General features: G+C 44.0%; 2 protein-coding genes across 5 annotated transcripts; one reads left to right on the plus strand and one right to left on the minus strand.

Moving 5' to 3' along the window:
• The first annotated feature begins 7,034 nt into the window (after nt 1-7,034).
• On the plus strand, nt 7,035-37,446 carry IL17RA (interleukin 17 receptor A). 4 transcript variants are annotated; one of them, XM_081129291.1, is made up of 14 exons: nt 7,287-7,361; nt 17,721-17,820; nt 19,100-19,124; nt 20,306-20,452; nt 21,574-21,686; nt 22,944-23,070; nt 24,696-24,743; nt 24,838-25,001; nt 25,709-25,792; nt 26,128-26,203; nt 26,894-26,908; nt 27,167-27,268; nt 29,487-29,528; nt 30,100-37,446. In XM_081129291.1, exons 2-14 carry the CDS (start codon nt 17,761-17,763, stop codon nt 31,578-31,580), a joined length of 2,484 nt encoding a protein of 827 aa, XP_080985417.1. In that variant the 5' UTR covers nt 7,287-7,361; nt 17,721-17,760; the 3' UTR covers nt 31,581-37,446. The 4 variants fall into 4 exon arrangements, with proteins under 4 accessions (XP_080985415.1, XP_080985416.1, XP_080985418.1 ...); XM_081129289.1 differs by lacking the exon at nt 17,721-17,820 and having other exon boundaries at nt 7,035-7,361; XM_081129290.1 differs by lacking the exons at nt 17,721-17,820; nt 26,894-26,908 and having other exon boundaries at nt 7,035-7,361.
• A 328-nt stretch (nt 37,447-37,774) lies between these two features.
• TMEM121B (transmembrane protein 121B) lies at nt 37,775-42,035 on the minus strand. Its single transcript, XM_081129293.1, has one exon. It carries the CDS (start codon nt 42,011-42,013, stop codon nt 40,274-40,276), a length of 1,740 nt encoding a protein of 579 aa, XP_080985419.1. The 5' UTR covers nt 42,014-42,035; the 3' UTR covers nt 37,775-40,273.
• Nucleotides 42,036-71,334: the final 29,299 nt, after the last annotated feature.

Consider the following 71,334-nt stretch of genomic DNA (forward strand, 5'->3'; position numbering starts at 1 on the left):
TCGCTAGCTAGTCTTCAGTTGATTATTCAGGATGGTATTTCTATATTTTAGTTTTAATTCCAGTTATTCCTGGGAGAGTGTCAGTGTAGCTTCCACTCAATCTGCCCAACTTGGAATCTCTCAAAACTGATATTTAGGCTTAAGTCTTGTGTACACGAAGCCCGTGTTATATAACGTTGGGTAAATTACTTAATCTCTGCAAACTTGTTTGTTCTTCTATAAAATACCCACCTCACAGGGTCTTTTTGAGGATTAAACAAGGTAACCTAAGTGAAGCCCATACTGGGGCCTGGCATGGGGTCGACTGTCAGCAAACACTGGTTTCCTCCCATCCCCTCTCACCTGGGCTTCAAATTTCCTGAGATTGTCTGCAAAACTGTTCTGAACAAATACAGAACCACAATGCGAGAGGACCGAAGAGATGAGCAGTGGGGCAGAGAGAATAAGACACAAGTATACACCCTGGCCGGTGTTGCTCAGTGGTTGAACATAGACCCATGAACCTGGAGGTCATGGTTCATTTCCTAGTCAAGGCACATGCCTGGGTTGTGGGATCGATCCCCAGTACGGGGTGAACAGGAGGCAGCCAATGGATGATTCTCTCTCATCATTGATGTTTCTATCTCCCTCCCTCTACCCTCCTCTCTCTGAAATCAATTTTTTTAAAAACATAAAAATAACTTCTGTAATTTAAAAACTTTTTTAAAAAGACACAGGTATATGGAAGGGATAGGAAAGCTGTGCTGGGTGCCCACTTGCTTTCCTATGATTATTAAGACCTCACAAATTAAGTCTTTCCTGTGGGAGCTCCACTTCCCCACACCCACTTTCTCCAAGGGATCTGACTTCAGTCCCCACCACCCCATTGGGGCTGCACTTAAATGCTTAGTCCTGCTGCCTTTCTGAGTCTAGTGCCCCATGTAGGGTTAGGCTCACTGAGCTCAATAAATCTTTGTGAAATTAAAGTGTCTCTCTCTCTGGTGGTCACCACTGTAACCAGGTGATCAAACTTAACACTGATAATAGTGGGATAGATTGTGGCAGCATAGTTAACCCTGTGACTACTAAGCAACACAAAACTGTACATTTTAAATGAGCAAATTGTATGTCATGTGAGTTATATCTTAATAAAGAAGTGAAAAAAATTAATTAAATAATAATAGTGGGAACCTGACCTTTTAGGTCTCCTGATGTGATGTCTTGTGAAATATACAGCATTTCCTGGAAGGTATTACTGCCAAAAATGCTTAACCTGAATCAAATCAAAACTCTTGACCTCACTTCACTTTATAGGAAGTACAGGGAATAGAAAAAATAATGCTAAGATACACTTACAGGAAACTGTGAGACAAATATAAAATGTGGAATATTCAATGTCATTTTTTAAAAAAAGGGAATTGTTCTAGAGTTAGAGACATAACAACCCCATGCAATATGTGAAACTAGAATGAACTCTGGTTTAAGAAAAGCAATTGTAAAAACATTTAAGGGCACAATTGGGGAAATTTGAATATGAACTGAATATAAAGGGTTATTGCCCATTTTCCTAGTTGCAATAAAGACATTATGTTATGTTATAAGTTATCATTATTCTTAGGAGATCCTTGCTGAAATGTTTTGGGGTCAAATGTCATGATGTCTACAACTTTGAAATGTTTCTGAAACACACACATAGGTAAAGCAAACATGACCAAGTGTTAATTAATGAAGTGGTGGATATGTGGGTTTAGTTGTACTATTCTTTTGACTTTTCTTCAAGTTTAAAATATTATAACAGGAAGATGAAAAGCATAAGTTCCTTCATTTTCTTCTTTCTAGGTTCATTGCCATCACCCTAAACAGAACATTACCCTCTGAGAGATATAACCAGGTACCCACACTTCTCTCAGGCACTTTGCCTCATCTCTCCAAACAGTGAGTCCTGTATTAAGTGCCCATAGCAGCCTTTGCCACACTGCTTGTCTATTCACTGTCTGTCTTTCCTACATGTCAGTGAGCTTCTAGAGGGCAGGGACCATATCCCATCACCTGTGTATCCCTACAGCACAGAGCCTAACACAGTGAAAGTGATCCATAATGAAAGATTGTATGGATGGATGGACAGATAAACAAAAAAGTGGACAAAGGGCTAAACAGGTCTAATAGCACCCAGGCCCCACTGCTCTAATCCACCTTACCGCTGGGCAAGTCTGTGGAGGCAAAGTTCTCCTAGCACCACCTCCCTGCTCAGCACACCTCAGTGGCTTCTCACAGCCCAGCCTCACTCTCCTACTGTAACTCCTATATGACCCAATCACATTTGACTACTTGCATTCCTTGGAAAAACTCTATGCCTTTTCTTCCAATGTTTCTTTGCCCAAAATGCCCTTCTCTCCTGTCATTTCTCAAAAACCATTCCATCAAAAAACTTCCAATTTCAACAAACAGATAGGACCTTCCCTCATCCTCCACTCCCCAAACCACTTTGATTGTAAGATGGTATATATCTTTAAGTTTTATCTTAGCTGCAAAAACAGAATTCTTTTTTTTAAGCTCTAATAAACTGTTTTCTCTTCTCTCTCCTTCCCTCCTTCCCTCCTTCCCTCCTTCCCCCCTTCCCCCTTCCCCCCTTCCCCCCTTCCCTTCCCTTCCCTTCCCTGCCCTTCCCTGCCCTTCCCTTCCCTTTTCATCCTCACCCAAAGATATTGTTTCTATCACTCTTCAGAGAAAGTGAAAGAGAGAGAGAGAGAGAGAAACATCAATGTGAGAGACACACATGGATTGGTTGCCTCCTGCATGTGCCCCATCCCAGGCCAGGGATGGAGCCTACAACCAGGATACTTGGCCATGGCTGAAATCAAACCTGGGACCCTTTAAGTCCGTGGGCCAATGCTCTTACCACTGAGCCAAACCAGCTAGGGCAAACAGAATTCTTTAAAAGGTATTAGAAAAACATGTTTTAAAAAACATGTTAATAAGTTTGGTTACTTGGGTTTCCTGGCATTTTAAACGACAGCCATTAAAACAATATACTTGCTTTCTCAAGCTCATCAAACTGTTAATAAGACAGACTTACATTTGTTTCCAACAAAATCATTCTAAGCACTTAAATTTCTTTCCTAGACTTTAAGTCTTAATTTAAAGACTTCTTAGAGTCTTACAGTAATGAAACATTTTAACTCCATGCTTTTTCCTTGCAAATCAGTGCCTCACATTTTAAAGGTAACCTCTTAGACAACTTTCAGCTGCCTAATTGAATTTTTCCTGTTTTATTATAAAAAAATGTCAAACATACAGAAAAGTTGAAAAATTGTACAGTACCCACCATTTAGATTCCACAAGTAACATTTTATGATATTTACTTTATCACATATCCGTCCTTTATCCATCCATCAGTCCATCTCATTTTTATGCATTTTAAAGTAAGAGGCAGGCATCAATACACTTAGCACTTCAGCACGCATAACATTTACTAGAGTTCAAAGTTTGCTTATGTTGTTTTTAAATAAAATTTACAATTAAATACAGACATTTTTAAGATACTATTGGATGAGTTTTGACAAACATATATACTTGTGCAACCCAAACCCCTATAAAATATAAAACATTACCATCACTCTAAAAAGTTCCCTCATTCCTAGGGTGGCCAAATTTACAAAGAAAAATAATAAGATGCCCAGTTAAATTTGAATTTCAAATAAAGAATGGATACTTTTTAGTATAAGTGTGTTCCAAGTACTGCATGGGAAATACTTGTGCAATAGTTGCACAAATTATTGTTTAACAAACAAGTGTTGGTGAGGATGTGGAGAAAAGGAAGCCCCATGTATTGTTGATGGGAATGCAAATTGGTGCAGCCTCTATGGAAAACTATGGAGGTTTCTCAAAAATTAAAAATGGAACTGCCTTGCCCAGCCAGCATGGCTCAGTGGTTGAACATTGACCTATGATCCAGGAGATTGCGGTTCAATTCCTAGTCAGGGCACATGCCCAGGTTTCGGGCTCTATTCCCAGTGGGGGGCATGTAGGAGGCAGCAGATCAATGACTCTCTCATCATTTACTATCTCCTTCTCCCTCTCCCTTCCTCTCTCTCTGAAATCAATAAAAATATATTTTAAAAAATAATAATAAAATAAAATAAGTGGAACTGCCATATATGACCTAGAGCCTCAACTTGTGGGTATATGTTTGAAGAAATCCAAAACACTAATTTGAAAGAATATACACTCCCCCCCCCCATGTTCATTGCAGCATTTATAATAGTCAAGATATAGAAGCAACTCAAGTACCCATCAATAGACAACTGAATAAAGAAGATGTGGTACATATATACAATATAATATTACTTGGTGGTATAAAAGAAGAAATCTTACCACTTGTAACAGCATGGATGAACCTAGAGGATATTATGCTCAGTAAAATAGGTCAGACAGAGAAAGGCAAATACCATATGATTTCATTCATATGTGGAATCTAAACAAACAAAATAGAAACAGACTCATAGATACAGAGAACAAACTGAGGGTTGCCTGAGGGAGGGGGTTCAGTGAAAAAGGTGAAAGGATTAAAAATTACAAGAATTAAAAGGATTAAAATGGTAGTTACAAAATAGTCATGGAGATGTAAAGTACAGATTGGGAAATATAGTCAATAATATTGTAATAACTGGGTGGTGCCAGGTGGGTACTTGAATTATGAGGGGATCACTTTGTAAATTCATAATTGTATAACCACTCTGCTGTACACCTGAAACTAATATAAAATAATATTGAATGTCAACTGTGATTGAAAAATAAAATTTTTTAAATTATTGTTTATCTGAAATACAAATTTAACTGGGAATCCTGTATTTTGTCTGGCAATTCTATTCATACTCCTTCCAGTCAGTCCTGGATCCTTATCCTCTAGCTATGATCACTGGTCTGATTTTTTTTTTTTTTTTGCCACCATAAATTACTTTTTCCTGTTATTTAACTGTCCAAGTTTATAAACTGGAATAATAAAGTATGTGCTTTTTTGTGTAAGACTTCTTTCACCAACATATCATTTTTTAGATTTATTCATTCTACTGTGTCTAACAATAGTTTAAACCATTTTATAACTATACCACACTTTATTCATTCTCCTATTGATGTCTACCTGAACTGTTTCTAGTTTGGGACTATTATAAATAAAGCTTCTATGAATATTTTTACATGTCTTTTTCTGGACATAGTTTTTTATTTCTCTTGACTAAACATCTAAGATGGAATAGCTAGATTATAAGGTAGATAGATGTATGTTTTGTTTTCTAAGAAACTGCTGGACCTTTTCCCACAGTAATCATATAATTTTACATTTCCATCAACAATGTATGAAAGTTCCAGTTGTCCAAATCCTTGCCAACATTTGGTGGTGTCAGAGTTCTTTTTTTTTTTTTTTAGGAATTATTTTATTTTAATTTTTTGTTTTGTTTTGTTTATTTTTTTTTAAATATTACAGATGCCCCTTTTTCTCCCCAGTGACCCATTCCATCCTGTCCTGGAGTTCTTAATTTAGCCATTCTGGTAGACATGTATTGTTTTTTCATTGTGCTTTTAATTTGCATTTCCCTAACAAATAATGATGTTAAGCATTTTTAGTGTGCTTATTGCCTATTTATATATTAATTTGTAAAACAGCTGTTGACTGTTTTGCCAATTTTTAAAAATTGAGTTGTCTTTTTACTATTGAATTAAAGAGCTCTTTATATATCCTGAATATTAGTTCTTGTCAGATATATGACCGAGCATCCAGAAGTCAGGATCTTTTTGCAGCCTAATCTTGTGACATTCCATTATTTTTGTCTTATTCTATTCATATTTTATTGCTGGAAATAAGTCACTAGGCCCAACCCACACTCAAGGGAGACACAAAAGGATGTGAATATCAGGAGGTGGGATCACATTTGTAGTTGAATTTTAATAACAATTATATTCTCTACATCTTTTTAAACTTAGGATGAAAACTTTTGGTGTCATCTTAAAGGTGTATGAGCAGATGCAGAGTTTTCCAAAATTATTTTAGAAATAAACAAAGATGTCCGAAGACGGCAGAGCTTCAGGCCTAATGCAGCTGGGTACTTTTGGGCCAGGGAGAGGGGTTGCAGGAGGGCGGAGAGACACGGACAGATCAACAGAGATGGTCACCAGGAATCTGCCAGCAGCGGAAAAGGGAAGTTGATGCTTTGGACAGTGAGAAAACCCGCCGCCCAGGTCTGGGAGCTCCAGTCCAGGTGGGTGGAAAGTACAGGGAGAAGCTAAGTGCGTCTAGATTCCATCGGCATCAAAGGCAAGGAAATATTGATGGTGATGTGTTTAGAATGGAGGGAGAAAGGGGATAAAAATGCACTTTTCAAAACGCAAATGTGTCTGGAGCGGGTAGGATGAAAAGAGAGGGCAAGGCTGGAAGCCAGGATCCGGCAGGAAGGAGCGGCGGCAACCCAGGACCGGGAACCGCGCGCGACTGGGAATGGAGACGAGAGGACGCAGTTGGCGCCCGTTCTGCGGGAGACTAATAGATGTAAGGGCCGAAGACAGTCCTTCAGCAGACCGGGAGTAAGTCTCTCGGGAAACACGGCTCTCCGGGGGCTGCTGGGCAGGGAGCAGCGCTGGGCCAGGGATCCCGAGTCCCCGGGTGCACGTCACACGCCCGGGAAATGGCCGCTCGGACTTCCTCCCGGGAGCCGAACGGGGACGCGCTGGGCCCCAAGCCACCCCGCCTCCCTGAGAAAAGAAAGGAAAGCCGGGGGAAAGGAGAGGGGAGCGGTAAGGGGGACAGGGACTAAAAAGAAAGACTTCCTTTGAAGAATCTCGAGTAGGGGCCTGAAGTCGACGAAGTGAGAAAAAAAGAAGTCTGGCCAGGGGAGACAGCAAAGGGGTAAAGGATGGAAACCGTACTTTCTAGCGTGACTGTAGGAGCTGCATGAGGTGTGGAACTGGCTGAGGGTCGAAGGCGCACCCCGGGGCGAGGGCTGCTGTGGGGAGGGGCCGGGGCGCGGGGAGAGCGCGGGGGCGCGCACCTCCGCCGCGCGGGCGGGGGAGGGACGGCGGAGGGACGCGCGCATCCCGCAGCCCTTCCCTCCGAGCGGCCCGCCCCTTGGCTGCTTTGGAAGCCGGAAGCGGGCGAAGTCGGCCTACTGGGACTGTGGAGTCCGGGGGAGGCCTGGCGTTCCGTCCCTGCGCCCCAAACTCCGGGCCGCGAGCTCCGCACAGTGCTGGGGGCCATGGGTGCCCCGTGGCGGCGACCACTAGTCCTTCAGGGGCCCCCCCTGGGGCTGCTGCTACTGCTCCTGAGCGCGCCGGCTCCGGGTCGCGCTTCCCCGCGGCTCTTGGAGTACCCGGCACCCGTCTGCTCCCAGCAGGTGAGACCCCGCCGCCGCGTTCCCGGGGCGCGGGGGCCGCCAGGATGCTGCGGGCCGGGAGGGGAAGCGGGGGCGCGGAGGGGAGGCCAGGCGGTCGGGGCTCGAGGCTGGCGCCGGGCGGGCAGGAAGTACGTGCTGGGGTCTCAGGCGGTTCGTGGCTTGGGCACAAGAAGCGGGCGCCCCGGCTAGGACACTCGGAGCGGCGGGAGTTGGGGTGTGGACCCGGGAGAAGAGGGAGTTTTTAGGGAGAAGAGATCGCGCGGCGCGTGTTGCACAACCTGACTGGCGGGAGGTGGGAGGGACACCTCCGCTGCGCCCCGAGGTTTGGGCAAGGAGACCCAGGTTCTGGGCGGAGCGCGAGAGACCGGGCGGAGCTGGTTAGAAAGGGGAGGGGGGTCGGGACTGGGCTGGCCCCCCGTGCGCCCTGCAGAACCCCTGCTATGCCCGGGCGGCCCCTCCTGTAGCCCGGGATGATGGTCAGACCTCAAGGCTTCCTCTCCAGAGGAGCCTGGCAAGCCCGCAGCAGCCGGATCAGAAGTGGAGGCCCCTGTGGGTATCAGCCCACTCCCCCGAGGGGAAGGGGAACCTGCGGACGGAAAAGGTTCGCTCAAGCCAAGGTGGCCTGCAGGGCCTCTGCCTCCGGTGAGACGCGGCCTGTAACCTGCAAGAGACAGCTGCTCAGAGGGAGACTGAGGGCTGCCGGCAGACTCGGGGCAACTTGCTGCCACCTCCCCAGAAGGGGAGAATGAATATGGCAGATGATTAAGACACCGCCCCTCCAGCGCCCCCCATCACCACCACCACCACTCGGGCCTTGGGATTGCACGGGTCTGGAGTATCCGAGCTGTGCCCACAGGAAGTGACACACCCACTCGTGGGGTAGGGGCCCTGATGTAGGGGACCAATTTAAGGGGAGGGAAAGAAACAGCAAAACACAGTGCCCGCCCCCACAGCTTCTTTCCTCTAAGTTACCTTACCCTCTTTCCTCCACTTTCTTTCTGGTTTCCTCAGCCCCCTTCCTGCTCATTGTCTGAGTCAAAGGATGGGGAACAACTCTAAAGATATTTCTCCTTATTTAATTTTTGTAGAGAATTTACCAAAAGAGGGTGGACAGTTTAGCAGAGGGGAAAAATGTCCTTGTGACTCCCACTATTGGGCAACGCAGGGGATATGCTCAGCAGATCCTTCCCGCAGACTTGATATAGAATTATACTACCCTGGGAGATTCCAAGTTCATAATTTGATGGCCATTTGTCAGGTGCCTGCAAAGTACAAGGTACTGTTGCTGGGAATTGAAACTATAAAGAAACCCTGAAGCCCAAGGAACTTAAATCATCAAGGAGGGAAAAGGCTTGAAGGAGGTAACTGTGATACAAGGTGTCCTGAAGCAAGTGCTTTTTTACAGCTAGTTAGTATACAGAATTCCAGGAAAAGAAAAATTATTTCCAGATGGGGTGTTCTTTGTGGCAGAGAAGACAGTGTGGTAGCCCTGAGGGGTAGTAGGAGCCTCCTGGACAGAGTTGTTGAGCATGTGGCAGAAAGAGGCTGTGCCACAACCCTTGGGTTGGCAGAATAAGGTGTGTGCCTGGAAAGAGAAAAGCTAAGGAGGGACTCCCTCATGGCCAGCATGAGAGCTGGGCTAACTGCCTTTGACTTCAATTGCTCAGTGGGAAGCTACTGAAAGTCTGGAGCATAGGCACAGCATGATTCCAGAGAGGGCTAGAAAGGGATGCTATTATTGGCAACGTTTGTCTGCTATCTCCATACTCTTCCTTCTCCCACTTGCCTCTGCATACACCTCGTCCACAGACATGCACCTCCATGACAAACAGCTCCCCTGCATCATTGACTAGGCCCTTTAAAAAGAAACTAGCCCTCTCCAGGTGGCTAGAGCATCATCCTGTACACCAAAGGTTTGGGGTTCAATTCTGGTCAGAGCACATACCCAGGTTGTAGGTTCGATCCCCTGTCGGGGCACATATGGGAGACAACCGATCGATGTTTCTCATATCTATGTTTCTCTCCCTTCCTCTCTCTCTAAAAATCAATAAAACATATCCTTGGTGAGAATGGAAGGAAGGAGGGAGGGAGGGAGGGAAGGGAGGGAGGGAGGGAGGGAGGGAGGGAGGGAGGGAGGGAGGAAGGAAGGAAGGAAGGAAGGAAGGAAGGAAGGAAGGAAGGAAGGAAGGAAGGAAGGAAGGAAGGAGGAAAAATAGAAAAAGAAACTACACCCCTCAGAGCTCTCCTCCCTCTTTCTCTCTCTCTCTCTCTCTCCCCTGGTGTTTTTGAGGATGCAGCACCCTATAGTGAGGAGAGTTAAAGCCACAAACTTGATCTCAGAGGACCATTCGGACTTCATTACTTGGTTTCTGCAACCTTAGGCATTTTAGGCTGCCTGTGCCTGGCTTTCCTCATTTCTACAATGGAAGGGCTGTCTAGGTGAGCCATCTCAAAGTGGGCCCATACCACTTTACAGAATATAACTGTCTATCCAAAGCCCGGTTTGATTTGGCTCTCAGTGGCTCTCTCATAGACAGAGAGGAGCCTGTTCTATTCCTAGCCCAGTGCTGCAACACAGGATGTGGGAGCTTGATAAATATCTGTGGAATAAAAGAATACAGAAATGAGTAAATGATGAGTGAATGGTTAACTCTGCTTGAACAGCAATGATAAACTGAGACCAGGCATAGCACTCTTTCTTGCTGCCTGGATTGGTAACTCAAAACCCAGATGACATTGAGTTCCCACAGAAGTCAGTACTGGAGAAACCATAAGTAATTGCAGTTCCCTGGGTAGGCTTTATCCAAGGTTTCCTTTGGCTACCAGCCCAGAGGAAAGCCCACAAAGACAGTGACTATTAGGATACAACTTTTCAGACAGAATGTGTATAGCATTTTAGATTATTTTTTGGCCTGAGCACTTGCGGTTTTGACTTGTGGTAGAACAACTGTTTGGTTTAACCCTTATCTTCTGATTTCCAGAAGCTGCTTTGAGCTGCGCCACTCTTCCAAGGTGTGTTCTGTGGATTCTCTTGTGCATTGTAGGCATTTGGGCAGTCAGGGCTGGGGTCACTGCTGGCAATAGACCCAGCAAAGTTAACAGTTTCCTTGACCATCATGCTCAATGTCTCACTTTCCCTCTCAGGCTCGCCTTTCACCTAGAGACTGACATCAAAGAGCAAGAAGAGGTTGTGGCGAGAGGCTGAGAGGCGAGAGGTTATGCAGTGCAGAGGGAGAAAACTTTTGGCTGAGAGAGAGACCTGGGCTCCCCTCACCAGCTCTGCAGTCCTTGTCTGTCACTCCACTGCTATGAGCAGGTGTCTTCTCTATAAAAAGAGATGACCCTCACCTAACAGGGTTATCTGGAGAGCAAATAACTTGCTAGATATGTGAAAGGGCCAGACAGCTTGGGCTATGGTGTGGGAAGGTGCAAGGGTACTGATGTACTACAGCTTTGTTCAGGCACTATACAGGGGCGGTGTTAGCATGTATAACTTCATTCAGAGCTCACAGGAACCTGCCGGGCCGATGATCATGTGTTAGAGAGGCTAGGTAAGGGGCCCAGGATCACACTGCTGACCCTGGTGAGTGTGAACTGAGAATCAAAGCTCTGCCTGGGACTTCAGAGCTTACTTCTCTTTACTGCACACTTGGTAGTGGCCTTTGAATGCACAGGGTGTATACAGTCTTTTATTTAATAACTTTCTTTTAATCTTCACCACTATGGATAGACAGTGTTAGTCCACCATTTCTTATTGAGAGGCAGTATAGCAGTGATTAGGAGCATGGGTTCTGGAGCAAAGCTGAGTGTTAGCCCTGTGGGACCTTGAGCCACTTAGCTCACCTGCCTGTGCCTTAGTTTTTTCATCAGTAAAAATGAGATAATGGTACTTACCTCAGAGGGTTGTTGTAAAGACTAAATGAGATATGTGTATAAAGTGCTTAGCATGATGCCTGGTGCAAAAGAAGAACTTAATAAATATTACCTGCTACTGTCATCATCATCATCATGAACATTCTCCCCCTTGGATTTCTGCAGGAGGCCTTAACATAATGCCATTCACTGGCAGGTAGCTTGTAAATAATATTCTGATCCTACTATTTTTTTTAAATGGGCTTTTGAAATAAAGAAATTAGGAATGATTTATTAGAAGGGAATAAAACAAGATCTTAGTAGTACCCAAAGACCCTGAATGTATTTTTTACATTATTAAAAATATTATGTTAATATAAATTCTATATAGAAATTAAATTATAAGGAAAAAATATCTGCTATACTTTCCCCTTAAAGTCATGTTTTCATTTGTTTATCTCATTTTTCTTTTTTTAGTATGTTTTTATTGACTTTAGAGAGAGAGGAAGGGAGAAGAGAGATAGAAACATTAATCGACTGCCTCCTGTACACCCCCTACTAGGGATTGAGCCCACAACCTGGGCATGTGCCCTGACCAGGAATCCAACTGGTGAACTTTCGGTGCATGGGACATCGCTCAACCAACTGAGCCATGCCAGCTGGGCTGTTTATCTCACTTTTTAATTCTTTCATTTATTTGGAGTAACATCATAGATAAAACTCTGTTTTTTAATTAATTTTTAATCAAGGTGGTCCTTTTAAAATAGTACAAAGATGTTTAAAACAAAAAAGAGCTGATCCTTGTCCCACCCTTCACCCCTTCCTAAACAATCGATCCACTTACACTTTTAATTATTTCTTCTTACATTTGTCTCTGTCTTTCTAAATGTACTTATATTGTTATTCTCGATTTGTCAATTTTAGATATTATCTATTGACATAATAGATGAATATCTAAATGTCTTATATATATATTTTTTATAAATATATCTTTATTGATTTCAGAGAGAGGAAAGGAGAGGGAGAGAGAGAGATAGAAACCTCAATGATGAGAGAGTCATTGATCAAGCCTGCAACCAGGGCATGTGCCCTGACCGGGAATCGAACCCCAATCGCCTGGATCCTAGGTCGACGCTCAACTGCTGAGCCACGCCCGGCCGGGCCCTAAATGTCTTATATTAACCTCCTTCCACTGCTTCTCCCCCCAATCTCCCCTTGTAGTTATATCACAGTTTTAGTTAAATTAGTTATCAGTGTTTATTATGACAAGTAAATAATCTTCCTTGATGAGGCAAGTATGTGTACTTTTGATTATATTTCTTTTTTGGTATAATTTCTTTCCCCCTGGAGATAATAATTGCTTTAATTCTTCGCTTCCATAATTTTCATTGTAACTAGTCTTAATTTTTTCTATCAGATTTGCCATATTTTTTTTTCCGCAAGCATCAGATTTTAGATCAATTTCATTCCCCCTTCCCCAGAGAACTCCCTCCAGGTGCCCTCTGTCCTTAGCTCCAATCTGGATTGATTACTTTCTAGACTTGTAGCACAACTGTCATGCTAGATATTCTGTCATGTTTACAGCTCCCATGTCCTGGACCCTGTGTCTTTTTTTTCAGAGGCTACCTTCCTCATTTTGCTGGAGCATATCCTTCTGCAATTTCCTAGGAAAAGGTATGAAGGTATGAGGAATGGATATATACAAAGGTGAACAAAAGTAGGTTTACAGATGTGAGTACACAAAACACAGTTTATTCTTGTGTTTATTAATTATTGTATTTATTTGTATTACAACTGTAAACCTACTTTTGCCAACTCCTGTATTTTATATATATATGATAAATTTTTTTAAGTCTTTACATGTCTGAAAAAAATGTCTTTATTCTACCCTCACACTTTTAAAATAATTTAGCTGGATATAAAAATCTTAGGTTAAAGATAATTGTCCTTCAGAATGTTAAAAGACATTGATATTATTATAGGAATTGCACTGAATCTATAGATTGCTTTGGATAGTGTGGACAGTTTAACAATGTTTATTATTCCTATCCATGAGCACAGTATATGCTTCCATTTATTTGTATCTTCTTTTTTTTTTTTTTTAATCCTCACTCGATATTTTTTTCCATTGCTTTTCAGAGGGGGGCGGGGGGTAGACATCAATGTGAGAGAGACACATTGACTGATTGCCTCCCACACTGGTTGCTGAGGATTTGGCCTGCAACCAAGGTATGTGCCTTTGACCAGGAGTCAAACCCAAGACCCTTCAGTCTAAGGGCTGACACTCTAATCATTGAGCCAAACTGGCTAGGGCTATTTGTATCTTCTTCAGTATCTTTCTTCAGTGTCTTATAATTTTCCGAGTACAGGTCTTTTACCTCCTTGGTTAGATTTATTCCTAGGTATTTCAGTTTTTTTAATGCAATTGTAAGTGGGATTATTTTCTTAGTTTCTCTTTCTGATAGTTCATTATTGGTATATAAAAATGCAACTGATTTCTGAATATTCATTTTGTATCCTGCTATTTTACTGAATTTATCAGTTCTAGTAGGTTTTTTTTAGAATGTTTAGGCTTCTCTATATAGTATCGTATCATCTGCAAATAATGACTGTTTTACTTCTTCCTTTCCAATTTGAATGCCTTTTATTTATTCTTGTCTGATTGCTGTGGCTAGGACTTCCAGTACTATGTCGACTAAGAGTGGTGAAAGAGGACATCCCTGTCTTGTTTCTGATTGTAAGGGAAACACTTTTAAATTTTTCCCAGGATCTTCTTTTTATTTTTGCTATACCAAAAGTTTCATGATATTGGGCCTTCGTCTGGGTCTTTTTTAAATTTGTGTGCAGACTGTTGCAGTGGACCTTTTAAATTTGAACATATGAGTCCTTTAGTTCTAGAATATTTTATTTTTAATAATTTCTTCCCCTCTATTTCCCCTGTAATCTTCTTCTGGCAATCCAGTTAATCATACCTTGTATTTTCTGACTTCTCTAATAATCACATATTCTCTTCTATTTTTGTTTGTATTTGTTCTATTTTCAGACAAGTTTTCTGAATTTTATAGCCCAACTCTTCTGTGGAACTTTTTATTTTCAAGGTTCATTTTTATTTTCTGCTTGCTCATTTTTCTTTCTTTTTTTTTTAATCCTCACCTGAGGATATTTTTTCCATTGGTTTTTTCTGTTTGTTTGTTTTTTTCCAGAGAGTGTGGAAGGTGGCGGGGGAGAGAAACATTGATGTGAGAGAGACACATTGATTGATTACCTCCCGCATGCTCTCTAACCGGATCTGAGAATTGAGCCTATGACAGGTTCCTGCCCTTGACCAGGAATTGAACCTGTGACCCTTTCACCCTTCTGTCAGAGGGCCGACATTCTAAGCACTGAGCCAAACCATCCAGGGCTGCTTGCTCATTTTTGCACAGTATCCTGTCCTTGTCATATGGTTGCTGTGCCCTCTCTTAACCTCTTTGAAACTATTATGATTTTTTAAAAATTCTATTCTGTTCCCAACATTGTCTCTTTTCTTTCAAGAATATTTTAAAAATTTGTTTGTTTTGATCTACTTTTCACACAGGAAACCCTTCTCAAATATCTGGTACTCTTTGGCTGTCTGAGATTGTTAAAAATAATCTTAAAATAAGAGGTCTAAAAGGCTGATTGCTCTGTATAGAGTTTATTGATCATTGGGTTACTATAGGGATCAGGGTCATGGTAAACCTGGCCTATCTACTGGTTGACCCTCAGATGTCCAAATCTGGATGTCCTTTCCCTGGGCTTGGCACTGGCATTCTGAGATCAGGGCTGGGAAAGAGAGGCTAAGGTTCCTGAACCAAATTCCATCTGTAGATCTTCACATAACCCCCAAACCCTGCCTGTGTTACACTATACCTCCCAAGTACCTGATACCTTTAAGACCTAATTCTTAGAAGGGTTCTAATGAACATGTGGCCTCTTTCTTGTCTGCATCTCCCTTCTGCAGTGCTAAGATTGACGTTCCTCCCCTTGGCCTAAGTCAGTCTCCATTTTATCGTGTTTTTTAAAATATATCTTTATTGATTTCAGAGAGAGGAAGAGAGAGAGAGAGAGAGAGAGAAACATCAATGATGAGAGAGTCATCATTGATCAGCTGCCTCCCGCAGGCCCCTCCACTAGGGATGGAGCCCCCAACCCGTGCACGTGCCCTGACTGGGAATCGAACCTTGATCTCCTGGATCATAGGCTGATGCTCATATGCTGAGCCACGCCGGCCGGGCGCCACTTTATCGTGTGTTTTTTTAAACGTTTCTTTTTTTTAAATACATATCTTTATTGATTTCAGAGAGAGGAAAGGAGAGGGAGAGATAGAGGCAGAAACATCAATGATGAGAGAGTCATTGATCGGCTGCCTAGCCCGCAACCCAGGCATGTGCTCTGACCGGGAATCAAACCCCGATCGCCTGGATCATAGGTCAATGCTCAACCGCTGAGCCACGCCTGGCCGGGCACCACTTTATCTTTTTAAAATTTGTTCACATATCTTTGTCGTTAAGGAGTTATAAAAATTTTCTCCTTCTGCCCAGCTGGCATGGCTCAGTGGTTGAACATCGACCTATGGACCTGGAGGTCACAGTTTGATTCCCAGTCAGGGCACATGCCTGGGTTGTGGGCTTGAGCCCCAGTAGGGGCTGTGCAGGAGGCAGCCAGTCAATGCCTCTCTCATCACTGATGTTTCTATCTCTCTCCCTCTCCCTTCCTCTCTCTCTGAAATCAATAAAAACATATTTTTTAAAAAATTTCTCTTTCCTATAACTTTCATGTGGTTTGAGGAGGGGGAGAAGATAATATGTATACATGTCAACATTGTGTGACCTCGAATGGAATTTTTTATTCTATATTTCACTTAAATGCATATTTTTGTTTTGTTTACATCCTTTCCCCCTTATCGTCCCTCTCTCCATCTCTTCCGTTCCTTCATCCCCAGTAACCAGTGTGTCTGATATATATCTGTTCACATGTTTTTCTGTGCTCATACAGTCATATTCAAACATATATAAATATACAAGGAGGATTTTTCATCACATATTTCCATAGAAAATTGGGTTCTACAATAAAAAGTTTTTTGCATCTTATTTTTCTCACTCTTCAACACATTTTAGCCACCACTCCATGTCAGTAGACATCTATATAACTAATGCTCTTTAATATTTGCATATTCCATAGTAGATAGCAATCTAACCATTTCTGGGATTGTTGTTTGTTTGTGTTTTAAATATGTCTATTGATTTCAGAGAGAGGAAGGGAGAGGGAGATGGAAACATCAGTGATGAGAGTCATTGATTGGCTGCCTCCTGCACGCCCCCTGCTGGGGATCGAGCCCACAACCCGGGCATGTGCCCTGACTGGGAATTGAACCGCCATCTCCTGGGTCCTAGGTCAATGCTCAACTGCTGAGCAGTGCTGGCTGGGCTAACCATTTCTGTTTTAATGGACATTGAGATTTAAATTACATCTTACTTTGTTCAGCCATACCCTATTGATGGGTATTCAATACCACAGAAAAAGAGGGAAAGGTATTTTTTAAAGCTAACAAAGCTTAATTCTAAACCTTGGTAAGTTATATACAAAAAGAGAAAACTACAGACCAATCTCATGAATATAAATTCAAACAATTCTATATAAAATATTAGTAAATTTAATAGTAGAATATCAAAAGAATAGTGCACCATAATCAAGTAGGATTTATTCCAAGAGTTCAAAATTGGTCCATTATCAGCATATTTATCAACATAATTCATTATATCAATAAAGGACAAAATTATGTCAATAAATGCTGGAGAGGTATTTGGTGAGGTTCAGGAGTTGTTTTATATAAAAACTGTAACGAAATACGTACATACAACAATGACAGTAAAAAACCAAGACCAGCCTGGCGGTGTGGCTTAGCGGTTGAGCACCGACCTAGGAACCAAGAGGTCACCAGTTTGATTTCCAGTCAGGGCACATGCCTGGGTTGTGGGCTCGAGCCCCAGTAGGGGGCATGCAGGAGGCAGCTGATCAATGATGTTTCTCTCTCATCATCAATGTTTCTATCTCTCTATCCCTCTCCCTTCCTGTCTATCAATAAAAATTATATTTTAACAACAATTAAAAAAAAACAAGACCAAAAACAGTATTAAATACCAAGCTATTTCCATCAATCACAGGAATTACAGGAGACCCAGCATTTTTTTGGTGTGTGAATCCTCACCCAAGGATATTTTTTCCATTGATTTTTTTTTTTAGAGAGAGTGGAAGCGGGGGAGGGGTAGAGAGAGAAACATCAATGTGAAAGAGACACATTGATTGGTTGCCTCCCGCTCACACCCGGACCAGGGGCCAGGAGCAAACCCATGACCTTTTGGTCCCTGGGCCTACGCTCTAACTACTGAGAGATGCCAGCCAGGGCCCGGCATCATTGTTAATTAGCTGACTGCATTTTCATTTTTTAAATTTTATTTATTTTTAAATATGTTTTATTGATTTTAGGGAGAGTGAGAGAGAAAAACATCAATCAGCTGCCTCCTGCATGCCCCCTCCTGGGGATACAGAAAGTCTAGACCCCAAGATGAACTGGTATCCCAGAAAGGTAGGCTACAGATGAAACGGCATGCTTATAATCACTCCTGGAGTGTGCTCCAGGACATTATCTCTTCCTCCACTTTGTGAATGAACCCTAGTAGAACAGTGTCATTTCCCATTCCTTAACCTTGCTTCCCTGCTCCCTCTTGAGAGAAAGGCAAGTGCCAATCCCAGTGCCCTATTTACACGCATATACTAAATCTCTCTGTTCTTAAAATCATGTTTCTGGTCCACTTCAACATCAGACTTTCTGCACCACTGTATGTGTTTGGTCCATTTTACCTAAGATAACTGAAAGTACCTGAGCCTGAGTTCTCCTTTGCTGTACTGCCAAGTTTGAATGTGTGGAGGTCACCCTGTGTAATAATAGCTTCCATTTATTGAGCACTTAGTATAAGAAGGGCAACCAATAATTAAAGAGCAGCCAGGATGTCCAGACATTGAACAAATTTAGTCTCATTTAGCAGGCAGTGAGATGGTTCTCTGGGTACTGCAGCCAATAGAATTCCTCATAATGATTCTCCTAGGGCTTCTATTAAGTTTCCTGTTTAACAGTGTGGGAACATGTATTACTTCACTTAATTGTATAACTAGTAACACAAATTCATGCCCATTGTTGGAAATTTTTCATAATACAGACAGATTAGAAGTGAAAAGCACTGTACACACACCACCATCACTACCAGCACTCCCTATCCCAAAATCTTTATTTGCATTTGTATCATTTAATTCTCAACAACGCTATAAAGTTGGTATTGTGGTTATTCTGATTTTACAGTTCAAATCAAGTCCTGGCAATGTTATATTTCTTAAGACGACTCAACTCGGGTGATTTTATGAGGATTCGTGAGACAATATAGTATATAACTCATGCAGAACAGGGACTGGCACGTCTTCCCTAGAGAATTTGTAGGGACTTAGTGAAATTCTTGTAGCAGGGACTGGAGTTTTTGCTCCCCACTCTTTTAGCACTGTTTCCAGACTAAAGATTGGAAGCCTCAAGGGGTCTGATGCTTGTCACCAGGGCACCCCAGGGGAACCCTCTCAGTGTCTTTTAAAGTTGGAAGGTTCCCAGCTCCTAACGGTTACTCAGAAAACACCAGTTCTGTTTTGTTATCCACTATCCCCACTTCTCATCCTGTTTCTCCTCAGTTGGGTAGGTTGAGAAAAGTGTGAGGACTGGTCCCCAAAAGTGAGAAGGCAGGGCCGTGTGTATTTCATTCTTGAGAATGAGCCAGAGGAAAAGGTCTGGAGCCCAGCTGTAATTATCTTCTTTTTTCCCACAGGGGCTAAACTGCACAGTCAAGAATAGTAAGTCATCTTTTTTTTTGTTCTTGTTGCTTTGATAATAAAGTGCTAACCTCATGCTGATTGCTGACAAAAGTGCTGCCTTCCTCTTCCAGTCTGGGATGAGGGTTGCACCTTCTAACAGGAGGTACCTCTGAGAACCTTGGATACACACACCTGTGCTTCCTATCAAGAATATTCATTATCCTGCCCTAGCCAGTTTGTTTAAATGGTTAGAGCATCGACCTGCAGACTGAGGGTCCCAGGTTCGATTCTGGCCAAGGGCACATACCTTGGGTGCAGGCTCCATCCCTGGTGCTGGCTGGGACACATGCGGGAGGCAAGCAGTCAAGGTGTCTCTCTCATTGACCTCTTTGTCTGTCTCTCTCTCTGTGTCTCTCTCCCCCTTCCACTCTCTCTGAAAAGCAACAGAAAGAAATATCCTCTGCGTGGCTCAGTTTGTTGTCATACCAAGCACTGAAGGGTCACTGGTTCAATATCCTGCCAGGGCACATGCATAAATTGTGGGCTTGATCCCTGGTGGGAGGGGAGGGGTGCAAGAGGCAGCTGATGTTTTACTCTCACATTGGTGCCTCTCTCTGTCTCTCTCTCTCTCTCCCTTCCTCTAAAAATCAATAATAAATCTTTAAAAATTATATATATTCATTATCCAAAGTCAGGAAGTAAGAAGCTGAATTGTCCTTTGGATTTTGAGGTTATCCTTGATGTGCTGCCCTGGTATGTCAGTAATCCAGCTTGAATTTCCAGAGCTTGTCACTGTAACGTGAGAGACATTTGTGGTGTTGATTTTGTTGTGTGTTTTAATTCAGGAAAGAGGCTTATATATTTCAAGTGTCTGTGCTAATTAGGGACCCTGGCGTATAAAAGTAAAGCAACTCTTACCACTACCTCACTCTTTCTTTGTTCCCATTTCCAACCACTGCTTCATCTCAAAACCAAGTTGCATACTTTGTGTTCTCTCCTGATATGCTCTTAAGACTTCAAAGCTTTGCAGTGACCCTGGACAAGCACAAGAAAAGGGGGGGCAGGGAGGGAAAGCTGAGAACCCCGCCCCTAACATTTAAGGTCCACCTCTCTGGACATACCACTGGGCATCTTGCTTGCATCTTGCTTGCTTGCTTCAGTTTCTTGCAGTTTCTTGCAGAGCATGCAAGTCTCTGATGTCTGCTTTTTGTGGCCTCCAGGTACCTGCCTGGATGACAGCTGGATCCAACCTCGAAAATTGACCCCCTCATCCCCAAAAGATGTCCAGGTTCAGCTGCACTTTGCCCATACCCAGCATGGAGACTCTGTCCCTGTGGTTCACATTGAATGGACACTGCAGACGGATGGTGAGTGTGCATATCAATGGGACCTGTGGGATTCTGCCACCTCTAGGTGAATCCACAGGCTAGACCATCTGGCTCTCCCATTAGACTGAGAATTAGGTTCCCAGTCCTGTGCTCAGACATGAGGGCCCAAATTAGTGCTGAAAGGATACATCATATCATGCAATGAACACGTTTTCAGTGTTTTAGATATTAGTCCACGATGATACATTCTCATCCCACCATCCTTCATGAAAGCCTTCCTTCAACCTTAAATCTTTATCACCCCAGAAAAAAAAGTCACATGGTTGATTCTGTGACTGCAGTACCAAATATTTACTGGAAAAATGGTGAACACATTTGCCAACCTGCTTTTTCCCTTAATTTAGAGACTACCATTTCTTAAAATGACACCCCCACCCCACACCTCTTAGGGATAGAGAGTTGTATTACAGAATTGAGGAAGTTGGGGTTAACAAGAGCCAGCCCTAGGTTTGTGAACAAGGTCTGGGGGAGTTCTTTTTGTTGCTGTTAATCTCATCCGAGGATATATTTTCCATTGCTTTTCAGAGAGAGTGGAAGAGAGGGGGAGAAGGGGAGGGAGAGAGAGAGACATCGATATGAGAGAGACACATGGATTGGTTGCCTCCTGCTCGTGCCCCTACCAGGGGCAGGGAACAAATCCGCAATCCAGGTACGTGCCCTTGACTGGGAATCGAACCTGCGACCCTTCATTGTGTGGGCTGGTGCTCTAAGCACTGAGCCACACCAGCCAGGGCTGGGGGAGTTCTTTTTGTAAGTCCCCAGCTCCTGCTGCTATTGCACTCTCTTTAAGGATGGTGAGGTGGCCATAGGAGACACTGTGCCCTGTTGCCAACACCTTAGCCACAGACTTGCAAAGCTTTTACTTCTATCCCAGTGTAAAGTGTTGCTTGTCCTTGTCTAGCTGAGAAGTAACTATCTGCAGGGCAGTAGGCTAACTTAGGCCCAAGAGTGAGCTGGAAGGAACAGGAAGGGGAGGGTTAGGTAAGATGAGCAGATTTTCTTTTAAGAGTGAGCAAGCCTAACCAACAGGGAAGTGACACACCCAGTGGTTTGTCTCGTTCATCCACATCTGTGTCTCTCCTCCTCCCTTTGGTCTTCAGCCAGCATCCTCTACCTGGAAGGTGCAGAGTTATCTGTCCTGCAGCTGAACACCAATGAACGTTTGTGTGTCAAGTTTGAGTTTCTCTCCAAACTTCAGCATCATCACAAGCGGGTAAGAATCAAGCTCCTGGGTGGATTATGTTCCTCTGATGATCATGAGGAGCAGAAGATGTTTTTGAAAACTTCTCAGACATGCCAGCCCCTGCTTTTCCTTCCATCCTTCCCTAGCTAGTCATTATAAAGAAAGTTGAATGGGGAGAGGACTTCCCCAGCCCTGCCTCCTGCCATCTTTATTTGTAACTGAGATTAATCTGGGCCCTGCCTTCAGAAGGAAACAACTTTGCCCAGACCAGAGAACTGCAATGGGTGGGGCACAAGCAAAGAAGTTCTGCACAATTTCAGCTCACTTTGCTGTTTACAGCCAGATGGTAAAATGTTGATTCTCACTGAATTTGTTTAAAGCTGTTGTTTTCAAAGTATCCTAGAACAGCACATCAGCCGTGACCTGGGAACTTGTTAGAAATGCAGATTCTAGGGCCCCACCCTAGACCTGCTGAATCAGAAACTCTAGGGTGGGGCCCAGCAGTCCTTCTACAAGCCCACCAGGTGATTCTTATGTAAGCTCCAGTTTGGAAATTGCTGGTTTAAATCTGCAAAAAGTGGCCATTTGCAGATCTCCCACAAACATAGGCAGCAAAGACAGATTTCCCTCTCATATTTAATTAGGGCTCCCAAACTTGAGTGTTAGGTGTGTGGTGAGGACCAGGTGCCTTAGAAGCAAAGGACCCCACCCCTATCCACTAGATAATTAGAATGGAAGCTGAAGTTAGTATCTGTTATCTGCACCCTCCAGAAAATTTCTCCACTCACATTCTGTCATCTCTGCATCAAAGGTGCCTGGAGGCCCAGGATAACTAGGGCTCTCTCTAGCCTTCCCTCTGCACTTTTGTGCTCCAGAACAATCTCAAGAGATCTGGCTTTCCCATTTAAGGAGGAAGAGTCAATTAACCAATAGTTTTTAGCTGCCTCTGTTGTGCCAACTCTCCAATAGCCCCAAGTCCTGGCTCAGCTCCCTGACACCATTGTTCTGCATTTTGAGAGGGCTGATGGAGGAGGAGGGCTTTCCCCAGATTCTCATGTATATGACACTATATTGATGAAGCCAGATCTAAGTTTTTTTGAAATAGGAAGGAAAGACCAGAAGAAACAAAGAGCAAAGATACAGAAGCTACTGATTTTGGATCTTATGGTTATTTCTTCTTATTTTGACTGATCTTTTGAGGTGGGTAAGGTGGGGTTCTCTGGGCACAGCTGTGTGAGAGGTATGGTGTGTCACCTGTCCAACCTCCCCTTCCTCCCTTCTCTTCAGTGGCGTTTTACCTTTAGCCACTTTGTGGTAGAACCTGGTCAGGAATATGAAGTGACCGTTCACCACCTGCCCAAGCCCATCCCTGATGGGGACCCAAACCACCAGTCCAGGAACTTCCTCGTACCAGGTAAGAACGCCCTACCAAACCCTTCCTTCACCACATGGCTCTGCAGAAGAAACCAGCAAGTGGCCCAGACTTCAGCCTCCCTGCTTAGCTAGACATTGGCTGCCATTGTCAGCATGTGGTACCCACAGAACAAACAGATGCCTGGGATGGGGAGCCCTTTGGTATGTGGCTGCAGCCTCTACTCCCTGAAGGCACAGTCTGTTCTCTGTTGGCACAAACAGTGGATATTGACCCAAGACCCCAGGAGTTTTATGGGAACTGGAGTTCCTCCCTGTCTAGAGAAGCATGCTTTCTACCCAGGAAATATCAGGAAGACAAGCCACTCTTGGGAGGGTTGCTACCCCAGCTCCCAGCCTTGTCCCAGCTTCCATCACCTTGTCCTTCACTTCCAGCCCAGTTCCTGCCTGTGCTTATCTAACACCACCCCATGTATGATACCATCTCCTCTTCCCCCACTAATCCCCCTGCCTATGAATACTGCCAGATTTATCTTCAAAAGCAGCATTCAAGGTGCACCTTCTGTCCTCCCCAGAATCTCAGCCACAACTTACAACACTTTTTATTGTTCAAAATCAACTACATCTGGAATACCAGCCTCCTTGAAGACAGGGTCTGGATCTTATACCCATTTGTGCCATCACTAGAACCTCACAAACTGGCTTGCATGTAGTAGGTGATCAGGAAATGCTTGTTAGGATGATAATGACCTTCATCTGTGGAGCAACTTCCTGCACACACACACACACACTCTCTGCATACCCTCCTCTTTCTTACTCATTACTCCCTGACATTTTATAATATATTTGTGACATATTATGCTATTTGTTTTTATTAGTCTCTTCTACTAGAATGTCATCTCTGGAGGACAGGGACTTTGTCTTACCACTGTGTCTTCCGTTCTCAAAACGATGCCTGGCACATACTGGGAGCTCCATAAGTATTTGTCGAATGAGTGAATATCCCCAGTCCCCTCCCCTGTCCCTAAAGTGGACTGATTCAGTCCCTGTCACTCCCCGGCAATTTATACCTGTTATGTGCCTTCTTAAACCAAAGTAAAAACATTACAGTCAAGGAAGTTGGGAAAGGAGATCAAGAAGATATCTATGCAGCAGTCCTTAAGGTAGTCCCCAGAACCAATAGCATCGTTGAATTACCTGGAAACTTGTTAGAAATGCAGATTCTCAGGACCCACCTCAGACTTGCTGAATCAGAAACTACTGAAGATGGTGCACACAAAAGTTTGAGAAACACTGCCATGAAGGAACGGAGAAAAAAGTTCTCCCCTCATAAAAAGGCAGAGGCAACCTAGAGAGGAAGCTGCAGTGGGGAGAGATGAAACAGGAGTGGCCAAGACTCTTTGGTCATCCAGAACAAGCTCAGGAGAAATACACTTAAATCTAGAGGGTTCCCTGAGAGAGGAGGGATGAGACAACCAGCTCAGCCCCAGTGTTCTGGGACCTTTGGCCAGCGGCCACAGTCCAGTCCTGGAGCTTGCTTTGAAGGGGCCATCCTTGAACAGGTTCCCCAGAAGGAAAAGGTTGTTATCTCTGGTGTCAGCATTCTGGAAGAAGAGCAAACTTTATAAGGCAGAGGCTTAATGGTTTCATTTTTTTCTGGGTGTGTAGACTGTGAGGAACCCAGGATGAAGAAAACCAGGCCATGTGTGAGCTCAGGTAACTATGTCTGGTGTCCTTGCCAGGGGAACTTTACTTGGGTACACACACCTGCCCCTTCCTCACTCCCAGCCTGTGTCTGTGCCCTGGGCAGGCAGCCTATGGGATCCCAACATCACCGTGGAGATCCTGGAAGCCTACCGCCTACGGGTGAGCTTCACCCTGTGGGATGAATCTACCCATTACCAGATCCTGCTGAACAGTTTTCCACGCACAGAGAACCAGAGATGTTTCAAACACATACTGGATATACCTGCGGTAACTCTCTGCCACTTTTAACCCCTCAAACCTAGCTCAGAGCCACCTCTCCAGGCCTCCAGCATCCCCTACTGGTCCTGACAGAACTGTATTGCCAGAAGCCTAGCAGGCAGTGCTGTGCTTAGTCAGTACCAATCCAAGGCTCCTTTGCTGTTTTTCCTTCCTTTTGGTATGTAGTTGATTCTGTGATTGAGGTTTCCTTTTGCTCTTACTATCTGTAGTTGATATAGTTGGTCTCTGCCCTGCTCACCAACCTATGCTTTTTGTCCTTCCCTCCCACACATTCTCTCCTGTTCTCTTTTTGTTCTGCTTTGTTTATTCCACTTACTTCAAAAAGGATTTGAAGATTTTTAAAATGTGGAAATGAAGACTAAGGGGAAATAAAGATGAGGCAATAAGATGAAACCAGGGTGCTATGAGTACAGAAAATGTATGCCACACCGCTGGGGTGAGCACAGATCTGTCTCCACGATCCTTAGCAACCAAAGTAAAGAGGGAAATACCAGTCACTAGCTGTGTTCATAAGTTAACAACAGACTCTATGCACTAGGGAAATGTAGTTTTCTGGAGCAGAAACATGGAAGGCGTTTCTCCTGTGGCCTTCCTGAGGCACACTGACAGCAGTGGGGAACGTTGTTACCCATTCCTGCGGCACTGTGGCCAGCTCTGGTCCAGCTAGCCTCACCTATCCTCTCCCCTCTCTTTAGCCGACACGAGAGGACTTCCACCAGCGATCCAACTTCACGTTCACCCTACCAAACTTTAATTGGTGCTGCCGCCACCTAGTGCAGGTGGGTGAGTGTGGTATAACAGCATGCACAGATGGCCATTCCTTCCGGAGGGGTGAGGGAGGGAAGAAGGGCAGCTCATAACTGGTGCTCTCTGAGGACCCAACACCACTACCACCTGGGACTCCCTGCCTGGCAGTCCCGTGCTCCCAGCCTTGCCTGGGCAGGGCTCCTCTGACCCCCCTCTCGATGATGGGTGATCTACCTAACAGCCACATTGAGATACTGGAGAGTCAGCCAGAATCCATTACTATTCTGTCAGGAAAGTGTTGGTGGGAGCCCTGTGTCTTCCAGCCTCTCAGAGTCCCTCTCTTCCCTGCCCTTCTCTGGTCTCACAGATCCAGCCCTTCTTTAGCAGCTGTCTGAATGACTGCCTTAGACACTCCGCGACTGCCTTCTGCCCAAAAATTCCAGGTAGGAAGCAGATAGCTGTCCTGGAACATACTTGCAATGAGAATGGATGAAGGTCAACAGCTTGAGCTGAACCCTGACCTGGTTCTAAGAGTGGAGGCAGAGTTTAACTTGGAGTTATTCAGGCTTGTGGTACAGGGCTATAATAGAGAGACACTATCCTGGTTGGACTCCTGACTGCCTTGTATTAGCTATGTAGCCTTGGGCAAAGTACTTAATCTTTCTGATCCTCAGCTTTTGTGACTGTCATAGAGTTATATACCATGTACAGAACAAAATCTTCATAAGTTGTGAACCATAGTACCAAGAAGTAGAGACTCCCTCCCCCAGATTCATAGATGAAGAAACTGAGGCACAGAGATATGTAACTTGTCCAAGACCATACACAAAGGAAATGGCAGAGCGTGTTCAGAAGCTATCTGCAGCCTAACTTGTGGCTACAGTCAAAATTGAGCAAAAAGCAACAGGTGTTGCACTGGACTAGATGCAAACCCCAGCCTCCCAAGTGAGGGCTGGGGCATCACTTAGTAGACCAGAAACTCAGGTGTTTCATGTAGATGGTTTCATCAAGTTTAACCTGTATCTAAACTGGTTGCATAGGGCCATGGTCATTAGCAGGCTCTCGGTGGATATCAGTGATGGTTTTGTGATTATTATTAATAATTAAAATATTATTTCCCTTTGTTCTCATAGCAGACCGGATTGCAGGTAAGGCCACTGCTTCTTCCCATAGTGTGCTGTAGGAGGCCCAAAGGGACATTTCCTCAGTGCCCCCATGAGAAGTCCCTGATTGAGCCTGGTGCGGAGCCAGGCACACAAGGCTGCCCAGGGGTGGGTGAGATCACCAGCATGTCATGGTGCAGGCTGGAGAGGCTAGCCTAGGGGCTGGGTGTCAGGGCTGGGGACCTCAGGGATGGTATAACAGGCCTCCCAGCCACATCACTCATGCTGTTCTACTCGCCACAGAGTACGTACCCCTGTGGGTATATGGGTTCATCGCGGGTATCTCCATTCTGCTGGTGGGCTGTGTCATCCTGCTGATCCTCTGCATGACCTGGAGGCTATCTGGTAAGGGGCAGACACTGTGGCATGGGTCCTGGGGTTTTCCCTTTGCTCCTTTCTTTCTTCCCATGTCCCCCTTCCCACTACAGTCTCTGTAAGGCTGTGCTCAGAAGGCACCCTTCAATCTCAAATTTGTACAGATGTCGCCTCTGTTATCAAGAACTCAGAGCCTGCAGTAAGGCTGACCTGGCTTTGCTCAAATACCAACTCCATCACTTAAAACCTGGGAAAAGTACTTAATTCTCTGAGCCTCAGGTTCCTCTTTTGTAAAATGGAAATCATAATGATGCCCACATCATCAAACAATTATAAAGATTACATGATATAATGCATATGGATTCTTAGCATAGGGTATGGCACATATATGCTTATTACATGTTAGCCACAATTATATTTATTGCTACTAAAGTTAATATTAAAATGAACATGTTGGGGCCCTGGCCGAGTAGCTCATTTGGTTATAGCATCATCCCGATACACCAAGGTTGCAGGTTCAATCCCTGGTCAGGACAAATACAAGAATCAGTGACTGTATAAATGAGTAGAACAACAAATCTCTCTCTCTCTCTCTCTCTCTCTCTCTCTCTCTCTCTCCCTCTCTCTCCCTCCCTCTCCCCCTCTCCCCCCTCCCTCCCCCTCCCCTTCCTCTCTCCCTCTCCTTCTCCTCCCTCTCTTCCCCCTCTTCCTCTCTCTAAAACCAATCAATCAATATATTTTTTTTAAAAATCAACAGGTTGGAAAGAACTAGAGTGGAGTTTCTCTGCATCAGACATGATTAGCCAGGCAGATGGAGCATCCTGATCAACCCCCAGACTTGTACCCCTGAGGTCAGGGAGAGTGGCATGATAAGGGACAGCATGATATGATAGGGAAAGCTCTGGGGACCCAGAGCACAGGGCTGTGCACCCTAGCTCTGCCTCACTGGTTTGCAGTCATAGGCAAGTTGCTTAATAAACTGTAGATTTAGTTGCCTTTTCTGGAAAATAGAGTCATAACGCTGTGGTGAGGATTAAATAATATAGCAGGGAAGGTGCTTGTTGGTGGGTGTTAATAAATATTGGTTCCCCCTCCATGCTGCAGCCCTCTCTGGCCAGGTTCTAAATGAGAGAACGTGGGTTTTCAGGTTAGGGGGCTCAGCCTTTCCCTGCCCCTCCACAACCCTGGAATCCATTGATCTGGGAGGCTGTTTCCACACTTACAAGGCTCGTCAGGATTAGGTATTTAATCAGTATTAATTATTGTGTGATGGGAAGAACACCAAACCAGGCACCAGAAGACCTATGGAGAGTGTCCTCCATAGGATTACTGGCAGAGTCAAATGAGTTAATGTCTCTGAAAGTGCCTTATAAACTGTCAAACTCTGTATAGATGCCCGGGAGGCTTCCTGTTTCATTTCTACTTTTGCATTTCTGACCTTTCCTGAAGTGCCCACACAGACAGAAGGGAAAGACAGGAAAGAAACTTCATTATTTGACTGTCTTTTGACAGTTCTGGGAAGAGGCCCAAAGAGTAGAGATCGAAATGAAGGCTCTAAGGGTCTTCCTTGACCATCTGCAGGTTCTCTTTCTCTCATCTATGTTACCAAGGAGTTGACTCCTGCACTCTTTCCTTCATTGCATCTCTGAGGGGGGGAATTGCTCAAGTATGTTGATTTCCCTTCCTCACCTCAAAAATAAAAGGAGAAAATGTAAATGCACCTGGTGGAGGCTTCTTCTGAAGATGTATTATAAGATTTATGTTTCCCCCAAGGACACCTCTGAGGAAGGGCTTTTCCTCAAGTCTCCTTGGGGGTGGCCAAACTATGGGAAGGGGACAACTAGGACTGTAATGAGGTACCTCAGTCACCATTCCAGGGGTTCCAACTGTGTCCGTGCCAAAGAATACTTGTGACCACAGCTGACTGAGTATGTATGATGTGCTGGACACATAAACAATCTCATTTAATCCCCCACCACACCCATTTTACAGAGGAAGAAACTGAGTTTCTGAGGTGTTAATAATAACTTACCCAGCTTGTCATGGCTGACCGAGATTCACGTCTAAGCAACTCCACATGGCATAATCTCTCTGCAAAGGCCCAGAAGCATCAAATAACCCTTGCCTCTGGTGCCCTCCCTTATCAGTTGCCCTTTGTCAGGGGTGGAGCAGCACTCCTATCAGACGCATCTGTGAGCTAGTCCCTATTTATCTTCCAAAATAGCTACTCTGATGTTTTTCATTTCAGGGTCTCATCATGAAAAATATGGCAATGACACCATAGACACAGGTCAGTATTTCCTGGTGTGGTTATACTGGGTTTGGTGTGTGTTTATTTTTAAAGATGTGATGGAGGGTTCTCCTGAGATAATGGGTGGGTCACCTTCTGCAGTTTAACTCCTGAATCCTTTCAGGAGACCTCACTTTTAGAGGATCCGCCTGCTACACCTCCAAAGAGGGCACCTTAAATGGCAAGGCTGGGTAACGTTTTTTAAATCACTTGGGCAAGCAAAGGAAATAAGGTACCAACCATATTTAGTGAAAAGAGGTCATCCTTGTTTCCTAGGCAGACCTTTGTACCTTTTTTTTTCTTTTTAATGAAGTATATAGGCTAAAGGCCAGATAGAAATGTGAGAGAAAGATTCTTTTTCCCAGAAGGCACCAGACTGATTTTTTTTTTTTTTATTTAGCCAAAACGGGTAAAACAGTAACATTTGGCTTATTCTAAGGCCCCAGTTGCGTTTCTTAGGCTAGGGAGCCAAGCTCTGCCTGGTCTGGATCCCTCTCCTTGGCCTGTGGTGTGAGGGTCAGCACAAACACACACCTGAACCTGTGGGCTTGGCTTGCCTTGTTTCCCCCAGATGTCCTGCCCACCACTGGCGTGATGCCCCCACCCCTGAAGCCCAGGAAGGTCTGGATTGTCTACTCCGCCGACCACCCCCTCTATGTGGATGTGGTCCTAAAGTTTGCCCAGTTCCTGCTCACTGTCTGTGGCACTGAAGTGGCCCTCGACCTGCTAGAGGAGCAGGTCATTTCAGAGATGGGGGTCATGACCTGGGTGGGCCGCCAGAAGCAGGAGATGATAGAGAGCAATTCCAAGATCATTATCCTGTGCTCCCGAGGTACCCGGGCCAAGTGGCAGGCCATTCTTGGCTGGGAGGAGCCTGCCATCCAGCTTCGATGTGACCACCAGAAGCTTGCTGGGGACCTTTTCACAGCAGCCATGAACATGATCCTCCCAGATTTCAGGAAGCCAGCCTGCTTTGGCACCTACATTGTCTGCTACTTCAGTGACATCAGCAGTGAGAATGATATCCCCGACCTCTTCAACATCACTTCCAGGTACCCACTCATGGACAGATTGGAGGAGGTTTACTTCCGGATTCAGGACCTGGAGATGTTTGAACCTGGCCGGATGCACCGCGTTGGGGAGCTCACAGGGAAGAACTACTTGCAGAGTCCCAGTGGCTGGCAGCTCAAGGAAGCTGTGGAGAGGTTCCGGGCGTGGCAGGCTCAGTTTCCTGATTGGTTTGAGCGTGAGAACCTCTACTCAGCAGATGACCAGGACCTACCATCCCTGGGTGAAGAGGTGTCTGAAGAGCCACTGCTGTCACCCAGAAGAGGGATTGTCAAGCAGAAGCCCCTGGTGCAGGTGCCTGCCACTGAGGGCCACCTGGTGGTGGAGCTGTTCACCGCTGAGGAAGGCAGAGGAGTGGCCAGGCTGCAATCTCAGCTTCAGTTCCAGAGGCAGGTGGTGGCCCAAACCCTTCAAACCGTGGTGCTCCCCCTGGAGGCAGTCCCTCCTGCTCAGGCCATGGAACCTGTCCCTCCTGTTGTTAGGAGCGCAGCTAGTCTGTTAGCCGTTGTGGAAGGAGATGAGGCCTGCCCACTGCTGGAGGGCTGTGACCCTCAGCAGAACTCAGAGGACCTACCTCTCTGCAGCACCCCAATGGCATCGCCAGACCACCTCCTAGAGGAAGAAAGGGAACAGCTCGAAGGCTTGATGCTCTCGCTCTTCCAACAAAGTCTGAGCTACCAGACTCCAGAGGGGTGGGAGAGACCAGCAGTAGCCCTCAAATACTCATACACACCCTATGGGGAGGGGCAGCGGGAGTCAGTGCAGTCTGACCAGGGCTACATCTCCAGGAGCTCCCCACAACCGCCTGATGGACTGGTGGAAATGGAGGAAGACGAAGCAAAGCAGGACCTAGGAAAGTTGGCCAAGCAACTCCCCGCTGAGGCTCTGGAAAGCCTGAGAAGCCTCCAGCAACAGCTTTTCTTCCAAGAGCTTCAGAAGAACTCTGGCTGGGACAGTATGGAGCCAGAGAGGCCAGTCACATAGGGCCTCCCAGAACCAGAGCATTGAGAGAAGGGAATGTACACATATCTGTATATGTATATATATTCATGTGTGAAATGATACCTTTAAAATTTAGACATCTTGATTTTGATGCCTAGACATCCCTCTTAATTTTTCTTTTTAGAACCACCTAATTATCTTTCGTCCCCACAAAAATCTATAGCCCATTCCCAGGAGCTATTGGCAGTGCCCTTGAGTCTCCATTATTCATTTATTCAGCATTCATTTTGTACCTACTATGTGCCAGGCATCTGAGATACAAGGATAAATTGCACCTATCATTGGCCCTGATCACTAAGAAAATTAACATGTAGTGAGAGATTAGCAAATAGAGGATGGTCATGCAGGACTTAAAGGCTGAACAGAGGCCTGCCCAGGGCTATGAAAACACACAGAAGGAGCACCTGGCCCAGGGAGAAATCCTGGAGTGGGTGATGTTTGAGCTGAAGGAGAGGCTAGTTTCCTGGGCCAAGAGATTGTGGTTGGAGAAGGCACCAGTCCCTGGAATAGTAAGGGCTGGGAGGTGAGTGGGAGCCAGGCCCATCAGCAAACTGCAGATTGAGCCTGGAGAGCAAGGAAGGAGACATGAGAGAGGTGGTGGAGAGTTATCCAGAGCCCAGGCTGGGAGTTGGGACATCAGCCTAAAGGTCTGGGACTCCTTGGATATGATTAGCTGTTGCCCTGCAGAAGAGGAGGCTGAGGGCCAAACATACCTGGAAGCCACCTCAGATCATTTTGGAAGAGACAGGATAGACAACTGTGATATGAAACTGAATAGCATTTATCAGGGAGGAAAGTCTGAAGCCCTGAGCTCCCGGAGCTATAACAAAGGCTGCTTCAGGGGCTGCTGGCTGGGAGCCCTCAGCTCCACACTGGGGTCCAACAGCAAAATGAATTATGAGATATGGAGTGTCCATAGCAGGGTGGGAGTGGAAGGGCAGTGAGGTTCTGGGCAGGCCTGTTGTGGGGAGAGGAAAGTGTGCCACTCTGTTCTTAAAGGTCTGAGGTTCTAAGACAATATTTGAGGAGAAATGCTAAGGCTCAGAGTTTGAAGTTTTTCCCAGAATAGCACACTGGAAAGCTGTCTGCCCGTCATAGCAGCCTGAACAAACTAAGAGAGAAAAGGCACTGAGCCCTCCCAGCTTCCTGAGTTCCATCTCTTCAGTAATCCTGGAGGTGGACATCATTGTGTCCAGATGCCCACCAAGCTCTGTGAATAAGCACTTACTGAATGTCCTGAATCAGAGTGTGGAATACCGTGGTGGATTCTTCCCTTGCTGGAGTCAGGGCTCTACGTGGCAGCAGAATGGCCCAATCAGTGTAGTCCTGGTGTCCAGAAACACTTCCATTTGGATTGTGTTCCCCACAAACCTTGGATATGATTAGCTGTTGCCCTGCAGAAGAGGAGGCCTAGCTTTGTTGGCCTTTGAGGCCAGGTGTCTTCAATTGGCATTGTCCACTATGACCCCTTTATGTCCAAGACTGCTGCTTTTTTTTTTTTTTTGCTTTTTTTTTGTTTTTGTTTTTTTCCTAACAGCTTAATTATTGAGCTATAATTCACATGCCATACAATTCACAATTGACCCTGTGCAGTTCAGTGGTTTTTAGGAGTTCAGCAATCAACATAATCAATTTTACAACATTTTCTTACCCTCAAAAGAAACGCAGCAGCCATTAATCATCACCCCTAAACCCTCTAACCATCCTGTCCCTAGGCAACCACTAATCTTTCTGTCTGGATTTGCCTGTTGTCAGTGTCATATATAATGGAATCATAAAGTTCCCCAGGCTTCTTGAATCTCTTTAATGCCATTCCTTTGTTGTTTCCACATTCCTTCTGCCTTCCCTAGGGCCCCCAAATCTCATACTAGTCACCATAGTGCTAGAAATTCTGAGTGTGGTGTTTGCTGTCAGCCAAATACCAAGAACTTCAAGAGCCCCTCCAAGAACAGATGTCCTCCAAGCTATGACTCTGTGGCCCTGCTCCTAAATAGACTGCAGCAGAGGTGGGTCAGGGTGGGCAGAAGGACCCAAAGCCAACATGTGACCAAAACATGCAAGGGAGCAGCTGCCTGTGACTGCTGTCCAGTGCAAGCCTCTGAACTCCAGGTGGATTTCCATAAGTTTTTCCTGCCTGCCTTCTTGATCCTACTTAGGGGGTGGGGAAAGGCATGATTAGATGGCAGGCAATCTGGACATAGCTTGATTTAGTGCTGCTTACACTGATTTTAAACCAGTTTCTCTTTCTGCCTGGGAAGGCCATCAGCTGTGATTCAGTTTTGAGGGAGTTTGTTCACTTAAACATTCAGTCGTTTGAGCTGGAATCTCTGAATGCCAGGCTATGATGGATTTCATTTATTTCCTGCTGTTCTTTTGAGTATTAAATAAGGCATAAGGGAGAAGAGAAGAAGCTGTACTATGGGCAGTTTTCGTTCTGTGGCCTTTAGGCTCTACAGTTGGTATTCTCCTTCCCAAATTAAGTCAGGGGAGAGCCAGCTCTGTTCTGCTCCAGCACCTCCTGAGAAGACCTGCCAGTGAAGGGCCACAAGGCACAGTCTGCTCCAGGCTCTACAAGACAGTGGGGGCCCAAGTATGCTTGGACTCAGAGTAAAATGCAGAGCTGGCATTCCAGCCCTGGCCCTGGGCCTCAAGTCAGGTGTGTTGGAGAGTTTCCCTAAAAGAAGGCTGAAGACAGTTAACACGAAGTTGGGCCTCTGGCTCTGCTGCTTGCCAGCTGAGTGACTTAAATCAAGATGTCTTCCTTAAGCCTGTCAACCAATGATCATTGGTGCCAATTCAATAGCAACAGGAATCCTCAATTTGGGGTGTGGTGAAGAAGAAACTTGATTCAGTGCAAAACAGCTCAATTATGGTACAGCACAGCTGTGAAAACAGCACAGTTGTGAGGCAGCCCTGGGACCAGGTGGCCCCCAGGGCTGACTGGGGCCAGACCCCTCTCAGGCCAGACAGCTCTGCTCTGTGCAGGTCTGCTTTGTGCTCTGCTGCTCTGCTCTTGTCTCTAAAATGGGCACAGTGGGCCCAGCTGGCGTGGCTCAGCGGTTGAGCATTGATCTATGATCCAGGAGATCGAGGTTCAATTCCGTCAAGGCTCATGCCTGGGTGTCGGGCTTGATCCCCAGCAGGGGGCATGCAGGAGGGATGCCGATCAATGACTGTCTCTCATTGGTGTTGTTATCTCTCCCTCTCCCTCTCACTGAAATCAATAAAAATATTTTTTTAAAAATAAAATGGGCACAGTGGGAATTCCTACCTCACAGAGGCTTTGTGAGAAGTGATGAAATATACATGTGAAGCACTTTGAGGTGGTGTCCTACACCCAGGAAGCACTCGACACACAGTGGCCATACCTCAGTCAAGGTTTCCACACCTCCCGCACTGCTGCCTCGGTAAGGAGCCCAGAGACTTCCTGAGGTTTCTACATGATGCTGGGTCAGCAGTTTCTGAAACCAGGGTACTGTTTACCTTTCCTCTTGCTACTGCTTTCTTCATCAAATGTTTGCCTCTTCAGATTATAAAAGTAATGTATGTTCCAATACTTGGCATATATTAAGAGCTCAATAAATGTGTTTTCTGAGTGAATATGCTCATTTTGGGAAAACAGAAACAATATAGATTATATGTTATAGAAGAATATAAAATAAAGCAACTGCCCCAGACAATAGGTATAGGCTATGAAGTTGTGGTGCCCTACTGCTTTCTACCAGATGGGACCCTTGTTAGATGCCTGCTTCCCACTCAGTGCTCCCAACATCACTCCTAAATGGCTTCTAGGTCCATCTATCTTTTGTCCTCTCCCCAGCTCTCCATGCCCTACTTCCTCTCCCAGATCTTGGTACTGGGACCACACTCTCATCCTGTCCATCCTGTTACGGGAGGCAGGGCACCCTGTTGAGCCAGCTTGCCTGTTAGGAACATGAAGTCCCCTCTCATGATTTGAAGGATGCCAAGAAATCTTGTCCAATATGCCTTCTCTCCATCCAGGTACCTAGATTCCTTTACTAGGAGTAATGGGCCCTTAGGTTATTAACACTTCAGTATAAATTAGTTTACCAGATCCTTTCTGAATAGAAATAGTGCCCTGAGAGGACAAGAGAAAGGAGAAAGGGAGGCAAAATTGGCTGGCCCCCACTTTTGCCTGTACACTGATACGGTGTCTTGCTAGGTATCTTTTTGTTTGTTTGTTTGTTTGTTTGTTTTTTTGAGAACCATCAATGCGTTGTGTCCCATGGGCACCTCAACCAGGGACCAAACCCCCAAACTAGGTATGTGCCCTGACGGGAATTGAACCCACAATCTTTTAATGCATGGGATGGTGCTCCAACCGAGTCACCCGGCTAGTGCTCTCCAATTGTCTTTTGCTCAAAGCCCCTTCCATGGCACTCAAACAGAATATGAAAATCATCCCCTGCTTTTTAGCCAGAACTGCACAGCTTCAATGAAGGATAAGTTCGGCCTGTTAACAGCTAAAGTCAAGGCTGCCTGGGGTTCAGATTTTGGAAGTAGACACACCTGGGTTCAGATCTGTATTCCCTGACTAGGGTGTGGCATTCAGCAAGCTTCTCTGTCTTTCTGGACCTCAGGAAAATGAAAACAAAGCTAACTTGATGTGACTGTGAGAATAAAATAAGCCAATGTGCATCAAGGGCCTGACACAATCAAGCGCAACATATATTTGCACGCTCCTTTTTAGAGCCAGAACAGCAATATCAGGTTCAACCCTCAGGCAAGGCCCAAGTGTGGTCCTAGCACTGTCTATTCATAACTAGACCACACCTGTAATTCTTCACTTTTCACAAAGTACCTTCATATATGCTCCAGCCCTAGCCAGTTTGGCTCAGTGGTTAGAGCGTTGACCCACAGACTGAAGGGTACCGGGTTCGGTTTCAGTCAAGGGCTTGCACCTCAGTTGCAGGCTCTATCACCAGCCTGGTCGGGGTGTGTGCGGGAGACAACCAATCGATGTCTCTCACAGTGATGTCTCTCTCCCCCACTCTCTCTGAAAAGCAATAGAAAAACTATCCTCGGCTGAGGATGAAATATATATATACATATACATACGTGCTCCAGCTGACCTAAATTGATGAGAACTGGCATGCTTAACTATGAGAAATGTATGAATATTTATAACATGCTTATTCAAACTAATCATTTTTACATCTAGATTTAGGAAGAAATGAAGGTATGGCCTTAGGTTGTTCAGTAATTATTTCCTGTGTAAATTTTATCCCCTCATGGTTATAAATGTCTTGAGGAAAAGGACCATTTTTGCACATGTCACCTCATTTAATTCTTACCACAGTCTTGTGAGGTAGGTAATACTGCTCCTCTTTTATAAGTGATGAAAACGTTCCAGGACAGGTGAGGACCCAAAGCCACAGCAAGTTCGAGGCAAAGAAAGCTTATGACCAGGCTCTGACCATGCTGTAACTTTGCAATGGCCAAAAGCATCGTAGGGCAACAACACAGAATAGTTTGAAAAGTGCTGGCTGTCTCTGTACTAAAGAAAAACTATAATTGTACTTTCATTCAGACTCAGTGTTCTGTCTTAGACTTCACAGTCCCCTTTGTGTTAAAAAATAATAAAACTCCCCCCAAAGTGACTTTGTTCTCATTCATACATAAGGGTTCATGCTTCTGAAGGGGAAAGAGTAATAGAGGAGGGCAGGGTATTTAAAAATTAGTTCTCAACTTATATGCATATATGCATAACCTACGGACACAGACAATGGTATGGGGAAGGACTGGGGGTGGGGTGGATGCAGGGTGGAGGGGATCAATGGGAGAAAAGGGGGGACATCTGTAATACTTTCAATAATAAAGATACATTTTTTTAAAAAATTCTCAGTCTTTCCCCCTTTGGTAAATTATTTTTAGAAAGAAATGAGAGAGAAGGTTCTGGGTGGCTGGGGAAATCACTTTCAGGCTACATCTAAGTTAATTCTGCCTACAGAAAACCTGGCTAGACACCCACCAGGTCAAGGCCAAAGCCACAGTCTCCCTGAGTAGCATGCCACTGTCTAGAAGGAAATAGCCAAGGTATAGTCATAATGTTAACACAAATATATAAAATGGTGACAGATGTCACAGTGACATTTAAGAATTTAGTAAGGAAACCAGGACAGGAAAGATCTTAAAACACCACACAGGAAGCTTGTCACAAGTCAAGTTTTTTATTTTCAGAACAGAGGCTGGTTTTATTTTTAAAAAGAGAAAGGGGAAAAAACATAAATGCTAGTGAGGTGCCACTTTCCCTCTTCCAGGCTTTAACTCTTTCACAAAAATACATGAAATCAGAGTCAGGGCATGTTATATCAGAACAGCCTTTAGAGGGGGTCTAGTCCAACCCCTTTTTAAAACATAAATAAGGAGTCAGTGGCTCAGAGCGAGGACATGCTTACTTGCTCAAATGTTAGAAGCAGGCAGTCTGGATTCTGAACCTGGGTTCCTGGCTCTGAACTCTGCTTCTGGCATCAGCCTTAGGAAACAGTGCACTCCTCTTTATCTGAACCATGGCGAACATCTCCACTTTGACCCCCACATTACAGATGCCCCTAGAAGGCAAGGAAAATGAAGCTTTAGGGGTCATCTCTTCTTGAGAATGGAGCAAGGAAAGTAAGTAAAAGGACTCAGGGAAACACACCAGAAAGAAAGAAGGGACTCACCCCTGAACACAAGGTTGGCTGCCGGGGGGGGGGGGCGGCAGACAAAATTACCAGAATTGGCCTGTTTGCCATCAGTTTCTCGATGTACCTAGCAAAGTGGCAGCTCATGGGAACCTATCACAGCCTCCCACCAGAAAACCCAACAGCACTGAGAGATTTTACAGTCAGTCACTCAGTGGGGAGAACGCCAAACAGTAAAAAGGGGGTGGGGCAGGGGGCCAGCCAGGAGCTGGCACATAGCTCAGATGCAGTTTTTTCAGTCACTGAGATTAGGTAGCAGAGAAACAGCAAAGCTGAAGGAAGGATGTGGAAAGAGGGAGCAGCTATTGGGTCTGGGCCCCAGAACTCTGAGCACATGGAATTCAAAGGGAAAAAAAGAGGAGTCAGTATGGGAAGGAGAAAAGGTAGGGAAAAAAGCAATTAGCTGCAAAATCCAACCAGCTTATGTTGGACCTGGTAGGGTGAGGAACTGGAAGCATGACAGTGCATTGAGTGTAAATATCTTTCCTCCCTTGTTCCCCACTGTGAGAGTATCTGGTTAAGCCATAAGCTCCTGTGTCTCTGACTACATAGGTGCCTTTTGCCAACAAGCCCCCAAGAAGTTGGGAAAGAGAGGCCCCAAGCGAAAAACTGAAGCCTAGAAAGCAAAAGTGAGTGACAGTCAAAACTACAATCCATGACTTTTCTGGTCCTTTGTCCAGGGTTTATTACATCACACAAAACTTCCCAAGCATAAGAAGGAGAAAGGGGAAACAAAAATTCTTACCATTTCATTCCCCCTCCCATCACACTGTGGGGTGAAGAAGAATGTTTCCTGGTTCTTGTTCCCAATTGTATTCTTACCTCCCCTAAAAATACTTGTCCTACCTCCAAGATTCCAAGAGTGATGCCCACATCAAGACTATTAGTGGGAGACACCTGGATGTCCTTTCTCATCAACCTCAACAAGAGAAATACCAGAGAGGAAGGCTGGGCAGCAATAGTTTTGACCACCCTGCTCCATGAAGCCTGCCTTTTCCCTGGAGATTCTCTTAACCAAAGCAAAGGGCAAAGGTCACCACCACCACTTCTGGTCTACACAAAACTTCCTAGAGTGAGGACAAGTGGGCCCATGGGAGACCCTACTTCACATCTATCTAGGAACCCCACCAAAGTTGTTCTGAATCAAGATCTGACCCAGCCAGCAACAAACCTCAGGAAGAGCTATGGGTGCATAGGGAGGGAGAGAGAAGGGAAAGCCAATAGCTGATACTCTACAGACCCTGTGATAACCTTAACACCAAACCCCACCTGGATCCAGTGACCATGCTGAATGCAAATTCCAGGTATTTTGTCTATTTTTTGCAAGCAGCATTAGTGTAGGATGCAATAGAAATCAAAAGCATGGAGGTAAAAACACTCATTCACCCAAGAAAGGGTACAGTTTGGTCCTTAGAGGATGAACCCTCTCAACCTCTCCTCCCCATAAACTGAGAAGAGAGGAATAGGAGTAAGGAAGATCCTGGGTGAGCTTCTTTCTTGAAAAAGAGAAACTGGCCAGCTCCCAGGAGCCCAGGTCTCTCTGGGAATTCATGGCCACAAATTTAGGTAGGAACAAGGAGGGTGGTGGTATGTATAGTGGGGAGGACAGGGCCTCCCCACATCTCCTACTGATTGCAAGGTGCCACAGGGTGGACACAAGAAAACAACATTACATATACATAGAGACATAGACTTTGCATCTACCATTTGGAAGAAATCCAAAAGACACATTGGGGGACAGTAGATTCTGAGTCAATTTCAAGGCATGGGACAATGGTCACTGACCACAGCCTAAAAGAACCTGGCACTTCTAAGCAAGACGGAAGGCCCAAGGACACACTAGCCTGTAGCCCTATTAACAGTTACCTCTTCTAAACAAAACTCAATATAATCTGGGTGAAAGAAGATCAGAGAACAAGGGAAATGAGGTCTCTTAACCGAAAAAGCAAGCCCCCTCTCCCAGAATTCCCCTCAATTCTGGGAGGCCACAGCTAGGGTGTTGACATAGCCATGGGCCCCCCCCTCATTCTCGGAGATACAGTGACTCAGTTGGGAGCCTCCCTGAGGCGGTGGTGGAGGTGGCAGTGGAGGCGGGGCAGACGGCGGAGCGCTATAGCCCACTCTGGCTCGACTAGAAGAAGCCTGACTCCCAGGGTCCCAACAGCCTTCTAGGGCCTCCAGACCACGGCATCCGAGGAAGAAGAGGTTCTTGAGCATGAAAATGGAGAGGGGCTGCTGGTAGCTCACCACGAGGAGGCAGCGCAGCGCCAGTAAGGGCACGTCCACCAGGCAGCCGCCCAGCAGACGCAAAAGGCGGCTGCAGCTGCCGGGCCCCGACGGCTGGCCCCAGGACAGAGCTGCAGCTGCAGCGGCCGCCGCATTGAGCTCGTACAGCCACAGCACGGGCGAGGAGAGGGTGAGGAAGTAGACTGCGATGAGCAGGTAGCGCAGGTGTGCGGGGAGTGGCACGTGGCCTTCCAGCATCAGCTCCACCAGGGTGAAGCTGTCGAGCAGATCTAGACACGTGCCTAGGAAGCAGCCGGCGGCGCGGTGCTGCTGCGGCTGCAGGACCAGGGGGCCCGTTGAGCCCGGGGGAGTGCCCGCCTCGCTGATGGCCCGCACCAAGCTGTAGAGCAGAGGCACCGACAGCGCCATGGTAAGGCGGAAGCCTGTGGTGCCGAAGGGCGCGCGCAGCTCGACGAGGTCCAGGATGGACGTGCCTAGGATGAGCACCACCTTGGGCGTGAAGGCGATGGAATAGATGAGCCAGGCCAGGTAGGCGAAGGCGAACTCGCCCACCGCCGCGGCTGCCCCTGGACCTCCGGCGCCCCCGCGGCCGCCGCGCGCCTTGGCCGCGGCTGCAGCCCCCGTGGAGGCGGCGGACAGGTGCAGGGATGGTGCAGCAGGGTGGTGGTGCTGGTGGTGGCTCGCAGTACCGCCCTGGCGGCCCCGGCTGTTCTTGGCAAAGAAGATGGCCCAGCCAACCACCACCACCAAGTCGGTGGCAATCCAGGAGCACCAGTACAGGTCGGTGACAGCGATGAGGTACAGGTCTAGCAGCCCTCCCTGCGCCAGCAGCAGCACCACGGACAGCGCCTGGTAGCCCCAACGGCCCCCGGCACTGGGGGCGCAGCCGCAGCTGTGGCGCCTACCTCTGCGGTCTGGCAGGGCCCGACGGCCACGCCAGCAGCAGCACGAACAGCAGGAGGCGCTGCCGCCGGCCCCTGCGCCACCCGCAACCCCAGCCGAGCGGGCCCCGGGCCCCCCAATACCCCCGGCGGCACCCCCACTGAAGTCCGCCGCTGTCATGCTGCAGGAGTAGGTGGGCGTGGAGGAGGGGGTGGCAGCCGAGGAGGAGAAAGCCACGCGCGCAGCTGGGTCAGTGTCTGGGGCACCTCCCTGAGCCAGGGGCCCCGGGACGCCGGCAGCGGCGGGAACCAGCGGCTTGCTGATACTGACGCTCTCGCCGTCGTCGTCCTCCCGCTCCGGACTGGTGCTGCCCGGGGAGCCCCCGCCCCCGCCGCATCTGCCACCGCCTTCCCCCCGGCTGGGACTAGCGCTGGTGCTGGTGCTGCTGTCGCCCGAGCCTCTCCTGCCACTGGGGGAACCCCCCCGCAGGAAGAGGGGCTGGGCCCAGGCGGCGACTGGGAGTGGCGGGAAGGAGCCGGATGAGGACGAGACCGAGCGCGGGTGGCGGAGAGCTGGGTGCATTGTCCTCCAGGGACCCGCCAGCTGTTCCCGCCCGCCAACCCCAGGCCGGCGAGGCAGGCCGAGGGCCGGCGGGCCAGCCACCGCCTCCTCCCAGCTGCTGGAGTCGTACCTGTTCGGGCAGCAGCGAGATCTGGCCTGGAGCGGGCTGGCTGGGAGCTTGGGAGGCTACAAGCTGAAACCGCTGCGGCGACGGCGTCGACGGTGGGTGCTGCGGAGCGGGGGAAGCCCAGGCACAGAGGAAAGGGAGCTGACTGCGGGGAAACCAGGACTGGATTCAAGAGGGGGGAGTAGGAGGAGAGACTAGAGGAGAGAGCATGGCTCTGTGCACCAGCTGGAAGAAAACGGGGAGGGAGAGTTGTTGGAGTGGGAAGCACTGTGGGCCAGGAGGATAAGAGGGGAGGAGGAGGTAGCTGTCACAAGAAGGAGAGACGGGGAGGTGGGGGGATCCGTGCTGGGAGAACCTGAAGGGAGCATAGGATTCCTAGGGAAGTCTCTTCCAGGCCCCACCAGCGGAACCCCTGAGCATTAGGGTTAGTGACCACATGGTCTTGGTCTCAGTATAGACCATACCTCCCAGCACTAGGCTGAGGTGACAGGTTCAGGCCTCTGTTCCCAGTCAGCAGTTTCTTTTGCAGGCATTTGGGCAGCTTTGGCCTCTGTTTAGTGTCCTTTCCACCAGGCTATCTTGCCTCTCTTTAAGGCACTTAAAAACTAATAGAGGAGTCAGGCCTTTCTGACTAAAAGGACCAGGAACAGCAGCCGCAGACATGTATTTCTACATATTCAGTGAACCACCCTTGGAGAGGTCCCAATTTCCAAAGAATGGAGTAGTTCTCTGAATATAACTGCTTGGGAAGAGAGGGCAGGTAAAATAATTATTGAATTGGAAACAATAGGAAAATGTTTTCCAGCAGAGAGGAAAACAAAGGGACATTTAGAGGTATGGGTACCTTGATTTTAAAAAAAGCTCAAAGTGGGCGATGGTAAATGCTACAACCTGCCGAGGTGGACAGAAGGTACAGTGGCCCTGCACCTACAAGGGTGGAGCTCATACTGACTCACCCCCATGGACTCAGTCCATGACTGGGGCTGGAAGGCAGCAGGTAGAGTTGTGCCTTTAGGAGTTTAGAGGAGAAGAAAATGACTAGAGCAGTTGGGGCTCAAAAAAAAAAAGACAAGAAAAAGACGAGGCTCATGTGTAATGCAAACATCCCAGCCACATCGAAGCAAGGCCAGAAGCTTGCCTGTTCCTTCATCCTCCACATCCTTCAGGCTGCATGTTTCCTGACTTCCTTAAACCCTCTATTGCTGGGCTCACCTTACCAGACACATCACGCAGCCCGAGGGAAGGGATCAGTAGAACCACAGTGGTTGGTTGCTGAGGGCTTGCCGCTAAACCTGCCCCTTGAATAAGGGTCAGCTTGAGCCAAACCTTCTTTCTCTAGTCTTTTGAAGGTCAGTCTGTAAAACAAATCCATGGGGATGTGGGATTTAGAACTCACAACATGCATTATTTCCACCTGCCCCAGCACACACAACCTTCGAAAAGTTCTCTGTCCAATCATCATGTAAGGCAGAGCAGGTAGAGTGGATGGTAAGAGCTTGAACTCTGGGGTCAGTAGTCTTAGCTGTGCCACTGAGCTTGTGTGACCTTGGACTGGTTATTTGACCTCTTGGTCCTCCAATTATCCAGTTGTAAAAAGGGACCAATATCTAGCTTAACGGGCTATTGTATAGAGAGGTCATGAGTTCAAAGGATTTTTAGCCCAGTACTTGGAACAGAGTATGTATGTACTCAATTAAAGGTCGCTGATTATGATGATATTATTGTCATAACTTCATTTAGCTCATGTCTTAACCGCCCAGGGAACATTTACTCATAGCATAGGCCACTAATGACTGTTTTCTGGGCTAGATCCCTTCCTGAGGCCACATTCAGAGTTCTGCTCCCCCATAGCTTTGTACTTCAGTAAATTATAGGAACCAAAACTTCTCTCATTAGGAGCAGTGGTACTTGGGGCTGGTCTTCACAGGCTTTACAGTGTGAGATATTCAGCTATGCCAGCTGGTGCCAAAGCCCACCCACATGGGGCAAAGATACAACCTGCACTCGTGTGAGCATTGCAGCAGGTTCAGCAAATGTTAGGGCTGAGCCAGTCCAGGCCAGAAGGCAGATTGGGGAGATGCCAACAGCTAATGGAAGTGATTATAGGCAGTCTCCTAGCTCTCTCCCAGAGAAAACACCAGCCAACAGCTACACTGAACACTGATCCAAGACTTTTGCTCAAGTTAATAAAGCAGTTGAAGAAGCAGAAGCAGCTAATGAAGGCAAAGAACTGGGTTCCTGAGAGAACACTGACGAATCTGTCCCCACTCCCCCGCCCCCATGTCCCCCTGCCCTGGGCGACTCACATATACTCCCCTTCTGCTCTCACCTGTCAGGTGCCTCCAGGAGGACAGGTTTCCTCCCTGGTGACTTGTAACAGCCCTTTGATGTTATCCTTTGTATTTCTGGGAAATGTATTATCAATCAATCAGGTTAACTTCCTGTAAGAGATTCTTTAACCCACTTTTTTTAAGGTCTGAGGCCCTGAATAAAAAAAACCACAGATAAAAATGATGAGAAAAAAAGGGTACACAATAGAATAAATTGGTAGTCTGAGTATTAGAGGGATTTCCTCTTTGCACTGGACTTTTTCTATTCTTCTGTGAACACACACACACACACACACACACACACACACACACTACACAGCTTTGCTTCTCCGGAAAGGGCTTGGCAAAGATGTGACTAGGATGAGAAGGAAGATAAAAACATTTTCTCATATTTAAAGTGAGTACATACATCCCAGAAGGGTCTAGAAAAGGGAAGACACACTCACTGAGTACCTCATAAGCACCTTGGGTCCATGCTAGATATCTTACATACAATAACTGGAAACTGAGAGACAGAGAGGTAAAGCAAGTTACTCTAAGTCACACAGCTAGTTAAGAGCAGAGCTGGGGTAATATCTAGACTTCTGACTCTCAGTCCAGTGCTCTTACCCACCTACCACTACTTCTCACAAGCCTAGGATCGCAGCAGTTCACAGGCATCCTGGGATACAGAGACAAACCAAGCAGATTTCAACCCAAAAAAATATTTCCCTAAGTACCTGTTAAGTGCTAGACACTGGATAAGGCTCATTTGGAGAACTAATGTTTTTCTTTCTTCTTTCTTTCTTTTTTTGCATTTTTTAAAAACATATCTTTATTGATTTCAGAGAGAGGAAGAAAGAGGGAGAGGGAGAGAGAGACAGAAACATCAATGATGAGAGAGTCATTGATTAGCTGCCTCCTGCAGGACCCCAACCAGGGCTGCGCCCTGATGGGGAATCAAACTGAGGTCTCCTGGATCATAGGATGCTCAACTGCTGAGCCACGTGAGCTGGGCTTTTCTTCTTTTTCTTAAATCCTCACAAAGGATATATTTTTATTGATTTTTAGAGAGAGGGGAAGGAAGAGAGAAACATTGATGTGAGAGAAACATTGATTGGTTGCCTCTTGTATGTGCTCCAACCAGGGATCAAACCCACAACCTAGATATGTGTACTGACTGGGAATCGAACCTGCAACTTTTAGTGTGTGAGATAGCTTTCCAACCACTGAGCCACCTGGCCAGGGCAAGACCTAATATTCTTGTCCCCCTAGAAGAGAAAGGCCAATGGCTCACAGCCTTCCTGGAACAGCAGTAGACAGGCTAGGAGAAAGAAAGAGATGTCCTTAGTCACTCAGCAGCAAAGGAAAGCTCAGTGAGGCAACGCCAGCCCTTCCTAGTGCTGAACCAAGGCCCCATTTTTTACTGATCCATTCTCTTCATTATCACTGCCATATTTCATCTTCACAGCAAAAATAAAGAACAGTCCAAAGGGAACTGTCAGAGGGTGTATGGAGCCTGACAGGTGCATCCTGTGAGAAGACACAAGCAGGGTCCTCTGGTGCTCAATCACAAGCACCACAGTGACTGACTCTCAGAAAATGAAAGGGAAGCTGGCAGGGGACTGTGCCTGCAGCAGCATGAGGCTGCAATGTTTTGGATTACGAGGAACTTGAGGCTCACAACTGTGAAAGCTCTCTGAAGACACACACTACATATACCCCGATTCAGAGCTCCTTTAGTACCTGGATCCAGGCTGTGCCCTGAGCTGCTCTACAGATGGTCACAGTGATGTCGCCACCTTCCTGGATAAAGCAGAAATCCCAGCATCAGTGCTCTACTGTGTGAGTCCCATGTTGGGGTTTCAGAGACTAAAAAAAAGCAAACCCTTTCCTAGAAGCCCAGCCTGGGAGGGAGACAGACATGTAAACAATAAAGTATTATAAAGTTTATGACCAAATATATGGCACTATTTGAATATGAAGTGCAAGGAGAAAATGCAATGAAAGATAAGATTGAGGAAACAGATAGGGGCTAGGTTACAGAGGACCTCATATGCCAGGCTGAGCTTGGGCTGCATTCTGAGAGAACAGGGAACTCTTGAAAGTAGAAATGTAACATGAACAGATTTGCATTGTAGATAAATTGCTTTGCGGTAGAGATGATGGGTTGGAGGAGAAAGAAAATGGAAAGAGAGACTATGTTCTACTTCTAGCAATATTGTAAACTAAGTACTATAAAAATCTCCCCAGCTTACAAAAAAACAGTAAACAAAATTTAACATCCTTTTAAATGAACAGTTAAGAGAGTAAGATAAATTTTTGAGGCCATAAATGAAGAGGAAACTAAAACCCAGAATGGTAAGTAAAATAAATAGTGCTGTGAATGTCTTCACATATGAAGTCTGTCTCAGTAACGACCACTGTCGCATATGGTGGGGACTAGCCACAAGCAGCTATTTAAATTAAAATTTACTTAAATTAATACTAATTGAAATAAATTAAAATTTAAAATCCAATTCCTCCCTCTCACTAGCCACATTTTAAGTGCTCAAAAATCCCATGTGGCTATTGCAAAAACATTATAGAGACAGGTGTGGCCATACTTTTCACTTTATTGAAATTGGGACCAGGGTTCTCTGGATCACTGACTCATCCTCAACCTAACTCTGGATATATTGGATATGAGACATCACTGCTGCTGATTCTCATGAGGGCCATTGGAACCTACTGAAACTACACCACTGGCTCTCCTGGGCCTCCAGATTGCAAAAGGCAGTTTGTGGGACACTAATTTCCATAATTATATTTTTTAGATATTTCCAGTAAGTTGGCACAGTAGATAAATGTTGTGCTCATCTCCTCCAACTACATTAAAATTACAACTAAATTCCACAACAACCATCACTGAGAACCACCTAAAGATTAGCTGAACAGAAGTCCTCTAACTAAGAGTATAAAGAAGCAAAGTCCAGACTGGTAGGAGGAGTGGAGACTAGGAACAAGTTGGTCCTATACCCACATGTGGCAGTTAGGAAATAGAAGAGAAATCTTGGCTGTGGAAGTCCCCATTGAGGAGTGAGGATGTCTCAGCCCCACAAGATTCCCAGCCAAAGACACCAGTGCCAGGAAGACAGGTCATCATGTCATGTAGCTGTGAAAAGCAGCGGGGATTGTGACTGAGTTAGAAGCCTCTTGGAGACCAAGACATCCATCCTCTTAAGGGGCCTGAGCACAGACTTACAAACTCACGCGTCTGGGCTCCAGCACAGGGGCAGCAGCTCCAGCACACCATTGTTCCCACCAACCAGGCTGGTGCCAAACCTGAGGCCTCTGTTAACTTGGTTAACACCATTCACCCCATCCTGGTGATTCCCTGAGACCCCACTCTACCCAACTGGAGTGCACAGACTCAACCTTGTTTGAAGGCTTTTCCACATAAACAGCCTGTCTCAGCTCATGCTGTGGACTTTCCTAAAACCCCTCAAAGGTCCATTAATCCCAAACAGGCAGCAGATGTACCTGGTGTACCCTGTACCTCTTGCTGAGCAGCCCCAAGCCCGGCACTAGTGGCAGCCAGGCTCGGTTCACAGCTTAGCTTCTCCCAGGACCCTTCAAGCCCAGCACAGGAGACAGCCAACTATAGATCACTTTGTAGCTCCTACCAGGTGGCCCTGAATCAGGCATGGGCAGTGGCTGAACTTGGCCTGCACCAGAGCTCCTCCCAAGAGGTCCCAGAAACAACACACCTGGTGCCTGGCTTCAGAACATACCAGGGCACCACCCAACCAGATCCACAAATGACATACTCAAAGGGTGGACTCAGTAGGCACCAGAGCCCCACTGAAGCAAATCCCGCTCAGTGGGGTCAGCCCTTCCACGTAACTGCTCATCTGCCGTAGTCATGGCCATTTCTCCATAGCCAGTCAGCCTGAGGGTCAATCCCTCCCACTGACATCACAACAGCAACCAAGGCTCAACTACTACAGAAGGGCACATACAACCCACACAAGGGATACCAATGGGACACCCAGCTCAGGTACCAAGGAGAATGTGCCACTGGATCCCACAGGACACCTACTACCTACGACCACTCTACCAAGACTGGGAGACACAGCAGCTCTACCTAATACATATAAACAAACATAGGGAGGCCTCCAAAATGAGGAGACAGAAACATTTCCCAAATGAAAGAACAGCACAAAACTCCAGAAAAAGAACTAAACAAAATGGAGACAAGCAATCTATCAGATGCAGGGTTCAAAACACTGGTTATAAGGATGCTCAATGATCTTAGGGGAAGAGTAGATGAACTCAGTGAGAACTTTAACAAAGAGATAGGAACACAAAAGTGGAGATAGAAAACATAAAAAAGAACCAGTCAGAAATGAATACAATAATTAAAATGAAGAATACTTTAGAGGGAATCAACAGTACATTAGATGAAGCAGAGGATCAAATTAGTGATTTAGAAGAGAAAGTAGAGGAAAATACACAATTAGAACAGCAAAAAGAAAAGAAAAAAAAAGAGTTAAAGGGACTTCTGGGACAACATCAAACATATCAACATTTGCATTATAGGAATACCAGAAGGAGACAGAATTCATTTATCAGTGCCAATAGTTTTGGGTTTTGTTTGTGTGGATTCTTTTATATTTTTATATTTTTAAATATACATATATTCTTTTATATATATTTTATATCTTTATTGATTTCAGAGAGAGGAAAGGAGAGGGAGAGAGATAGAAACATCAATGATGAGAGAGTCACTGATCGGCTGCCTCCTGCACGCCCCCAACTGGGGATTGAGCCCACAACCCGGGCATATGCCCTGACTGGGAATCAAACCCCGATAGCCTGGATCCTAGGTCGACGCTCAACCACTGAGCCACGCCCGGCCAGGCTGTGTGGATTCTTTAGAGTTCTCTATATACAGTATCATGTGATCTGCAAATAATGACAGTTTGTTTTTTTTTATATTTTCTAATTTGGATGACTGGAATTCATTTTTTTCTGTCTGGTTGCTATGGCTAGGAATTTCAGTACTGTGTTGAATAAGAGTGATGAAAGCAGACATCCCTCTTGTCCCTGATCTTAAAAGAAACACTTTTAGTTTTTACCCATTGAGTATGATGTTGGCTGTAGTTTTGTCATATATGGCCTGTTGAGGTATGTTCCCTATATCCTACTTTTCTGAGAGTTTTCATCATAAATGAGTGTTGATTTTGTCCAGTGCTCTACTGTATCTACTGTATCTATTGACATAATCATATGATTTTTAATCCTTCATTAAGTGTACCCTAGTACACTGCTGGTGGGAATGCAGCAGGGTTCAAATAATCATATGATTTTTAATCCTTCATTTTGTTTTTGTGGCATATCACAATAATTGATTTGCAGATATTGACTCAACCTGTAACCCCAGGAATAAATTCCTCTTGATCATTGTGTATGGTCTTTTAATGTATTGCTGTGCTTGGTTTCCTGATATTTTGTTGAGGATATTTGCATCTATATTCATTAGGGATATTGGTGTATAATCTTTCTTTGAAATGTCTTTTTCTGATTTTAGAATCAGAGTAATGCGGGCTTCATAAAATGAGCTTGGAAGCCTTCCTTTCTCCTCTATTTTTTAGAATAGTTTGAGAAGGTTAGATGTCAATTTTTCTTTGAATGTGTGGTAAAATTCACCTGTGAAGACCTCTAGTCCAAGACTTGTTTGTTGGGAGTTTTTGGATTGCAGATTCAATTTCATTAGTAATTATCAGTCTGTTCAGATCTTCTGTTTCCTCTTGACTCATTCTTGGAAGATAGTATGTTTCTAGGAATTTATCCATTTCTTTCAGGTTGTACAGTTTGCTGACATAAAATTATTTGTAGTATTTTCTTATACTCCTTTATATTTCTGTAGTGTCACTTGTTAACGCCTATTCTTTCATTTCTGATTTTATTTATTTGGTTACTCTCTTGATGAATTTGTTTAAAAGTTTACCAATTTTATCTTTCCAAAGAACCAGCTCTTGGTTTCATTGATCTTTTTTATTTCTTTTTTATTTTTCAAAATATTACAGATGTACCCTTTTTTCCCCATTGACCCCTTCCACCCTGCACAAACTCCCCTCCCCAGGCCTTCACTGCACTATTGTCTTTGTCCATGGGTTATGCATATATGTATATAAGTTCTTTGGTTAATCTCTCCCCATCCACCCCTATCTTCCCTCTGAGATTCATCAGTCTGATCCATGCTTCCATGTCACTGAATCTATTTTGTTCATCACATTATTATGTTCTTTAGATTCCACATATAAGTGAGATCATGTGACATTTGTCTTTCTCTGCGTAGCTTATTTCGCATAGCATAATATTCTCTAGGTCATTCCATACTATCCCAGAGGGTACGAGATCCTTCTTCTTTATAGCTGCATAGTATTTCATAGTGTATAAGTCCCATGGATTTTTTTTATCCACTCGTCTACCTGTGGGCATTTGAGCTGTCTCTAGATCTTAGCTATTGTAAATTGTACTGCTATGAAAATAAGGTGCATATAGTCTTTAGTGTTTCAGGATATATTCTTAGAAGTGGGATCACTGAGTCAAAAAGCAGTGCCATTTTTAACTTTTTGAGGAACCTCCACACTGTTTTCCATAGTGGCTGCACTAGTCTGCATTCCCACCAGCAGTGTACTAGGGTTCCCCTTTCTCCACATCCTTGCCAGCACCTGTTGTTTGTTGATTTGTTGGTGGTAGCCATTCTGACAGGTGTGAAGTGATACCTCATTGTGGTTTTAATTTGCATCTCTCTGATGATTAATAATCTTGAGCATTTCTTCATATGTCTCTTGGTCACCTGTATGTCCTCTTTGGAGAAGTGTCTATTTAGGTACTTTCCCCATTTTTTAATTGGATTGTTTGTCTTCCTCTTGTTGAGTTGTATGAGTTCTTTGTACACTGGAAATTAGCCCCTTATCAGATGAATCCTTGGCAAGTATGTTGTCCCATACAGTGGGGTTCCTCTGTATTTTGGGGCTGATTTCTCTTGCCCTAGAGATGTATCAGTGAAAATTCCACTTCGTGAGATGTCTCTGACTTTACTGCCTATGTTTTCTTTCAGGATTTTTATGCTTTCACGAGTTACATTTAAGTCTTTTATCCATTTTGAATTTATTCTTGTGTATGGAGTACGTTGATGACCTAGTTTCATTTTTTTTCATGTACCTGTCCAATTTTCCCAGGACCATTTATTGAAGAGACTGTCTTTTCTCCATTATATGCTTTTTCCTCCTTTATCAAATATTAACTAACCATAATGGTGTGCGTCTGTTTCCAGGGTCTCTTTTCTGTTCCATTGATCTACATATCTGTTGTTGTACCAATACCAGGCTGTTTTGATTACAGTGGCTTTGTACTATAGTTTGATATTTGGTACTCTGTTCTTCTTTCTCAAGATGGCTGCAGCTATTCGGGGGTCTTTTTTGGTTCCATACAAATTTTTGGAATATTTGTTCTAGCTCTGTGAAATGTGCTGTTAGTATTTTAACAGGAATTTCACTGAATCTATAGATTGCTTTGGGTAGTATGGACATTTTAATGGTACTAATTCTTCTAATCCATGAACATGCTATATTCTTCCACTTGCTTATATCTTCCTCTATTTCTTTTTTCAGTGTCCTGTAGTTTTCTGAGGTCTTTTACATCCTTGGTTAAGTTTATTCCAAGGTATCTTATTTTTTTAGTTGCAGTGGTAAATGAGATTTTTTTTCATTTTCTCTTTCTGAGAGTTCATTATTGGTGTATAAAAATGCCGTCGATTTCTGGATGTTAATTTTGTATCCAGCTACCTTGCCAAATTCATTTATCAAATCTAGTAGTGCTTTGGTGGAGTCTTTAGGGTTTTCTACGTATAATTTCATGTCATCTGCAAATAATGAGTTTTACTTCCTCCTTTTCAATTTGTGTGTGTTTTTTTTAAATGTATCTTTATTGATTTCAGAGAGAGGAAGAGAGAGAGACAGAAACATCAGTGATGAGAGAGTCATTGATTGGCTGCCTCCTGCATGCCTGCCACTGGGGATCGAGCCCACAACCTGGGCATGTGCTCTGACCGGGAATTGAACCACCACAATCTCCTAGATCCTAGGTCAGTGCTCAACCACTGAGCCATGCCTGGCCAGGCATCCTTTCCAATTTGGATACCTTTTATGTTTTCTTCCTGTCTGATAGCTGTCACAAGGACTTCCAGTACTATGTTGAGTGGTGAAAGCGAAAAAACCCATCTTCTACCTGTTTTTTAGGGAAACATTTTTAGATTTTGACCATTGAGTATGATGTTGGCTGTAGGTTTGCCATATATGGCCTTTATTATGTTGAGGTATGTTCCCCCTATTCCCACTTTGCTGAGAGTTTTTATCAGAAATGGGTGCTGGATTTTGTCGAATGCTTTTTCTGCATCTATTTATATGATCAGGAGATTTTTGTCCTTCATTTTGTTTATATGATGTGTGAAATGATAGCCTTGCTGAATAAAGCAGTCTTGGTTGCAAGTTCTTGCTTTTCATTACTTTGAGAACTTCATGCCACTCCCTTCTGGCCTGATGTGTTTCTGTTGAGAAAGCTGCTGTCATCCTTATGGGGGTTCCCTTGTAGGTCACTGCTTGTCTCTCTCTTGAAGCCCTTAGTATTCTCTCTTTGTCCTTGACATTTGTCATTTTAATTATGATGTATCTTGCAGTTGGTCTCTTTGGGCCCCTCTTGTTTGGAACCCTCTGTGCTTCCTGAACTTGTGTGGCTTTCTCCTTCACTAGCCTAGGGAAGTTTTCTGTCATTATTTCCTCCACAAAGTACTCTATCCCTTGCTCACTTTCCTCCCCCTCTGATAACCCCATGATGCGAATGTTGTTTCACTTAATGTTGTCCCAGAGTTCCCTTAAACTGTCCTCATGTGTTTTTTCTTTTTGCTGGTCTGATTGAGTGTTTTTTTTCTATCTTATCTTCTAAGTCATTTATCCTATCCTCTGCCTAATTTGGGAGTGCTTTTTTCTTCCAGCATATTCTTTTTTTTTTTTTTTTTAATATCTTTATTGATTTCAGAGAGAAGAAGGGAGAGGGAGAGACAGATAGAAACATCAATGATGAAGAGTCATTGATTGGCTGCCTCCTGCACACCCCTTACTGGGGATCAAGCCCACAACCTGGACATATGTCCTGACCAGGAATCGAACCATGATCTCCTGGGTCATAGGTTGATGCTCAACTGCTGAGCCATATCGACTGGGCCAGCATATTCTTAATATCAGATACAGTATTCTTCATTTTTGCCTGGTTCTTATTTATCATATCTAGTTGTTTTTTCATGTTTTCACTAAGTTCCTGGACCTCCTCATTAAGTGTTTTGTGGTTCTCATTAATTTCCTTGAGCATCTTTATAATCATTACTCTGAACTCTAGTTCTTATAACTTGCTTAAGTCCATCTCATCAAGGTCTTTTTCTGACAATTATTCCTTTTCTTTAGTTTGGGGGTTGTTTCTTTGTCTCCCCATTTTAGTGACTCTTAGTGTTTGTATCTGTATATTAGATATATTTACTGTCTCCCAGTCTTGTGGGGTGGGATTTTGTAGTGTATGTCCAGTGGGACCCAGAGGTGTGTTTTCCTTATACTTCTGAGCTATTTTCTCTAGGTGTGCCCCTTTTGTGGGTGTCCCCTGGTTGGTTCTTTGGGCTCTCCTATTGTGATTAGGTCTAGATTGTTGTTGACCCATTCTTAGGAGGACTCTCCTCTCAGGTTGGTTAACTGTGTGGCTCAGTCACAGTCATGTCATGTGAGCTGTTGTACAGGTGCTGTCAGGGAAAAACAGAGCACAACCAAACTGCCAGGGAACAAACAGTGACTTACAAAATATCCTGACAATCACAGTGAAAACATCCCAAGAGCAAGTAGAACTGGGAGAGGGAATTGAAATCACAAATGCTAAAGCAAAAGAGAGAAAGAGAGAGAGAGAGAGAAAGAGAGAGAGAGAGAAGGATATTATTGCTAATAGTAAAAATAATAATAATAATAATAAAAGTAAAAGTAAAAAATTTGAGAGCTACTGGGAGATAAAAGATTCTGAAAGGAAAGAAAGGTGAGCAAAAAATTAAGGGTAGAGAGTAGGGATATAAAAATGGTTGAAAAATAAAAATAAAGAGACAAACACAAACAAACAAAAAGACAGGAAGACAGAGAATAAAAGGAGAGAAAAAGAAAAAAAAATTATGTCGATGGAACAAGGAGAGTGAGAAAAGCAAGGGCAAGGAAGGAGGCCTATAAGAGATATGGGGGAAACAATAGAGAAAAGTAATAAACTTATTTGTTATAATGATAATATCCCAGCAGTAAAGCAGAGAATATCAAGAAAATCTTGATAATGAACAAAAAAAAAAAAACACAAAACAAAGCAAAAAAAAAAAAAAAAAGGCAAAAAAATAACAAGTAAAACATGACAAAACAAATTTTTTTTAAATGAATTTAAAACAGTTAAAAAATTTAAACAGAAAAATTATTTTCCCTGTTTTATCTAAAAAAAAAAAAAAAAAAAGGCAATCAGGTGAGTTTCATCTGAACAGCTTATGTTGTTTGAGGCTCACTGTTTTGTATGCTCATTTCGGGTCTCCTGGGAGGTACTTGTGTATCAGCCAATGTCAGGAGCTGTCTAGGTTTGGCTCTGCTGTCCTTAGGTAGTTGGCTGGTCTGAGGCTCTCTGTGGACCACCTCCACTTGTCAGCTATTTTGCCTCCCCCTTGTGGTTGCCCGGTCTTACTTCAGTGTCTTCTGAAGAGTCTTTAGGGTGCAGGCCAGCTAGTGTATCTTGGGTTATTGCTCCCTTTACTTAGCAGTTTCGCTGTCAGGGGCTCACTGTGGGGGAGTTAGTCTCTGTTTCAAAGCCAACTCCTCAGTTTCTATCATATCCTCCAATTCTAGTTTCCCATGCAACGGCCTGTTGCAGGTTCAGATTGAATTCAGCCTCTTGCCTTTTCTGTATGGGCAGTTTCATCAGCCTGGACTCAGTGGGCTTGATTTTAAGAAAGATTCTGGTGACCACATTGTCTGCCTAGCCCCCAGGAAGGGTTTTAACCTTTTCCTCCAGTTCCCAAACAATAATCCCTGAGAGTCTTATTCTTATATTGTCTCCTGTGAGCTGTTCTCTCTCCCCCTCAGGACTGTGCCCTGTGGGGGATATCTGGGGCTTCAGTGAACTGAACCAGCCCCTTTCCTATTGGGGGTGGTGCTCTTAGCCTGCAGGACAGGTAGGCGTGCTCTGCCCCTCCTTTCCCAGATCTGATTGGCTGAACTCACAGGATGCTCAGTTCAAACTCTCCACAAAGCAGACACAAATCCCAGCTTTCTCTGCTCTGTCTCTCCAATGCAAGCCAGGAAGGTGGACGACTGTTCAGCAATCAAAAATGCACAATGCAACAAACAGGCAGAGAATCCACCTTGTAAGGTCCCAGCACCCTCATGCCTCAGAACCAAGCAAGAGGGGTCACAAAGTCAGCTCCACAAAGTTCTCCTGCACAGCTGATCTCAGTAAAGCTGGGGTATCTCCTTGTACGCATTAACCTGGCTCCCCTCAGAGCAGATCAGAAATTTCTGATCTGCCCTGCTGGCAGCTCTGGTCCCTCTCTGGCAGCAGGAGGACTCTTTTCCCCTTCCCTGTGCCACATAGTTCAAATGCTTTCTGGGGTTCTAAACAGTGCCTTACAGGAAAGCAGAGCGTCTCTTTAGGTCACTGCTGAGTTCAGTTCTCTGGACCCTTTCTACTTGGAAGCCACACCCTGCAGGACAGCCTTTCCTATGGTCAGTACCGGGGGTGAAAGTCTCCAGCCTCAGCTGCCGCCATTAGGTGTGTTGTCTCACTGGGAAGGTATGGTCCCTTCCTCACAGGTGCACTGTTCCCCTGGCTCCCTTTGCCTGTCGTGCCCAGGCTCTCCTTCCCTTCTTCTCTGCTGTGATTTGAAATCCCAGCTTTTGGATGCCAGTCCACACTCCCAAAGGGAGGGAGCTTTGCAGGCTCTAACCCTCAGGCCTTGCAGCCCAGTAATGGCTTCAGCAGGAACTCCCCCTTTCTACACCCCTCTCTCTTACCAGACTCTTTGATGTCCTTACTCAAAATATGTCCACTGAGGTATATTTCTCTTGTTTTTCCAAGCTGGTTACACAGTATTTTAGCTGTAAATCCAGTCCATGGCTAGAAGCAAGGGTGCTCTGCTTCTTGTCAGAGTGCCACCATCTTCCCTCCCCCCTTTTGTATTTTTCTAGGCTCTAATCTGTTTATTTCTGCTTTAATTTTGATTTTTTCTTTCCTTCTACTCAATATGGAGTTTGTTGTTCTTGATCTAGTTCCTTTAGATGTATGGTTAGATAGTTTATTTGAGGTTTCTTTTTTTAAAAAAAATATGTTTTTTATTGATTAGAGAGAGAGAGGGAGAGGGAGAAACATAGATGAGAGAAACATCAGTCATCTGCCTCCTGCATGCCCCCTCCTGGGGATCCAGCCCACAACCCAGGCATGTGTCCTGACTGAGAGTTGAACCAGTGTCCTCTTGGTGCATGGGATGATGCTCAACCAACTAGACCACACCAGCCAGGACTCTTTTGTTTGTTGAGGTAGACCCATATTGCTATGGATGTCCCTCTTAGAACTGCTTGGCTGTGTCCCATAGATTTTGGGGTGTTCTGTTTTCGTTTTTATTTGTCTGAAGGTATCTTTTGATTTCTTCCTTAATTTCATTGTTAATATTAACCCATTTATTTTATAGTAGCAATTTATTTAACCTCATGTATTTTGTGTGTGTGTTTCAGTTTTCTTCCTGTAATTTATTTCTAGTTTTAATCCATTGTGATCAGAGAAGATACCTGATATTATTTCAGTCTTTTTAATTTGTTGAGACATGTTTTGTGGCCTAACATGTGGTATATCCTGGGAAATGTTTATGTGTTCCTGAAAATAATGTATAATCTGCTGCTTAGGCCTAAAATGTTCTAAAATATCAATTAAATTTATCTGGCCTAATGTGTCATTTAAAGCCGCTGTTTCCTTGTTGATTTTTTGTCTGGATGATCTATCCATTGACATCAACGGTGTTTTTAAAGTCCGCACTATAACTGTATTACTATTGATCTCTCCCTTTATGTCCATCAATATTTGCTTTATATCTTTAGGTGCTGCTCCATTGGGTGTGTTTCCAAGAGTTATGTCCTCTTGTTGAATCAATCCCTTTTTCATTATAAAATGTCCTTCTTGTCACTTGTTATAGCCTCTTTTTAAAGTCTATTTTGTCTAATATAAGTATTGCTACCCCAGCTTTTTTTGCGTTTCTATTTGCAAGAAATGTCTTTTTCCATCCCTTTACTTTCAGCCTGTGTGTGTCTTTCGATCTGTAGTGGGTCTCTTGTAGGCAGCATATGTGTGGGTTTTGTTCTGTTAGCCATTCAACCACTCCATTTCTTTTGCTTGGAGCATGTAATTCATTTACATTTAAAGTGATTATTAATAGGTATGTGATTATTGTCATTTTATTATTCATATTTTAATTTTTCCTTCTTAAAGAAATCCCTTTAACATTTCTTGTAATACTCGTTTGATGATGATAAACTCATTTAGCTTTTTCTTGTCTGGGAAACTATGTCTCCTTCAATTTTATTTATTTTATTATTATTATTTTTTAACCCTCATCTGAGGATATTTTTTCCCATTGCTTTTCAGAGATAGTGGAAGGGAGACAGAGAAACACTGATGTGACATCTATTGGCTGTCTCCCTCACACACCCCGATCAGGACCAGGGATGAGTCTTCAACTGAGGTACATGCCCTTGGCCAGAATACAACCCAGGATACAACTTCAGTCCATGGGCCAACACTCTAACTACTGAGCCAAAACAGCAAGGGCTCTCCTTCAATTTTAAATGATAGCGTTGCCAGGTAATCTTGGTTGTCTGTCCTTGCTTTTCATCACTTTGAATATTTGTGCCAGTACCTTTGTAGGTAACTGCTTTTCATTGTTGCTTTTGAGATTCTCTCTTTGTCTTTAACTTTTGGCATTTTAATTATGATGTGCCTTGGTGTGGGCCTCTTTGGGTTCATCTTGTTTGGAACGCTGTGCTTCCTGAGCTTGTATGTCTGTTTCCTTCACTTGGGGAAATTTTCTGTCATTCTTTTTTAAAGTATAATTTTTTATTTCTCAATTACAGGTGGTGTACAATATTATATTCATTTCAGGTATACAACCCAGTAATTAAACAAATAACTTACAAAGTCCTTACCTCAATAAATCTACTACCCACCTAACAACATTCATATTTACTACAATATTATTGACTATATTACTAATGCTGTCCCTCACATCCCCATGACAGTTCTGTAACTACCAATTTGTACTTCTTTTTCTTTAAAGTGATGAGAGAGAATCATTGGTCAGCTGTCTCCTGCACACCCCATACTGGGGATTGGGCCCACAACCCGAGCATGTGCCTTAACCGGGAATAGAACTGTGACATCCAGGTTTATGGGTTGATGCTCAACCAGAGTCACATCAGCTGGGCTGTTGATATACTGATGATAGCCATTCTGGAGATGTGAGGTGGTACTTTATTGTAATTTTAATTTGCATCTCTTTGGTGCTTAGTGACATTGAGCATTTTTTCATACATCTCTTGTCTTTTTTCATCTGTATGTCCTCTTTGGAGAGGTGTATATTGAGGTCCCTTACTCATTTTTTATTTATTTTACTTTATTTATTTATTTTTATTTTTTTATCACTAAATAAATATTTATCTTCTAAAATTTATCTTTATTGTTGAAAGTATTACAGATGTCACCATTTTTCCCCAATTCATCCCCTCCAGCCTGCATCCACCCCACCCCCAGGCCTTCCCCATACCAATGTCTGTGTCCATAAGTTAAGCACATATGCCTGTAAGTTCTTTGATTAATCTCTTCCCACCCACTCCCCCACCCTTTCCTTCCCTCTGTTATCCCTCAGTCTGTTCCATGCTTCTATATCTCTGGATTTATTTTGTTCATCAATTTCTTTTGTTCATTAGATTCCACATATGAGTAAGATTATGTGATACTTATCTTTCTCTGTCTGGTTTATTTTGCTTAGCATAATACTCTCCAGTTCCATCCATGCTGCCCCAAAGAGTACGAGATTCTTCTTCTTTACTGCTGCGTAGTATTCCATATGTGTAAATGTCCCACAGCTTTTTTATCCACTCATCTACTGATGAAAATTGGGCTGTTTCCAGATCTTGGCTATTGTAAATTTTGCTGCTATGAACATAGGGGTGCATATGTTCTTTGTGATTGGTATTTTGGGTTTCTTAGGATATATTCCTAGAAGTGGGATCACTGGGTCAAATGGCAGTTCAATTTTTAATCTTTTGAGGAAACTCCATACTGTTTTCCATAGTGGCTGAACCAGTCTGCATATACCTGTCCATTTTTCTGTACACCATTTATTAAAGAGATTGTCTTTACTCCGTTGTATGCTCTTGCCTCCTTAATCAAATATTAATTGACCATATGGCATGGGTCAATTTCTGAGGTTCCTGTTCTGTTCCACTGATCTATTTGCCTGTTCTTGTGCCAGTACCAGGCTGTTTTAATTACAGTGGCTTTGTAGTATAACTTGATATCTGGTATTGAGATCCCTCTTACTTTGTTCTTCTGTCTCAAGATTTTTGGAGCTATTTGGGATCGTTTTTGGTTCCACATAAATTTTTGGAGAATTTGTTCTAGATCTGTGAAATATGCCATTGAAATTTTTATAGGGATTGTGTTGAATCTGTAGATTGCTTTGGGTAGTATGGACATTTTACTGATGTTAATTCTTCCAATCTATGAACACAGTTTATGCTTCCACTTGTTTGTATCTTCCTCTATTTCCTTTTTCATTGTCCCATTGTTTCCCAAGTACAGGTCTTTTACCTCCTTAGGTTTATTCCTAGATATCTTATTTTTTTGTTGCAATTGTAAATGGGATTGTTTCTGAGAGTTCATATTGGTGTATAAAAATGGCATTGATATGGGTGTTAATTTTGTATCCTGCTACTTTACCAAATTCATTTATTAAATCTAGTACTTTTATGGTGTAGTATTTAGGTTTTCTATATACAATATCATATTATCTGCGATAATGACAGTTTTACTTCCTCCTTTACAATTTGGATGTCTTTTATTTATTCTTCGTGTTTGATTGCTGTGGCTAGAACTTCCAGCACTATGCTGAATAAGAGTGGTGAAAGTGTACAACCTTGTCTTGTTCCTGTTTTTAATGGAAACACTTTCAGTTTTTGCCCATTGAATATGATGTTAGCTGTAGTTTTCATATATGTCCTTCATTATATTGAGGTATGTTCCCTTTATTCCCACCCTGCTGACAACTTTTATCAAAAATGTGTGCTAGCCAGTTTGGTTCAATGGTTAGCATCAGTCCTGTGGACTGAAAGGTCCCGGGTTTGCTTCCAGGCAAGGGCACATACCTTGGCTGTAGGCCCCAGTCAGGGGTGTGCAGAAGGCAACCAATAGATGTGTCTCTCTCACACTGATGTTTCTCTCTCTCTCTCTCCCTTCCACCACTCTCTGAAAAGCAATGGATAAAATATCCTCAGGTGAAAATTAAAAAAAAAAAAACTGTGCTAGATTTTGTCCAGTGCTTTTTTGTGTGTCTGCTGATATGATCATGTGATTTTTATCCTCCATTTTGCTTATGTGGTGTATCACATTTATTGACTTGTCAGTATAGTACTAGCCTTGCATCCCTAGAATAAATTCGACTTGGTCTTGGTGTATGATCTTTTTAACATATTGCTGAATCTGATTTGCTAATATTTTGTTGAGGATTTTAGCATCTATGTTCATTAGGGATATAGGGTGTAATTTTTTTCTTTGTAGTGTATTTATCTGCTTTTGGAATTAGGATAATGCTGGCCTCGTAAAAAGAGCTTGGAAGTATTCCCTCCTCTTGAATTTTTTGGAATAGTTTGAAGAGGACAGGTGTTAGTTCTTCTTTGAATGTTTGGTTAAACTTGCCAGTTGATCCATCCATCAAGGATTTTTGTTTGCTAGGAGATTTTTGATTACTTCTTCAATTTCATTAGTTTTTATTGGTCTATTCAGGTTTTTTCTAATTCCTCATGATTGAGTTTTGGATGATTGTATGTTTCTAGGAATTTATACATTTTGCCCATGTGTCCAGTTTGTTGGCATATAGATATTTATAGTATTTTCTTTCAGTCCTTTGTATTTCCGTGGTGTCAGTTGTTACTTTGCATCTTTCATTTCTGGTTTTATTTGGGTCCTCTCTCTGTGTTTCTTTATGAGTCTGGCTAAAGGGTCATAAAAGTCTTGTTTATTTTTTTGAAGAACCAATTCTTGATTTCATTGATTTTTTAAAAAAATCTTTATTTCATTTATTTCCATTCTGCTGTTTATTATTTCCTTCCTTCTACTCCCTCTGTGCTTTTTTGTTCTCTAATTCTTTTAGTTATAGAATTGTATCCTTTATTTGAGCTTTTTCTTATTTCTTGAGATAGGCCTTAATGCTATGAACTTCCCTCTCAGGACTGCTTTCACTTGTCCCATGAAGTTTTGGTTTTTGTGTTCATTTTCATTTGTTTCCAGGAAGTTTTTTATTTTTCCCTTGATCTTGTTGGTAATCCATTCATTGTTTAATATCATACTATTTAGCCTCCATGCATTTGAATGTTTTTGAAAATTTTTTAAACATGTTTTTATTGATTTCAGAGAGAGGAAGGTATAGTGAGAGAGAGATAGAAATTTCAATGATGAGAGAGAGTCATTGATCGGCTGTCTCCTGCAAGGCCCCCACTGAAGACTGAGCCCACAACCTAGGCATGTGCCCTGACTGGGAATCGAACCATGACCTCCTGGTTCATAGGCTGACACTCAACCACTGAGCCATGCTGGTAGGGCATGTTTTGAGTTTTTTAATAGTAGTTGATTTCTAGCTTCCTGCTGTTGTGAGCTCAGAAGTTCTTTGATATGAACTTGTAGAGACTTGTTTTGTGTCCTAACACTTGGCCTCTCTTTGAGAATGTTCCATGTGCACTTGAGAACAATGTGTTTTCTAGTGCTTTGGGGTGAAATGTTCTGTTACTGTCAATTAAACCCAGATGATGTAGTGCATTTTTTAAGGTGGCTGTTTCCTTGTTGATTTTTTTGTCTGGAAGATCTATCCAGTGAAGTCAGTGGTGTGTTCAAGTCTCCTACCAAGGCCCTAGCCAGTTTGGCTCAGTGGTTAGAGGGTCACCCCACGAACTGAAGGATCCTAGGTTCTATTCTGGTCAAGGGCATGTACCTTGGTTGCAGGCTTGATCCCCAGCCCTGGTCAGGGTGTATGTGGGAGGCACCAATTGATGTGTCTCTCTCACATTGATGTTTTTCTCTGTCTCTCCCTTCCAGTCTTTCTGAAAAGCAATGGAAAAAATATCCTCAAGTGAGGATTAAAAAGTAAATAAATAAAGTAAAAAAAAATAAAGTCCCACCTGGCTAAGCATGACTCAGTGGTTGAGCATTGACCTAGGATCCAGGTGATCACAGTTCAATTCCCAGTCAGGGCATATGCCTGGGTTGCGGGCTCGATCTCCAGGTGGGGGCATGCAGGAGGCAGCTAATCAATGATGATTCTCTCATCATTGGTGTTTCAATTCTCTCTCCCTTCCTCTCTCTGAAATCAGTAAAGATATATTTAAAAAAAAAAAAAAAAAAAAAGTCCCCTACTATGATTATAGTGCTGTCAATCTCTCCCTTAAAGACGTCCATGTGTTTTTTAATATATTTAGGTGCGCCTATATTGGGTGCATATGTTTCTCAGGGTTATATCCTCTTGTTGGAACAATCCCTTTTCTGTTATGTAGTGACCTTTTTTGTCTCTTCTATGGCCTTTGTTTTGAAGTCTATTTTGTTAGATATAAGTGTTGCTACCCCTGCTTTTTTTTTCATTTCCATTTGCATGGAAACTTTTTTCCCATCCCTTCACTTTCAACTCATGTCTTTTGTTCTGAGGTGCAGCTCTTGTAGATAGCACATATATGGTTTATGTTTTCTTATCCATTTGCTACCCTATTTCATTTGGTGGGAGCATTTAATCCCCTTATGTTTAAGGTTATTTTTGATAGGTACTTATTCATTGCAATTTTTATTCATTATTCCTATGTTCCTATTTCTTTTTCCAATAGTCCTTTTAGCATATGTTTCAATGCTGGTTTGGTGGTAATAATCTCCTCTAGCCTTTTCTTATCTGGGAAGCTCTTTATTTTACCTTCAATTTTGAATCATTGCCTTCCTAGATAGAGTGGTCTTGGTTTCAGATCTTAGCTTTTCATTACTTTGAATACTTCAAGTCTTTCCCTTCTGTCCTGTAGTGTTCTTGTTGAGAAATCAGGTGACAGCCTTATGAGAGCTCCCTTATAGATAACTGATTGTCTCTCTATTGCTGTACTTAAAATTTCTGTCTTTAACGTTTGCCATTTTAATTATGATGTGTCTTGGTTTGTGTCTGTGTTCATCCTGATTGGGACTCTCTGTGCCTCCTGAACTTGTGTGACTTTTTCCTTCACCAGGTTAGGGAAGTTTTCTGTGATTATTTCTCCAAACAGGTTCTTTATTTCTTATTCACTTTCTTCTCCCCTGGTTCCCTATGATGCACATATTCTGTTTCATGTTGTCCCAAAGTTTCTTTAAACTCTCCTCATGCTTTTCAAGTGTTTTTTCTTTTTGCTGCTCTAATCGAGTGTTTTTTTCAACCTTGTCTTCCAAGGCACTGATTCGATCCTCTGCTTCTTCAAGCCTGCTTGTAATTCCTTCTAGTGCATTCTCGGTATCAGATATAGTAGTCTTCATTTCTAACTGGTTTCTATGTCCTTTTTCATGCTGATGTAGTTCCCAGTAAGTTCCTGATAGTTCTAAGTTTCTTGAGCATCATTATAGTCATTACTCTGAACTCTGTGCCTGATGAATTGCTTACGTCCATCTTATTTAGGTCTTTTCCTAGTGATTCCTCCTTTTCTTTCATTTTGGGGTTGTTTCTTTGTCTACCCATTTTAGTTGTCTGTCTGTGTTTGTTTTTATACCTGCTCTGACTCCCATTCTTCTTGGGGTGGCCTTTTTTAGTAAATGTCCTGTGGTACCCAGTGGTGTGGTCTCCTTGAATTCCTGAGCTGGATGCTCTAGGAGCGTCCATTTTGTGGCTTATTTGGGCTTTCCTGTTGTAATTGGGTCTTGATTGTTGTTGTCCCATTCATGGGTGTGATCTACACTCAGGCTGGCTAACTGTGAGGCTCAACCACGACCACATCTTGAGAGTTGTACTGGTGCTGACAGAACAAAACAAAACCAGCCAAGGCAAAACAGTAACTGACAAAAGTATACAAAAGAACCCAAAAGCAACCACAAGAGAAAAGAGGCTTAGGAAAGAGAAGAGAGAACAAGAATAATAAATGAAAAAGAAAGAAGGAAAATACTAGAAGAGAAAAGGGGAAGAAAAAAATTCTGAAAGAAGGGAGAGAAGAAAAATAAGAGTAAAAAGTAGAAACAGGTAAATGGTAAAAAAAGAAAAAGAAAAAACTATGAAAAAGTAAAATAAAATTAAGGGAAAGAAAGAAAAGAAAAAGTAGAGTAAGAAACAGAAAGAGTCAAATAAGAGATATGAAAGAAAGAAACAAGAGAAAATATAATAAACAATAATAATAATACCAAAGTTATAAAAAAGAAAAAAGAAAAAGAATGGGGGGAAAAAAAACACCAAAACCAACCAAGTGAAGTTTGTCTGGATCCTGCTTTTATGGCGCCTGAGGCTGTTTTTTATGGTGGTACTTTGTGTTAGCCAATGTCAGAAGCTCACCAAGATTGGTTCTCAGCATCCTGTTTTAAGCTTCAAGTGATCCACATATTGTGGCTACCTTCACTGGTCTTGGCCACCCATGGAAGGTCCAAGCTGAGCCTACGCTGGCTTTTTAGCAGCATGGGGCCCTAAGGTAGGGCAGCAAATGTTCAGATTTCAGGGAAGATGGTGGGTGTGTTCCCAGATTATTTCCCTGTCCTCAGCTAGGCGGAGTCCCTCTTAGACCAGCAAGTGGGGTCTACCCTATGCTAGGAGTTTCTATGAGCTCTCCATTGAGAGGGAAGTGCCAGCCAGGTTCCTGGGATGTGCGGGAATGTTCCCACCCTAAAACCAGCTACTAATGAATGCTCCCTGAGACTGCTGCTCCGTGTGACTGCTGTCTCCTCAACAGGGGTCAAGATACAGGGTGGGGTGTACTGGATTCCGGAGGGGGAGGGGTGAGCAGGATTCTTTAGGGTGGGGTGAGTTGTATAGCTGTTGAGAGGGGCCTGCATCTCTGAAGAGAAAAGTTGCTGCAATATGGATATCTTGGGAATGATAGAATAGGTATTCCAGCAGCTGCCCTCCCTGTGACTCTTCTCAACTCCTTCCACCCCTGTCTCTCCTCAGATGACTCTAGTCTGCACCACTCTCTCTCTGCCAAAACCTAGGGTGAGTGTCTGGGAATGAAAATACTGTGGGCCAGCCCTTTTATAAAAGCGGCTTTGTCTGCCAAGGGCTCAGCTCCCGACTGCTAGAAGCCCTCCTGCTTTTTGCTGCATATGCAGTTGTTGCTGCCTCTGGCTGTCCTGACTAGGGTCCCCTGTCTGGGATCCTGGCCTTTCTCCTCTCTGGGAGAATCCTCTTCCCTCTTGGCCCACCACTTCTGAGAGCTGGGTCAGCTCCTCTTGGGACCCACCCTTTCTACCAGTCTCAAGGTGGTTTCTGTCCTTCCTTGTTTAAAAGTCTCCTCTTTAGCCCAGCTGGCATGGCTCAGCAGTTAAGCATCAACCTATGATCCAGGAGATCATGGTTCAATTCCTGGTCAGGGCATATGTCTGGGTTACCGGCTCAATCCCCAACAGGGAGCATGCAAGAGGCTCCCTGTCCCTTCTTCTCTCTCTGAAATCAACAAAAATATATTTTTAAAAAGTCTCCTCTTTAGCCAGTCTTAGTTCTAATTCCAGTTAGATTCTGGGAGTTGGTGGAAGAAAAATCCACCTACTCTGCCATCTTTCTTTTCTTTAATATTTTTTATTGATTTCAGAAAGAGGGAGGAGAGAGATAGAAACATCAATGAGAGTCATTGATCAGCTGCCACCTGCATGCCCCGTACTAGGGATTGAGCCCGCAACCTGGGCATGTGTCCTGACCGGGAATCAAACCATGACCTCCCAGTTCATAGGGCAATGCTCAACCACTGAGCCATGCCAGCTGGGCCGCGATCTTCTAATCTAGACCCAATTTGTACTTTTCAATCCTTTCACCTTTCCTCCTAAACCCCAAATCTCCTAACTGGCAACTGACAAAACATTCTCTATATCTATGAGTTTGTGTCCATTCTGCTTGTTCATTTATTTTGTTTTTTCTTTTTAGATTCCACATATAAGTGAAATAATATGACATTTGTCATTCTTTGCCTTATTTAAATCAGCACAATACCTTTTAGGTCCACATTTGTTGCAAATGTCAAGATTTCATTCTTTTTTATGGCTGAGTCATATTCCATTGTACATATGCATCGCTTCCTTATCTATTCATCTATTGATGGACAGTTAAGTTGCTTCCCTATCTTGGCTATTGTAAATAATGCTGCAGTGAAAATAGGGATGCATATATGAATTTTTGATTTAATGTTTTGGGTTTCTTTGGAGAAATACCCAGAAGCAGAATTGCTGGGTCCTTCTTTGTCTCTTGATATAGCCTTTGTTTTAAGTCTATTTTGTCTGGTATAAGTATTACTACCCCAGCTTTAATTTTTTTGTTTTCTTTCCATTTTCATGAAATATCTTTTCCATCCCTTTACTTTCAGTCTGTGAATGTCTTTCCATCTGAAGTGACTTTCTTGTAGACAGCACATGTAAGGGTCGTTTTCTTATTCATTCAGCCATCCTCTCTCTTTTGATTGGAACATGTAACTGATTTGAATTTAAAGTAATTGTTGATAGATATGTATTTATTGCCATTTTATTAATGTACTTTCTTCTTAAGGAACACCTTTTAACATTTCATGCAATACAGGTTTGGTGGTGATAATCTCCTTTAGCTTTTTCTTGTCTGGAAAGCTCTTTATTTCATGTTTAATTTTTAAATGATAGCCTTGCTGGGTAGATGTATTTTGGTTGTAGGTCCTTGCTTTTCATTACTTTGAATATTTTGTGCCAATCCCTTCTGGCGTGCAAAGTTTCTCTTGAGAAATCAGGCAACAGTCTTATAAAGCACTCCCTTGTAAGTAATTAACTACTTTTCTGTTGCTGCTTTTAAGATTCTCACTTTGTCTTTAACCTTTGGCATTTTCATTATGATGTTTCTTGGTGTGGGCCTCTTTGGTTTCATCTTGTTTGGGACTCTGCATGTCCTGGACTTGTGTGTCTATTTTCTTCACCAGGTTAAGGAAGTGTTTAGTGATTATATTTTCAGATAGATTTTCAATCCCTTGCTCACTCTCTCTCTTCATCTGATACCCAATGATTCAGATGTTGTTACACTTGATGTTGTCCCAGCAGTCCTTAAACTTTTTTTTTCTTTTTGCTGTTCTAATTGTGTATTTTCCTCTACTTTCTCTTCTAAATCACTAATTTGATCCTCTGCTTCATCTAATGTACTGTTGATTCCCTCTAAAGTATTCTTCATTTTAATTATTGTATTCATTTCTGACTGGTTCTTTTTTATGTTTTCTATCTCCACTTTTGTGTTCCTATCTCTTTGTTAAAGTTCTCACTGAGTTCATCTACTCTTCCCCTAAGATCATTGAGCATCCTTATAACCAGTGTTTTGAACCCTGCATCTGATAGATTGCTTGTCTCCATTTTGTTTAGTTCTTTTTCTGGAGTTTTGTGCTGTTCTTTCATTTGGGAAATGTTTCTGTCTCCTCATTTTGGAGGCCTCCCTATGTTTGTTTATATGTATTAGGTAGAGCTGCTGTGTCTCCCAGTCTTGGTAGAGTGGTCGTAGGTAGTAGGTGTCCTGTGGGATCCAGTGGCACATTCTCCTTGGTACCTGAGCTGGGTGTCCCATTGGTATCCCTTGTGTGGGTTGTATGTGCCCTTCTGTAGTAGTTGAGCCTTGGTTGCTGTTGTGATGTCAGTGGGAGGGATTGACCCTCAGGCTGACTGGCTATGGAGAAATGGCCATGACTACGGCAGATGAGCAGTTACGTGGAAGGGCTGACCCCACTGAGCGGGATTTGCTTCAGTGGGGCTCTGGTGCCTACTGAGGCCACCCTTTGAGTATGTCATTTGTGGATCTGGTTGGGTGGTGCCCTGGTATGTTCTGAAGCCAGGCACCAGGTGTGTTGTTTCTGGGACCTCTTGGGAGGAGCTCTGGTGCAGGCCAAGTTCAGCCACTGCCCATGCCTGATTCAGGGCCACCTGGTAGGAGCTACAAAGTGATCTATAGTTGGCTGTCTCCTGTGCTGGGCTTGAAGGGTCCTGGGAGAAGCTAAGCTGTGAACCGAGCCTGGCTGCCACTAGTGCCGGGCTTGGGGCTGCTCAGCAAGAGGTACAGGGTACACCAGGTACATCTGCTGCCTGTTTGGGATTAATGGACCTTTGAGGGGTTTTAGGAAAGTCCACAGCATGAGCTGAGACAGGCTGTTTATGTGGAAAAGCCTTCAAACAAGGTTGAGTCTGTGCACTCCAGTTGGGTAGAGTGGGGTCTCAGGGAATCACCAGGATGGGGTGAATGGTGTTAACCAAGTTAACAGAGGCCTCAGGTTTGGCACCAGCCTGGTTGGTGGGAACAATGGTGTGCTGGAGCTGCTGCCCCTGTGCTGGAGCCCAGACGCGTGAGTTTGTAAGTCTGTGCTCAGGCCCCTTAAGAGGATGGATGTCTTGGTCTCCAAGAGGCTTCTAACTCAGTCACAATCCCCGTGGCTTTTCACAGCAACAGGGTATGGAGAATTCTTTCCCAGCATTGGAGCCTCGGGCTATAAAGGCTGGTGTGGGTCTGGGACCTCTCGCTTAAGGGGAACCACCACAGCCAAAATATCCCTCTGATTCTTAACCACCACACTGTGAATGTGGAACCTTCCCATTCCATATTTCCACCACCTTTAAAACATTTTTTAAAATATATCTTTATTGATTTCAGAGAGAGGAAGGGAAAGGGAGAGAGACAGAAACATCAGTGATGAGAGAGACATTGATCAGCTGCCTCCTTCAAGCCCCCTACTGGGGATCGAGCCCACAACCTGGGCTTGTGCCCTGACCAGGAATCAAACCATGATCTCCTGGATCACAGGTCAATGCTCAACTGCTGAGCCACACCAGTGGGGCTCTCCACCATCTTGACGTGGCTCGTTTTGTTTTTGTTTTTTTTAATCCTCACCTGAGGATATTTTTTCCATTGCTTTTCAGAGACCGTGAAAGGGAGAGAGAGAAACATCGATATGAGACACTTTGATTGGTTGCCTCCTGCACATGCCCCTACAGGGGCCAGGGATCGAGCCTGCAACCAAGGTACATGCCCTTGGCAGGAATCTAACCTGGGCCTTCAGTCCACAGGCCGACACTCTAACCACTGAACAAAATTGGCTTCTTTATACTTTAGTTATGGGACTTCTTTATACTTTAGTTATGGGACTTCTTTATACTTTAGTTAGGGGATTTAGCTAGTCTTTGGATGGTTCTTGATGGTGGTTTTTCTATAATTTAGTTGTAATTTTTGCTGCAGTTGTGGGAGGGTGCAAGATAACAGCACTTACCTACTCTGCCATCTTGACTAGAAGCACAGATATTCCCTTTTGAATAAGCTATTCCAGAAAATATGAAAAGATGAAATGAGCCACCATTTATTTTGAGGCTAATATAACTGATAGCAAAAACAGACAAATACAGGAAAAAGTGGTTTAAAAATGTAGGCCAGTCTCATTATGAACACAGAAATAAAACTGCCACTATTTGCAGATGACATGGTTCTATATATAAAAAGTCCTAAAAAGTCCACCAAAAGAATATTAGAGAAATAAACAAATACAGTAAAGCTGCAGGATATAAAATCAACAGACAAAAATCCATGGCATTTCTATATACTAACAGTGAAATATCAGAAAAAGAGATAAAGAAAAGAATCCCATTTACAATATTAACAACAGGATAAAATACCTATGCATAAACTTAACAAAGAAATGAAGAACCTCTATACTAAAAATACAAGACTTTTGTTGTATGATATTTAAGAAGCTGCAAAGAAATGGATATTCCATATTCATGAGTTAGATGAATTAACATTGTTAAAATGGCCATATTACCTTAAGCAATATATAGACTTAATGCAATCCTTCCCCATTTAAATCCCAAAGGCATTTTTCACAGAAACAGAACAAAAAATCCTCAAATTTGTATAGGACCACAAAGGACCACAAAGAGACAAAGAAATCTTGGGGGGGGGGGGGAGAACAAAGCCAGAGGCATCATACTCTCTGACTTCGAACTATACTACAAACCTACAATAATCAAAAGAGTATGGTATTGTCAGAAAAACAGACACACACACACACCAATGGAACAGAATTCAGAACCCAGGAATAAACCCACACATTTATGGGCAACTAATTTTGGACAAAGTAGCCAAAAACATGCAATGAATAAAGAAAAGCCTGTTTAATAAATGGTGTTGGGAAAAGTGAAGAGCCACATGCAAAGAATGAAACTAGACTGCTGATACCATATATGAAAATTAACTAAAAATGGATTAAAGATTTTAATATAAGACCTGAAACAATAAAATACTTAGAAGAAAACACAGGCACTAAACTTATGGACCTTGGTCTCAGTGAGGTTTTTTTTTAAAAAACTTGACCCCACAA

The sequence above is a fragment of the Miniopterus schreibersii genome, assembly GCF_964146895.1.
Source record: "Miniopterus schreibersii genome assembly, chromosome: 2".
In the NCBI taxonomy this organism is placed as follows: domain Eukaryota; kingdom Metazoa; phylum Chordata; class Mammalia; order Chiroptera; family Miniopteridae; genus Miniopterus; species Miniopterus schreibersii.

What these genes read in the sequence shown, in the direction of transcription:
- IL17RA (XM_081129289.1), top strand. Translation starts at nt 7,224, where the DNA reads ATGGGTGCCCCGTGGCGGCGACCACTAGTCCTTCAGGGGCCCCCCCTG. An exon ending in AAACTGCACAGTCAAGAATA is followed by an intron (nt 19,125 to 20,305) that starts GTAAGTCATCTT and finishes TGTGGCCTCCAG; the next exon opens with GTACCTGCCTGGATGACAGC. An exon ending in GCTGCCGCCACCTAGTGCAG is followed by an intron (nt 25,793 to 26,127) that starts GTGGGTGAGTGT and finishes CTGGTCTCACAG; the next exon opens with ATCCAGCCCTTCTTTAGCAG.
- TMEM121B (XM_081129293.1), bottom strand. Translation starts at nt 42,013, where the DNA reads ATGCACCCAGCTCTCCGCCACCCGCGCTCGGTCTCGTCCTCATCCGGC.